At 40.5% G+C, this 72,089-nt stretch overlaps 3 protein-coding genes across 3 annotated transcripts; 1 reads left to right on the top strand and 2 right to left on the bottom strand.

Annotated features, from left to right (window-relative positions):
- Positions 1-7,705: 7,705 nt before the first annotated feature.
- Positions 7,706-10,819, bottom strand: tfpi2 (tissue factor pathway inhibitor 2). Its single transcript, XM_080787515.1, has 5 exons — positions 10,677-10,819; positions 10,358-10,528; positions 9,782-9,961; positions 9,057-9,227; positions 7,706-8,236 (listed from the first exon to the last, which is right to left on the bottom strand). The coding sequence occupies exons 1-5, from the start codon at positions 10,783-10,785 to the stop codon at positions 8,145-8,147; spliced, it is 723 nt and encodes a 240-aa protein (XP_080643641.1). The 5' UTR covers positions 10,786-10,819; the 3' UTR covers positions 7,706-8,144.
- Positions 10,820-15,753: 4,934 nt separating this feature from the next.
- On the top strand, positions 15,754-46,426 carry LOC308331899 (putative acyl-CoA dehydrogenase 6). Its single transcript, XM_080787430.1, has 9 exons — positions 15,754-15,984; positions 25,290-25,410; positions 37,434-37,563; positions 40,476-40,582; positions 41,108-41,275; positions 41,914-42,087; positions 43,379-43,540; positions 44,893-45,043; positions 45,591-46,426. The coding sequence occupies exons 1-9, from the start codon at positions 15,763-15,765 to the stop codon at positions 45,679-45,681; spliced, it is 1,326 nt and encodes a 441-aa protein (XP_080643556.1). The 5' UTR covers positions 15,754-15,762; the 3' UTR covers positions 45,682-46,426.
- Positions 46,427-47,502: 1,076 nt separating this feature from the next.
- On the bottom strand, positions 47,503-50,013 carry bet1 (Bet1 golgi vesicular membrane trafficking protein). Its single transcript, XM_080786895.1, has 4 exons — positions 49,873-50,013; positions 49,002-49,108; positions 48,839-48,895; positions 47,503-48,706 (listed from the first exon to the last, which is right to left on the bottom strand). Exons 1-4 carry the CDS (start codon positions 49,889-49,891, stop codon positions 48,551-48,553), a joined length of 339 nt encoding a protein of 112 aa, XP_080643021.1. The 5' UTR covers positions 49,892-50,013; the 3' UTR covers positions 47,503-48,550.
- Between the last annotated feature and the right edge of the window lie 22,076 nt (positions 50,014-72,089).

The raw sequence follows: 72,089 nt of genomic DNA, 5'->3' as shown, positions 1-72,089 counted from the left end.
AGTACTGCAATTGTTTTTGGCAAACCCAACTGCCTCTCCTGGTACAAGACCTATACCTGCGTGCACTGCTGACTGCATGTGACTCAGTGACTGTCACCCACCACAACTGAGTGTACATGGGTCCATATGGACCAGACGTCAGAATGTCTGCCTTGATTTACTGTGGTAATCAGTGAAGAAAGATTGCTGTGTGCACCTCATTTGCATCCAGAACACGCCCTGCTTATTCGGAGACTTTTACGGTGCTGCGCTTCACCTCCCTTGGATGGGTGTTGGAGGTGGTGCCCGCCACCACAGTTGGTTTAGGCCTGCCCAAATCCATATATTTCTTTGCTGCTTTATTAAGCAACAAATTCAATTGTGCCGTTGTGTTCACCACCTGGCAGCTCTGCGGAGAAATGTCTTTAACCTTCGGTAATGGAAGCTGGTGATGGAAGTGTACCAAGCAGCAAAGGAGAATGTCGGCCATGCAGGATTTGAGATTGAAATTCTTTATTATTTTTCTTCGCCTTTTCATTGTGTAAAAAAAAAAAGAAAGATGTATCTGCTTCAAATGAAAAAAGCTTGACACCTGTATTCTCACGTTGGGCTCAGATCATCATCAATCTTCCTCACTGTGATTGGAGAGAATTGTGGTACATTTGGAGGAGGGCAAAGGCAATACATCTATCTTCAACAATGAGTCATAGCCGGTCCCCGGATACCGTGTGATTATTCACAAATGGAAAATGCACACGACTACCCATAGTAAACAGTATCAAACGTCGTCTGTGGACGAGATAAGGTTTAGTCAATATTTTTTTTGGTAGGATGTACTCGGAAAGCAAGTGGGAAACTATATATCATTGTTATTCAAATTAGGAGCAGAAGATAAATTAACCTTCAGCCCTCACAAATTACTCACACCAAAACAGCAGATATACTTTTTACCAGCTGCGAGTGGAATAGTAAGAGAGTGGCGACACGCTTTGATCTCGCCGCAAAGCGGGTGCCTATGGGCTATACTATATTAGTTCCAAACATTAGAACCCCCACCCCCCCCCCTGCTATTCATTTCAGTGGAAGTTGCGTTTGGAAGCACCCGGAAGAACCCTCTAGTTCTGCACCAAATTCTGTTTGGCAAATGCGGAAGACAGTGCAACCGAGCATTCAATGCTAAACCCCAGCTGCTGCTGCTGCAGGGTTTCCTCGTCATAATTCCACGGGTCCGCCTGCAGTTCACGCTCTAACCACTAGTGCAGAGTGCTTCAACAGTGGAGAGCCTCCCTGGGGGGCTTTACTCTGCTTTGATCTCGCCGCAAAGCGGGTGCCTATATGGGCTATAGTTCCAAACATTGCTCCATATGGCTGGAACTATCCCATTGTTGAGATAGAATGAGACACTTCCGCATTCCATTGTTACAATGGGAGTCAACGCTAGTGTCGCCACTCTCTTACTAGATTACTCTGACTGCTCTGGTCCTGTAGTCCAGCTGGTTTTCTCATTGGGCGATGTATGTGCGCATCGCAAATATGCCCGTGCAGAAACGAACGACTCAGAACGCAATTGGTCCGCCTTAGAGAATTTTGGCTCCTAGTCCTATACCTAAACTCCTGCAGATGATGATAATGCAGCTGGTAATTAATTAATTTAATCAATTTGGGCTTGTTTAAATTACATTAGGTGCAGCAGGTGGGTGAAGATTATTACTACACTCTTAACGCACACACACACACACGCACACGCACACACACACACACACACACACACACACACACACGCGCACACACACACGCGCACACACACACACACACACACACACACACACACACACACACACACACACACACACACACACACATACACATTCTATACAGACCTACCGCTAAATGGCTACTGCATGCCTCTTAAGTGGGTTTCGCTCAATTTGGAATCTGTACCAGTCAACATCTACATCACATTCATGGAGCTGTTGGAGGCATGTCAGCATATTTCAGTCAAGTGGCATCAGCGGCCAGACAAGACATTGAAGTGCAGCTCCACTGAGTCAAGTCTATATCCGTCATATACACACATCTACTCCAGGGTGAGAGAGGGTGAGAGGAGACATAAGAGGCCCCTCGTTGGCCTGCCGAGGCTGAAAATATAGTACGACGGGGAGAATATAATGCCATGATGGAAAAAGGAAGCAGCCTGTGGCCACCAGAACCACCAAAACCATGAGACATTTGGTTTAGGGTCATTTACTCATTAACCCATTCTGACCTGAGATCAGATTCTAAAAATGTCAGTCGTTCCGTCGATTTTTCAAAAATAGCAGACCTACAAGCTCGTAGCGCGCCACTCGGTGGCGCGCTATGAGCTTGTAGATCTGCTATTTTTCAATAGCTAAAGCATAACATGATGCCAACACCAAAATGGGTTCCCGTTCAGAATGGGTTAACACAGATCAACAGTTGGCAGCCAACATGTGGAGACATAGTGCACATTCAACTTGTCATTCCTGTAACCACAGATTTGTTGAAAAACATATGTCTGTCTAAGAGCTTGGAATCAGTGGAACCAAGAATCTCCTTTTCTAAGACCAAAATCGTCAGCTTGAGCTTTTCCTTTGACATCAGATGAAATACCGCATACACGTACACATGTTGTGGAGTAATAGAACTGACACGCAAGCTGATTCAGCTTTCATTTCTGCCTTATAGCTGCTAGCAACTAAGGAGATGAATAAATAAATCATCCATATCATTGAAAGATCACTGTGCTTTCACAGTCAAAGTCACCTTTGATCTGCCACAGAACAGCTTCAGGGTCTCTTAATGGCCCGAGAGATATCTTTAAATTCCTGTTCCTGGCTTTTGAAAGGGACTTTCAAGTCCTAAATCTGTCTTCAAAGGCAAAAACAAAACGGGATATTAACTTTATTTTTGCAATTGAAGACTAGTGTGGAAAAAGTCTTGCTCGTTTTTGCTCAGAACTCCTCAAGAGAATTAAGAACAGCTTAAGAGGAAGAAAAAAAGTTTGTATTTCATGTACTGGATACTAGTGGTTACGTGAAAAGAGTTCAACAACAAATTAAGAGATGGAGTTGGTACAATATGAACTGTAATTGGTTCCACCCTGTGGCTGTTTACAGCCTCGTCCTACTAAAACTAGTAAGGTCAAACTGGAGGTCACACTGTTCATCTGTGAAGGAACAAAGATACAGAAGCTACAATGTGCAACTCCAGCTGCAGGATATAAAGAGCTTTGGTCTGACTGAAAAACGCTATTTAATAGTCCATCATATTATTATTTTTCAGTCAAAAGAAATCAAAGGTGCGGCCGCACAACTCGGACTGGAGTCACACTCAAGACGTTGACGACTTCAGACATGATTGGATTAAATTAAATGGCTTAATATAATTTAATCAAGTCTTGTTTTTTCTCTTTCGCTCTCTCTGCCCTTCTCTCTGTCTTAACAGACAGAGAAAAGAGTAGTGACAGATAAAAAGATAAAGACAAATCTTAAAATGTAAAAAAATAAAACAGAATCTTCATGTGAACAGAAATGGTACTTTATATCATTGCATTATGGATTCATCCATTTATTTATGTAATGGTGCTCACTGTATTTCCCAGACATTATTTAAGTGGAAAAACAAAATTAAATTGCTTAATTGAATTTAATCAAGTCTTGTTTTTTCTCTTTCGCTCTCTCTGCCCTTCTTGCTTTCTCTCTGTCTTAACAGACAGAGAAAGGAGTAGTGACAGATTAAAAAAATAAAGACAAATCTTAAAATGTAAAGATACTGTATAAAACAGAATCTTCATGTGAACAGTAATGGTACTTTTATTTCATTGCATTGTGGATTCATCAATTTATTTATGTAATGGTGCTCACTGTATTTCCCAGACATTATGTTAGTGGAAAAAACAAATTGTAAACTGCATGGATTACTGCATCCAATTTACACTAACTATTATTAGTAGCATATACAATATCAATATGACCCCAAGTTCAGGACTTATTAGTTGGGACTTGACTTGGGACTTCAAGACTTGAGACTTGGTTATGACTTGTAAACCATGATTTTAGTGCCACCAAAAGAAAACCTATCCTCACTTCTTCATGGTTGATTTTTTTTTTCTTTTGGCTGTTATGTGCGAATCTACCACCAGGAGGTGTCAGAGCTTCTCCCCTTCACCTGCAATAAGTATGAGACAGCAGGCCTACCTTACCTTTTGCTCCCTCTCAGGATGAAAGTTGCGAACCACAAACCCCCCTGAAACCAGCACAGTTAAACATTTTACCAGTGGTGGGAAAAGTAGGCCTACTCATGTGTTTTACTTAAGTAAAAGTATCCATCCTGGAATGTTGAACTACTCCGTTACAAGTAAAATTCCGGAATTCAAAATGTACTTGAGTAAAAGTAGGCCTACGAAAGTATTGGCATGAAAATGTACTTAAAGTACCAAAAGTATAAAGTAGGCCTACTCATTATGCAGAATGTCCCATTTCAAGTTTTCAAATGTATAAAAATATTTAGAAAATAGCAGATCTGTGTCGCATTGAGACGCATTGTGAGCTTATAGATCGGCTATTTTCAAATGGCCAAAATATAGGGCTGAAGTAGTTTATGTATGTTTTGTAAAAAAAAATATCAAAGTAACAAAAGTGTTTAAATAAAATGTAGTGGAGTAAAAATTCAATATTTGCCTCTGGGATGTAGTGGAGTAGAAGTAAAAGTATTGGAAATTGGACTCAAATATTCAAGTACAAATACCTCAAAATTGTACTTAAGTACAGTACTACTACTTTTTACTACTAGGACTTATCAGAGGAAATTATATATATATATATATATTTCTTTTTTGGTGCAGATTTTATGCACATTTATAATAATTATAATAAATTAATAATTTACATTTGGGGGATATCTTTAACAATAATGAATAAAAAATGTTCTAGACATTCTAATGATCACAAAAGAACATTACAGTTATTTTACTTACTTTTATCAGCGTTAAAGGTCAAAGGTAATAGGTTAATTTAAACTGTTCGAATTTGTGTGAATTACAGCCTCTGCAAATATCATGACCAATGGCATTGCAATGAACATCAATGATGACGTTTAGGTGAAAAAAGTAATAGGTGAATAAAATAATAATAATTAATTCATTAAAATATGTTGTAGTATTGCAACACTGGGCGGCACTGAGCTCCTGCATAAAATCCATAACATAATATTCAATAATGAGTGTGTTTCAATATGAAAGTACGTTCATTTCATTGTAAACGAGGGCTAAATGAATTTGTTTAATGTAGTGAGACTAATGCAATAGTGAGAGCAGGATCAGTTCACCCAGCTCAGAGTCCAAATCGTTAAGAATCCGTACTAAGACCAAACATGTTCCGAGCCAGAGCTTTATTATAATTGAAAATGAACCACGCACTGCTGCATATATTCGCAATATTTGTTATGGCTTTTGAGAAATAATATGAACCACAATAAAGTTGGACAAGACAGATGGATGCACTTTTCGTGTAATTAAACTCAAATTGAACGTTTAGTATGATATTAGGAGCCAGGGTTCATTCATGGCATTCTGGGTATTTGGGAGAGAAATGCTAAAATACCCATGTTGGTTTCAGTGGCTTATACAGATTATAAATCACACATGTTTTCTTTTCACGCAGGACTCCGCTTTCAGAAGTCCAATCATGCCTTCTCTTCCCTTTTCCCATGTCTGGTAAGATATGGTCCAAAGGCAAAGTGACCTCTGAACCTTTCTCACAGAGTGAGGCTTTGTTTTCACTTTGCTATTATTTATCACCATAGAGATGTTACCAGTGCAGACTAGTCATGCATTAATATCATGACTGGTATATATGGACATTTGGTGTCGTATCATGTACCCTGCAGCAAGGTTATTATAGTTGCTAAAACTAAAATTAAAAAAACAAAAAAAAACAACAAACACTACATAAGCTGGTTTCACTAATTAGATGAACCCCCACCCCGGCCCCTCCCCCCTGCAGGCCCACTGGGTATTACAGTAATTAGTGAAATCAGCTTGTGTGTGTGTGTGTGTGTGTGTGTGTTTGGAGTTATAGTGTAGAAAGTTTACCTTAGGTGACCGGCTACTGTATGCTCTCAGGTCCTCATTTATAAAGGCCACTTCCACCCAAGACCATCTTTTGTCTTATAATGGACCAGTTGAATGATTGATGTCAGTGCTAACTTGCTTTGGAGATGCTGGGCCCACACTGTTATCACAACATCCCCTCTCATACTGCTTTCTAATGGATGATTTAGCTTTAGCTTTTGGGCTCCTAATACAGGCTGCATGCCTAGCCAGACCTAACTTCCTATTTATAGCTGATAGCAGTTTCCTGTCTTATGCCTCTTCCATGTCTTCCATAAATATTTATTGCTTCAAAACTCACAGTGCTACTGCTACATTACGCTGTTACGGGAAATCGGTTTTTAGGACTGGGCAGCCACCCTAAAGTCAGGCTCCATCGCTTTCCTCTTCAATATTCGTTCAATATTTTGAATGATATGTGTCATATGATGCAAAATCATAATATATTTTAATAGTGCGTGTGAATTACATGTACAAGGTTCAAGGTTCAAGCTTTATTGTCCCTTGCGGGAAATTGGTTTGCAGCCTAAGACTAAGAACAGGGCACTAGAGACAGAGAATTCATGACATACAGTAGTAGCAAAGTCAGCAAAAGTGCATTAGTGGGCAGTAAAGGGGCAAGAATCAAGTGCTATTTGCTGTTCAGCTGTTGAATAGCAGCTGGGACAAAGGATAGTTTGAACCGTACATGTATTCATGCAGGTGTGTGCGCAGGTGCGTATGTATAGGCTACGACATGGGTGGGTAACTTTGACGATGGAGAGGGTCACTACATTTCCAGACTCACTCCAGAGGGCCACATTGCATGTTACTGTCGTAGCAAAAATAGCCAATCTACAAGTTCAAAACACGTCACAGTGCGACATGTTTTGAGCAGCTATTTTTGCTATATTTGAATTGAAATCCTGAATATTCTTTTGCTATTATGAATTGGAATCCTGAAAAGTAACCCTTTTATTTAATTTCAAATGCATTGTTATAGTTTTGTTAACTTTATGAACTAAATGCAAATACATTGGAATTTGGACTATACAAAAAGACAATAATATTTTAATACTAGTCATTACGGTACTAATATAGACGGAAGTAATTAAAGCGGGTCATATTAGAAATTGTAACAGCTGAAATCAATAATATATTATTAGTATTCTGATATTAACCTGCAGGCTGCGTTAAGTGATGGGGGGGGGGGGGCGCATGTGTAGGCTACAGTATGTGTTTAAATTATGCCATAGTATATTCCCTAAATACTGTAGGTGTATGATTTGGTTTCATGGCCATTGTGTGATCGTTTTCCTGCTGAATCAAATATGCAGTGGAACGATCAAGGTCGGTTCAAATGCCTGATAAAGGAGGTAAATAATCATGTGATAGACTAGCAATGAAAATATTTGGAAGTGAAGGGAATGTGACGGAGAAAGTGAAAGGACTGTGCAAGTTCTTTTTTTTTTTACAGACAGTTGATCGGCTAAGTTGAACACTGCCTTGAAGGTTATTGAACAAGGTTTGGAAATCAAACAAGAGTATAAGAATTCCACACATTAGATGCTAGCGTATTACACAGCAATTAGTACAATAAATAGCCCAATGTTTGGGTTTATTTATTTGTTTGTTTATTTATTATTACCAAAAGTGATTAGGCCTATGAAACAGGACACAGTATAAAACATACAATAAAAGACATGATATCATATCAAAATACACAATACAAACATTAGTGCAAAAGTAACAAACTTCATCAACAGAAAAACAAAAAAAATAAAAAAGCTTCATCTTAAAAATACTGTATAATATATACTGTAGTTGCCATTGTAATACAAATGCATGTGCCATTAAAAATCCTCTTGGCAAAATACCAACATTCACATTTATCTGAATGGATGACCATTGTCTGTGCGTCACATTATGAAAACTGTGCAAGTATCTAGTTTTGGTATGTCCATTCAATACTGCAGCATATGAAACAAAATGCCTACTTCAGTAATGTACAGTTTCCTGTAAGTCCTGAGACCAAGGACCATAATGAGCCACATGTCTAAGCCTGCAAGACAGTGAAAGATTTCCTTGTATTTCTGTTCCTTCTGAGCCGACGACGGTGCCTTCCTGGGCTTGGGTGCTTTTTCCTTCCTGAGAAGAAGAAAAAGGAAATAAATGCACTCGTTAGTGTGCTAGCTCTAATTCGTATTTTTGTTGTTCTGCTGATTGCCACATTTCAAATCAGTTTGTAGTCATTTGACTGTACAAAATGTAGGAAGTTGTTTTCCTTTTCGGTTATAACATTAGTGTTATTATTTGCTTTGCTGCTAATAAATGGTCCTAAATTGTCCCTTTAAAACCATAATGTTGGCAGCTATAAAACCATTATGTTCTACAGTTAATGTTGAAATGCAGGTGTGATTATGTATTTATATGCTTGGTTTTCTAAATGCAAATCCTCAACCTTGGGGGGGTTGAATAGTCTTACATCAAACTATTTTCAGTAGGCCTACTTTGAGAATTGTCATTGTGCTTGCATCATTGTGCTTGCAACGTACTGTAATTCTGCAAACTGTTACAGTACATACTTCAATTAATCAATCAATAACGTGTCGCATTTGCAACACGTTGTGACCTTCCTTGTAGATGATACTGCTATAGCTGCTATTTTCGGGTGCAGTATTTAGTTTAGACAGTACTTGGTTTAGACTAGTCATTGGTTAGACCAGTCATTAGTCCTACAACTACAACCTATCTCAAACCCTCACCCTAAACCTAACCTCCCACGGGGCAGCACACCTAAACCTAACCTTAACCCATGTCTAACCAATGACTAGTCTAAACTAAGTATGCACCCCCGCTATTTTCTATACTAAATGTCTGCCAATTGTGACATGAACCTAAGCAGAGAGAGAGACACATGGGGGGGGGGTTTGTGTGGTTGATCTGAATACATTCCCCTATCCAATACCTGCACAGACGTCCGTGCAGCTCTGCCTCGAGACGAAGTTGTTGCTGCTGCCACCGCAGCCCGAGTACAGGAACTCCTCACACATCTTTGTGACAGTGTTGTAGTAATACCGCGGTATGGACGCCGCGCATCTCCCTTTATCTACGGGCTCCAGGCAGATCACAGGGACAGCTGTAGATAAACAAACGTCACATAACAACAACAAAAAGATTAATTCATAAAAAGGGTTTCAATTCAATTCACGAGAGGCTTACAGTATCCGAGTAAACGTGGACTGAGACTGACGTTTTTTCAGTTCTTCCTTTTGAGAAGTGCTGGAAGACAACTGTTATTTATTTTCCAAGAAACTGAAAATAGCCCATGGTTCTCGGTTGCTATTATTTAGGTGCAGCAGGGAACGTTGCAACAACTTTCATCCTTTTTTATCACTTCCTTCAAGCATTGTGCATCCTGACACTGGCTTACCAGTGTTATCCTATTTCCTCATTACATCAACACACATTACAACAGTCTCAGTATTTAGCATCAGAATCAAGTATACCGTACAACAGGTATATACTGTACAACAAATATGAGGAGATAACATGAGACAGGAATAACATATCTGTTCCAATCCTTGTTCCACCTTTTGTTTGTCTGTGTTTTTACTATGCTTTGCTTGCAACAGTGCATCCCAAACATGCAAATACAAGGCCATTATTAGAAAATAGAGCAGGCCTACTCACTTTTGTGTGGGCTGCAGTACTCCTTGCATGAGGTGATGTCTGAGAAGCGGTTGGAATTGCCCTGGCAGCCACCATAGTCAAATGACTCGCACTGCATTGTGGTCATGTTGAAGAAGTATCTCGGGTGAAGGGCCCGGCAGGGACCTTCCTCCTTTGGGAACCTGCAGATCTGCGGAATTTCTATAGGGACAAAGGAAAGAAAACTCTTTGAGGAATGCTTTGGAGTTGGAGACCTCAGATGATGAAATGTTCTTGAAGTTGTGATTTCTGCATGCATGTGCGGATTATAGCCTGATTGCATTCAACATTGATTTTTCAATCAATCAATCAAAATAAATTTAAATCAAAAACTTGATTTATACTAAATGCATTATTATGGTAGTCACTTGCAGTGTGGACATTATTAATAGATGCAAAAACACTGAATGCAGGAATTAAGAACAAAGCCCCATATCAATCAACAATTCAACATAACGAAATAGCCCCCAATCAATATTATATTATAATATATATAAATTAGCTATGGATCCCAAAAGAGAAAAGCATAGTTAATGGCCAAATGCATGCAATACTTACTTGGTATTCTAAAGCATGATTTTTGGCACTGCTGGAAACCTTTAAAGTTATTGGCGTTCCCCTGGCACCCTCCATAGTAAAACTCTTCGCATTTCTGAGTGATAGTGTTGTAATAATAGCGCTCAATCTGTCCTCTGCAGGGTCCCTCGTCCACTTGAAGCAGGCACTCCCCTAAAAGTAGAGAGAAGTACAGTTAGATGACAAGTGATAGTGTGATACCAAGTTTTCCACACACCATGCAGGGATTACATTGTGTACATCCGGGTTGCTTCGTATCAGAATAAAAAAAAGTAAATGATCCGTGGTGTTTGGTTTATACCTGTCGATGTTTTACGTGAGAAAACACTGTTAAACGCCGATGGTTTAAGTGCGAAAACACCGTAGAACGCGGAGAAGAATGCAAGGACCGCAAATGCGTAAAGCTCCATTTGAAAGGGTTTGTTGTTCGTTGTTCTAACTCCAGAATGTATGCTCCCCTCCGACCATATCCGACCACTTTTATAGTTGAGTGGAGTTTTCCCAGAGGGGGAACATGAGGGGCGGGATGACTAATTTCCATATTATTCTCATGGATTGGACTGGAGTGACATAATTGCGCCACACTCGTTACGTACTATACCTACGTTAGCAGTGGTGGTAATATTTAATTAAATCATATGTTCAGATTAAATGGGTGTGGGAATGGCCGGCATGATGATCGCTAAAAGCATTTAGTCATTCTAGTGTCAACTAACGGCCGGCGAGCTGCCTACACCAAAGCGCGTGTGCGCGTAATTTTGAAATAGGACTGGATCTAAAAGTGCGTGTGTGCGAATACGCGCACACGCGCTTTGAAAGTGTAGGCCGAGAGAAGCCCGGTTTAGCTCTGCCGTCTGGTCTGCAGGCTTTGAATTGAAACTAATAAAGTGTAGTCGGCTACAAAGTTTGAGCATTATAAAGTTCAAAGCAGACCACACCAGGATCACACTGGGAAACATCAGTCGTATAGCCGACGATAATATTGATAATGATCGATATGTGATCATTGTGAATGATGACAGGCATATGTTGATGATGATGAAGACTAAAACAATGTAAACGATCGTCGATCGATGTATCATAATATCGTCATAGACCTCAGTCATTGGATCACAAAGACGGTCTGTCATGACCAATAATAGCCTATACCAGAGCTGTGTAGTCCCTTACAAGATTCTTGCAGCAATATTATGTCTCACTGCCAAATAGCTTGAAGCGAAGATGATGAATGAAACTTCTCAGTTTAGTATAGTACTTTCTATGCAATACAAAATATTGATTGGTCTCCAAGGGAATGACACTGTTGTTAAACATAAATATAGTAGGCCTATTAGGCCTACAGACAGTTTGTCTGTCTCACTATGGGATCCTTGTGTCCATATGCCAAGTTCCTCTCGTCTGTCTGTCTGTCTGTCTGTCTGTCTGTCTGTCTGCCTGCCTGCCTGCCTGTCTGTCTGTCTGTCGCTCATTCCCTAGGTCCCCACCTCCCTCCCCCCCTCTCTATCTCTCTCTTTCTCTCTCACTCTCTCGCACGCATGCACGCGCGCGCACACACACACACACACACACACACACACACACATACACACACACACGTCACACACACAGATCAGGCACACACTCGTCATCATCACCATTCAGTCAGTCAGCCCATATAAAACCTCAATATACTCAACTCTCTCTATTGACAAATTGCAATTCATTTACAAACAGTTAAATGAAAAACTCGGCACACAAATAAATGTTTCATTATTCACAAATAAGACCTAATTATTTGTAGATTGCTTTGCTATACATCTGATGAAATGAATTGAATCCTGCTGTGGTTGTCATTACCCTACATGACAGACAGGTTGAGGCTAATACAGATAAGCCGTCTTATCAAATAGACCCGAATTACATGGTATGTCACCGGTCCTTGACCCAAATCTGAATAAGAAATACAGTCCATGATCCTCAGTCCATAGTCTGGGATACTGGTTCCCAACCACTGGGTCAGGACCCATTTCACATTCCCAAAAAAGCAAAAACTTTCATGAATTATAACAAACAAAATTCAATAAATATTTTTCAGTAATTTCATGAAGAAATCAAAGAAAAATCAAAGAAATTCCATACTGTAATGTCAGTCTCTTACACATACATTTGAAAACAAATGTTTAAGAAGTAGTGAAATGGACAATCATTAAGCTCACAGCGTGTCGCGTTGTGAGCTTGAAGATCTGCTATTTTCTCTAGTTTGTGTCGTGGGCTAAAAAGGTTTGGGAACCACTGGCCTTGGAATCTTGATTTAGTCCACAAAATACAGACAATAGAAATAAAAGTGCATTGTCTCTAAATAACTCGTATGTACGAAAACAGACACCTGAGTGATTCCTTCTCCTTTCTAAATAAGCGCATGCAGGCTTCAACTGGTTGTGGGATCATATAAAGGATCTTGTTTTAATCAGATTAGCGGATTAGGATAGGATTGTTTATGGAGATTACTTTATAACCCAGATTGAGTGAGAGGAGAAGGTTCTCTCACAGTTTCTGCAGGGGAAGAGGACAGCTGCTTTTAAGAGTCCGTAAGTGCACTTCTTTTCAATTAATAATACAATCAATAGCGGTCTTTAAATTAATGAACAGTTGGCTAATATTAGCTATGGTAGGGATTTATTACACAAGTACAGAAATTACATTAGAAGATGTATTAGCCTAAGGAGTCAGTGACAGTGAGTATTTATGAGTTTAACCATATGGACCTTTAAACGTTAAATGATGTGAACGAAAATACAAAATGTCATGCAAAGGTGACCGCGATATTGTTTCCTTGTTACAGAGAATGCCGGGAATCATCGATGTAGAGCATCTAACAGACAATGAAAAATGGACGATGGAAGCAGTGCAAAAGAGAATAGAAGTCAAGCTAACGAGGCGGAAGGTAAGTGATTGGTTCTTTTTAGCGATGAATACAGTCCTTCGCTTTCGTTGAAGATACCTGGCATCAATTGCTCAGAAATAAGCCGCTGACTAAGACTATATTTAAACTCTACAAGTTGACTACCACTTCTACTTGACTATTAGCTATAGCAGGGGTCGGCGACCTTTTTGACATGAGTGCCATGTTTTTTTTATTCTCTTGGTAGTGAGTGTGCTAATTTAAGATCAATTACGACACACACACACACACACACACACACACACACACACACACACACACACACACACACACACACACACACACACACACACACACACACACACACAATACAGAACAGCACCACTCAGTTCAGATGGGTCAGATTTCTCGTCTCCTTTTGAATTGTGTTATTTCACATCAGAGGATGTATTATCATTATATCAATCATTATACTCAGACTCCATCCATGAGCAGGATGTAATCTGCATACCGGGGGACTTAAATTAATTGACTATACATGTTTTAAAATATTTTATTAAAAAGAAAATCCTCTAAAATCCTCTCTCTCACACTCATGCCAGTGATCACCCTACACTGTGTCAATGTTGGAAGGTTGCCTACCCGTGAGCTATAGCACACATTAAAATACTGTTAATTTAACTCAGAAGAGCGTGAGAGTGCTATTTGTGCTCTCTAATTAGTTACACTTCCATCTGGTTCCATTTGTACACAGTTATAGGAATTTAATGTGTGGCCTGTCTCATGGTGTAATTGCACAGGTCTAATGTGGTGGCACTATAATATTATACGCCAATGTGAAAAGGGTGCCATTTCTTCTTACACCTTCGATGGCGTTTTGTTTCAAAAATGTGCTTTGCAAAAATCCACCTGTTGCTGGCGCTATAACAGGCCAATGTGAAAAGGGTGGGAATTATTCCTCTGCCTAGTAGAAAAGTGTGTCAAAACTGTACACGTAAATTGCATGCTGCGTTCATGATTTAGAAGCCAATGTTAGCCAATTAGGATGGAATATGACATATCGGACAAATCTGTCTTGAGCACATGACTATATAGGACAGAATCTGGAGGAGTAATATAAAAAATGTGTACCTCCTGGTGGCGCTATGAAAGGCAGATGTGAAAAATGCAGGTCAAAGGTTTTTCCTTGTCCGCACGCAGACACAGACGCAATGCAAAACACACGGCCTCGCCATGCCTTCGGCTGGTGGAGACAATTACATTAAACAACAACAACAATAATAATAATAAGTCAATCTCTGCCTCTTCACTTGCAGGTATCTGAAGGCTGTCAGGAGATAATGGCATGGATTGTGGCTCTTGAGGCAGAGGACAGCATGTTGAAAGGAGTCAACGAAGAAACGAATCCCTTCAAGGAGATAAAGGGTGGCTGTGTCCTCTGCTAAATCTGGACCTGATACAGGTCAATCTCCAAGGTCAATCTCCCTGGAGACGTACAATGGATATGATCCTTTCGCAGACCGTAGAAGAAGAGTAGAAGACTTTAGTTTTAGTACACGATACTAAGACAATTATGAAAATGTATAAATACATTTTGATGAGCTCCCATGTAAATGATCCTTTTCCTCTTCAGGCCACGTTTGTGGCCTTGTGATATTCTCTTAAAATGTGGAATAAATGTGAGTTTGCTGTGCAAGGGCAATCATTGTCGTGAACTTTGCTATGTGTATGTGTGACATACACGGTGCTTCTGTCTCGTGGGATCTGCAGTCTGAGTGAAATGGGTCCCTTGTCTGTTGTTGAAACACAGAATCAAGCCACTGCCATTAAATGTGTTGTGATGACAGAGGGACGCGTTCGTGAAATAGCGCGCACTGAGCGCACCGTGCAACGCAAACTAATAGGCGAGTGAGCTCCCGCGGTGCGCATTTTACGAACGCACCCAGGACGGCAAAACAGATCAATCTTAAAATAGGTAATGTGGGGGGAAGAATAGTTTTTTTTTTTTTTTTAATTAGCATATTCCACAATGTAATGTTACAAAGTTAAAAGTTCTGCATTCAAAATAAGTACATTACTTATTAATACTTACAGCATAAAGTAAATGTAAGTGCAGAATGGGCCCTTTCACATTGTTGGAAATTGTAATGTGTTCACTTTTAATGTACACTTACATTTTCCAGTTGGTAAAGGTGGTGCTTTACTATAGTTTAACATATAGTAATATTTCATAATTGATCATATAAGTATGTTTGTAACACAAATAAACCGGTCAATAGTCAAACTAAAATAAAAGCCTCTAGTAGAAAGCATTATAATCACTTATGTAAAAGTACCTCAACCTGAAAGTAGCCTACCTATTACACAAAATAACTGAACTTAAGTAAATTGACTTAATTACTTATGCATTAACCTGCTTATAAGAACATATAGTTCCATATATTCCAGGTGGCCTTGCCTGACCTCCTTCCAGAACCATGCGCGCATGCGCACATCCAGCAGCAGCATGTCAACAACAATGGCTCTGTGCAGAGAAGGAGCACGGCGCTTCAACAACTTGGCAGCCAGTCGAAATAGCTTCAAATTATTGTCATTCGGTGGCGTTCGGTCGTTTTCTGAAAATGTGTCATCTAAACCCGCCTCCACTTCTTCCCCCCCGGAGACGACGTTGGGTGATCATTTACTCTACACACACGAGCACTTGGCATTAAAGGAATCCCTCAGAAAGGTAATGCAAGATAGCATGGATGGATGAAGGAGGGAGTTGGAAATAATTTAACGCTCGTTGGTTTTGAGCGTGGTGTGGTTGAAAATACACGGAGACGTGTTAATTAATATGTGTGCTAGAATACACTGTACCGCTCGTTTGACTTTATGTAAGCATAGGCAGCTGACCTGAAGGTTTCACGAAACAAAGTAGGTGAGGGGTCAATGCTAGCTCTGCTTGTTTTCTTCAGCTGCTCCTGTTCTGAAATGATGCTGCATCATGCTAGTAATCCAAGAGAGAACAGAAATGTAACCAAATGATCCAATAACTACACACTCGGATGGAAACAAGCCAGTGCTTTCTTGGATTCAAATCCTTTTAAATTAACAGACCTTGTATTGATCTCTAATGTACTATAGTGTACTCTACTGGGCGTGTCTTTGCAAACTGTTAAGTAATCAATCAATCAATCAATAATTTTCTTTGGACGGTCACGGACCCCATCAGCGATGTGGACTTCTATTGGGACCTATACGGGTCACAGACAAAGTTAGAGAGAGAAGGATGAGGCTGGCAGTCAGAGCAGTGAGGGCACTGTCAGGCACCCAGAACTAGAGGCAAGTAAATAATAATAATGAATTGCATTTTTATAGCGCTTTTCCAAGTGCTCAAAGCGCTTTACAATGGTTCATTCATTCATAGTTCATACATTGGGAGGTGAAGCGGCGAACAGTCGACGCCAGCGTCCTCACTTCCCACATGCACACACCAACGGTGGCGAGCTCACACCGACCAACTCATTGGAGGCAGTGTAGGGTTCAGTGTCCTCTTAAGCCACAGCCGCCCACGATGGACTCTATGGCCCCATTTACACTGGCAGCTAAACCCAGCCTGAGTCAGATCTGAGCCACATCCAGATTGGAATCTGATTTGTTTAAATGAGTCATGATGTGACATGTTGGACTCATTTAAACCAATCGGATTTCAATCTCGATGTGGCACAGATCTGATTCAGGCTAGATTTGTCTGCCAGTGTAAATGGGGGCCTATGGGAGGCTTGGGAGCCAACCCAGGGCAAAGCCAGGAGGGGAAGACACAATGTACAGTACAGTGCGAGTACAGTACAATGTAGTAGGCTACAGTATCCCAAATCCTTCAATCGGGTTTATTTTAATCAGATTGGAAGAAAGGTGTTCATGTAAACAAACAAAGATGTGGGCCTTATGGCCTGTTTTGATGCACTATTCTATGACTCCTCCCTCCAATAAACGGCAATATTCTTGTACTAAGACAATAAAGTGTAAGCACACTCCATAAAGTTAGGATCAATTACAAAGTTCAGAAAAACTCCTACACAGTTATAGTTATTGAGTTATTATTAAAGGGATAAACGCATATGGGTACATTGGTGAAACCCAGTGCGTCTTCTTAAATCCAGGATCGAATCAGTGACTCAGCCTGTTCAATGTGTTCATCATGCACTGTCTGCCTTTGTGTTGCCTTGGAGAAGTGCACTTAGGAGTCGACAATTTCACCCATTTTCAACCCATCTTCATGTAATTGGTCCAGACTCCTGACTAATGCTGAAGATACAATGGTACAATTATTTTCCTTGTTTGAAATAACAAGAAAGAAATGGTACCATATTATGATGATCAATAGTGAGGACCCACACCCTCCCCGCTGATTCTGCCAAGCCCGTTCCCTTTCTTGGCTGTGGTTTTGCTAGACGGCAGATAAGAACAGCGGGAATCTCGTTAATCCAAGCGCGGCACTAATTTGATGACGAGTTATTTGGCTACCTTAAAGGGACACTTCACCCTTTTTGCAAAAAAAATATATGTTAATGACGTTTAGAAGATTTAGAACACTTTCCTTCCTCTCTTCCTCACTTAGATTTTTAAAGATGCATTTAATAAGCAAGTGATTCTTTGTTGTTGTATAAAGCACATTCCACGGCAATTTCAAAAGAGCTTTACACAAAACATTAAGCATGATTAAGGCATAAGACATTTGACACAAACAAAATGCATTATAAAAGGGCATTTAAATAGTACACTAAAAATAAGAGAATAAATATATATATATATATGTATATATATGTGTGTGTGTGTAGCCAGACGAACAGCGATCTCTCCACCGACCTAAGCACCTTGATGCGTTGTCTAAATGTCAATGTAGGGGCTAAAACTACTGGTGGATGCATTGCAGAACCAAAGCGAAAAGACATTAGAGCGGTATTTCATTTTGGGATGTTGATGTGATTTTTCAAAGCAATGTGTGTTGATTTGTCAGCAGAGGGGTGCTTTCTCTGCTGTATTAACCCTTGGATAGGATGTAGATGTCACCAGATCGGTAGTTGGACTCGGGAGATTTCTGATTTATCTGGAGTGACAACGTGAGACTAGGGGCATAGTAAAAAAAAAGTGCACAGAATAGACATGATAGATACAAAGAAGTAAGATCCTCACAATATATAGCCTAATTCCTTTTCTATACCAAGCAGAAGTGGAGATAAGATTGGACGGTTTGACTCCAGTCTTATAAGATTTACAACTGTTCTGAATTCTGTACGACAGCATTGAAAAAACATCACGTCAAGTACATTTGATGCATTGCCTGAACCTTCCCCAGTCCCCATGTCTTTTACGAGTCCATTAAACACTGATTCGATTTAGACAAACCGCACCTCAGTCATATCCCAGCGACTTTTGAATTATGGGAATACAATTCACAGTAAATGGGGGTGAACAGGCAGCATTTGACCAATTTTGTATGCCATTATCAGTGTAAATATTGTTGCTAAATCACCGTAGGCGCCGTGAAGGCTTCTCTGTTTGACTTTACTGTATATTGCTTCACTGTCATCGGAGACAGAAATCTCAGAATAAACACCCCCAAGGGCCCAATTCAGGGAAGGAAACAAAGACGTTGTGTTAATGGAAGGAAAGCTATGTTGTGACTAAACCCTCAAAGGATGCCAACTGGTCCAAAATAATTGACATTGAGAATAATGGGAAGGATGAATATGTGAAAAGGAAATGTATAACAATGTAAAGGGAACATGAGGGAGTAGAGTTTATTAAAATAACCCGGTGGAGAATAAAACCTGGCATACTAGTGGGGCGATGGGATATCCTTCAGTGACCGACCAAGGTCATGGCGGTTATAGTGTCGGTGCCATAATTGGAATATTGGAAAATGGAAATGCATATTAATAGATTTAATTTGGCAGCATTCTCATGGACTACTACAGACTAGCACAGACTACAGTACCCATCACTCTTAAAGGACCACTTTTCAACCTATCTTCATATAATAGGTCCTCACTAATAATCATGATAAAATGGCACAATTTCTTCCTACTCAGTTTGTGTCTCATAGGAGGGCTGCAAGAGACCCGTCCGTCCAACCAGTGACGACATCGTTAGGCAGATTTTCTTTTTTTAACAAGATTTTTATTACCGTGAGAACGATGGCTTCCATTTTTTGCATTGCAACTTTTCAGGACTAGAAAGCCTGCAGTTTCTATTAGCTTGGATTCCCCATCGATGATGTCACTAATGGACGGGTCTCAGAGAGAGAGAGAGAGAGAGAGATCATGGCCTGACACAAGCTATTATTATTATTATTTTTTTTCTTGTCTCTTTTTAGTAATTTTTTTTTTACAAGGGCATTGGTGTGACTCAGCCATGCCAGGGAAAAGCAGAATGCATACGCCCTGTAGAGAGAGGATATTTTGTAAGACCTGGCCAACACGATGTTCTTGGCCCCTCTCACAACCTTTGGTGGCGTGAAGGCCTCATGATATGATACTTAAACGAAGTAACGAACCATAATATTTGTGAAGAGACCTGTCCCCTGTGAGGCTGTGACCCTGACAGGTTTCTTTCTCTCACGCAGTCTTTTCCAACTGACCTTACTTCGTTTCCCGCCAAAGAATTGGCATGTGACCAAAACATTGCTCTCTCGCTCTCTCTGAAGACAATGAATACACTAGTTCTTTCTTTCAATTATTTTATTATTATTATTATTGTTATTATATTTTCACAATCTGATAGACCTACAATGCCGGCTAGCCTACTTTCTAATGTTTTGATTATTTCATATTACTGTAGAGTTTTAAACTAGTGTATTTAAGATGATCAGGTAATATAATTGTGAAAAATAACGACAAAATGATTGAAACAAAGAGAACTAGTGAATTGTTTGCTAGCGTGCTGCTGCTTATATGTTATGGACATACATGCTGTTGACTTTTACAACGTTGTCATGAGTAATTCAACAAAAAATACTTATAACACGCAAAAATAAATTGCATTAAACAGTGCTGCCGGCAGAACAGGGCGGATACTGTATATGCCAGACACACGGCAAAGGTACCCCCACCCCCACACGGAGTTGCACCACTTACTACTCACACGGGTGTGATTTTTTAAATATTCATAGTTAAGTTCATACTTGATTTTAATTTAGCTCAGTCGCTATAGAGCTCCTGCCTTAGGACCACAAGGTCATGGTTTCGATCCCGGGCGCCGCCAACTCGGTGTATGAGTGAGTATAGCACGGCTTGGGTGTGGCAAGTCGTGCTGTAGGTACTGGGAGAAGATGATGGTAGGTCTGGTGCTGTGCCTCAGCATTCCATCTCCCAGGGGTTTTAGCACATTGTAACTGTTGGGAGAATGGGGACAGACTAACGTGACGATAAGCCTCTCCCGACCTATACTTGCAGTGATGTTTCACAATCGCGTAGGTGTAAATGTTGAGCACAGTGGTGGCCAAAGACCATGCTCCTGTGTCGCCAGTTGAATCTAATGTCGAAAAGAAGGTGAAACCAGAGATTTGGATAGAGCTCTCTGACTGTATGTGAAGCTAGAATAATTATTCATATGGATGTGGCGAGAGCTTCAGAGATTGCATTGTTTAACTTTCTACTTTCTACTTTCTACTTTCTACATTATAGCAGTTACACAAAGTTGTGAACTGGCAATGCAGCATCTTTTAAGTTTTAAAAGGCTAAGGCCTTGGCTTGTGACCCATAGTGAATTGATTTATTTTGTGTCCAGGACTCCAGGGCAGTACACAGGGGGGGGAAAGTCCAAACCTTTCTGTCTTGTTCATATTTCTTGGCGAGAAGAGGCGTTTTGATCTGTGTGTTTTGGAAAGAGATAATGTTCTTTTTGCAATCCTGGAAAAAACACGTAACTCTTCCAGCACTTCCAAGCTTTGCTTGCAGTCTTTTCCTGCATAACTCTTGCAGTGCCGCCACTTCACAAATGTAGCTTAAATGGTAAATGGTGCATTTATACAGCGCCTTTATCCAAGGCGCTTTACATAGATTGTACATTACGTTCACACACCGATGGCGATGGAAACCATGCAAGGCACCAACCAGCACATCAGGAGCAATTAGGGGTTCAGTGTCTTGCTTCGACACTTCGACACTAACTGGGGGAGCCCGGGTTCGAACTGGCAACCTTGCGGTTACCATCCGGCCACTCTACCCCTGAACCACCGCCGCCCATAGCTTGGTGTCAAGTTGAATATACTACTAAAGGCCGGTCGAGCGCTGGCGCCACGGCAGGAAAATAAAGGCATAATTAATAAAAAAAGATAAAAACCGAAGTCATGTATTTTGCATCACAGTACTTGGTTGAAATGTTGGCGCAATAACAGTTTTATATTAACTGTAGATTGTGCAAGCGCATTAACCCATTCTGACCGGGAACCCATTTCGGTGTTAGCATCATGTTATGCTTTAGCTATTGAAAAATAGCAGATCTACAAGCTCATATCGCGCCACCGAGTGGCGCGATAAGAGCTTGTAGGTCTGCTATTTTTGAAAAATTCGAAGAACGACTGACATTTTTAGAATCTGATCTCAGGTCAGAATGGGTTAATCAGACCAGTGTGTGTCCAGTGGAAACCTCGCATGAATCTGATCTCAGGTCAGAATGGGTTAACGGTGAGGAAAGCAGCTAGCGTCCTTCGCATAATACTTAGCCGTTTTTGTGTAAAATGTTGAGTCATTTGAGCTTGCGTGTGCTATGAGACACGAGTACACAAAGCTGTCTCGACCTCCATGGCCATCGTCTTGGATTAGTGTAGCTGGATTTATTTTCTTGTTATTTTGATAGCTCTATTTATGACAATGACTCATTCAGATTCCTCTACTGTTCGATTAATTGCTCAATTGGCCGTGATTTTAAATGATTGATTTTTTATTGTCTGTAGTATACTTGGGATGCCATTTTACTCTGTGAAGTCTGCGAGCAGGAGTCGTGCTGTAACTTTTGGCCATCAACGATGCTATTAGTGATGTCTTTATTGTCTCGTCCATTAACTATACCTCGGAACTCGAGGTAGACGGGCAGTCACTCATTGCTAAAGGCACTTATGTGGTTTTGTTTGTTACAAAGTTACACGGCACAGCGCCAATCAATTCATAAACCCTACCATAAAAATATAAAATGAAGAAAAACTGTCAAATGCGTCCATTCTTCTCAGTGGATTGACCGATCATGCCATATTAGAGAGAGTGAGGTAATCGGTTTTTTTAGAAACTTTTATAAAAGTTGAGTTGTGAATTAGCATTTTTTGTGAACTCTCGAAGACTGCTGTGGGTGGGAATGCCTGTGCTGAACCTGACCTTGGCTAGCCTATACTGTATATATGCATTATGCACACTACACTGGGAGGCAGACGGAACCATTTGTCTCAACGGGCTGGTGCAAAATTGGTGCCAAGGGCGCCTTTTGGTGTTAAAGGTGACATCAAATATAAAACAAGTTTTTGTTTGTGGTAGTGCAAAGGTGAAATAAACTAGAAAACGAGTTTTTGTTTGTGGTAGTGCAGTGGTGAAAGACGAGTACCTTTTTTAACTTTAGTTTAATAGCATTTTTGCAATGCCTGGGCTATGACTTCTACAGTTGCTCCCAAGTTTGCACATAGTTTGAACTTTGCCTGCCTGGGTCTCTAATGGACTAGTCGTAGCTCTGGTCCATATCGTTAGAGGAACTCCTGGACCAGAGCTAGACTAGTACGACGTGTCTAGTTCTGCTCCATAGCAAACATATTTAACCCATTTTGACCTGACTTCGAAATTTAGAAAATGTCTTCTAAATCACAGTTTTCTGAAATACCTAATGTTTCTGTGTCAGTGGTGCGCAATGTTTCATGTCAAGGACCCCAAAAATGTAATAGGCCGCCAACCCCTGTTATATTTGTAAAGTGTTTGTTTGTTAGCTTGTAGATCTGCTATTTCTGCACATTGGAGTGCTTAGTTTTTTTGTTTTTTTTTATCGTCAATATACCGCATAGAAAAATGAACAATACCTAGTACTACAGTAGGAACATTATTATTTAGCTGAATAGCCTAAATTGTAAAGCTATTAAGCTACAATATGCAGGCCAGGGTGGCTTTATATGCCAGCTACAGTAGCTAGGTTGTTGACTTGGCACATTTCATAGGTGGAAGGTGTCATTAGCATTCATCCTCTTAAGCTGACCTTAATGTTTTATTCTATTATTCTCTTCGAATCAGCTTGAATTCCTACAAAAAAATTATTGCATGTTTAGTGCATCGGTGTCTTAGCAGAATGGTCAGTCCGATAAGTGCTTCCACAGCTGTGGACGGCCAGTTCCAGGAACGCGTCCAGTGAGTCACAGTAACTATCGAGGCTCACTCATTTCCTTTAACCATTCACCCCAAAGCCTCCTTTGCCTCCATTTCACTCCTCGTGAAATGTTTATAATAATATTAACATTTCATAATATTAACATTTCACACACGCCACACGCACACGCGCGTCATATTATGACGCACGTGTGCGTGTGGCGTGTGCGTGTGTGTGCGGTAGAAATGTCACCTGAGGTGGCCTTGTTGATGCCTTGTCGGCAACCAGACTGCTCCATCTGATTGTTACTGTTTTCTCCTATGTGTTACTGTACCTTGTGGTGTTCTTGCTTACCGTAAAACGTCTCTGAATTAAGAAGAACGTTGTCTGTTTTTTTTCTACGGTTCTTCTCTCATTTCCCAGTCTGCTTCATTGATATTTGGCTGGGGAGTGGGGACCCACCGGAAATGCTTTGGCCATGTCTCGCGACCCCTGCCCCCCCCCCCCCCCCCCCCCCCACCACCAATATAAATTGGCCGCTATACAATTACCTTAATAATAGAGAGAATACATCATAAATAAATACTGAAACCATAGAGTTCCTGGAGTACTCAACATTTCTATTTTCCAGCCATTCGGTTGCAAAAAAACAAAACAAAGTCTAGTCTGCCAGACAGTAGACACTGATTGCATAGGCTGGAGTGCAGCAGGAAAGCATTGTCTAAAAATACATTTTTTTTTACCTCCATTCACTACTACTTCCACTAGGACCTGCCCTGTAGTGAGTGAGTCAGTTTCCTATCCGTTTGAAAGATAGCCCTTTGCTTCTATATTTTATTGTTGGCATGCTATTTAAGTATGCTTATACACACCCAAAATGTACATGTGTGCACAATAGACTTACTGTAAATAATTTTGTAACGCATTTGGTGGTCTGCTAAGAAACATTACTCATACCGCAAAGATGCAAGCTACACTTGGGGATGAGCAGTTGTACACACACTAATTCACTCACACATACACTCACAATTATGATTTGACACAATATCAGCGGCTTGTGCAATTGTTTTTTTTTCTTCTTTTTTTACTATACTCTGTGTCGTCTTTATGAATTTTATGATTTTAGACTTATGAAATGTTAGATGTTTTTTTGCCTGACTAGGACCTGGGTAAACAAATTCCGTTCTGTACTTGTATAGAATGACAATACAATTCACGCACACACGCACGTATAAAGTATACAGTCACAGTCACAGTCATATTTTACCAGGCGTGCACACACGCACGCACGCACTTGTGCTAGGAGTCACATTTTGCCATTTCTGCAAATTGCAGCATTCAACTCCCATTTAATTTAATATGGTTATAATGTGGTTATATTCATGTGGAAAACAGAAGAAGAAATGAAGCTAGTAAAATAAACTAGAATAAAAAACAGTACAGTAGTGCATCCCGTGGATGCAGAGGTCTTTGCTTTATTGCGTCCCTTAACTATAAACTGCGTTTTGGGATGCAAAATGCACCCAATTTTAATCTGTACACACACACACACACACACACACACACACACACACTATAATGCAAGTGTATTTACTTATTATATCTTCACTGAGGGTCTTAACCAACTTTTCGGTACGTCGTTATGTTACAGTATGTCCCTACTTAATTATACATTACATTTCCATTTCCTCTCCTGTACCTGCTCCATAGATTATTGACCAGGATATCAACCCCTATGTTGACCAGTGGGAAGCAGAGGGACAGTTTCCAGCTCACAAAGTCTTCAAGATCTTGGGGAGTGCTGGCTTTCTTGGAGTCACCAAACCACTGGGTAAGAATACGTCATTATCTCACTTGTCTTAACCCATTCAGGCCTGACGTCGAAATTAAAAAAAAAAAAGTTTTCTAAATCATGACAAGATTTGAGGCACATTTTAACGATTTTTCTAAAATAGCAGACCTACAAGTTCATATCGCACCACTCGGTGGCACGATATGAGCTTGTAGATCGGTTAAGGTGCATCAAGGCGATATTGACACGGGGATAAATAAAAACGAAACGTAAGAATTGTGTTTTATTTTTTTTAGAATGATTGAGTATGCATTGTTTTACACCATTCCCTTCATCTTATGCTGTATTTTATATTGTGTCTAGTTTAGACATATTTCCGCTGTAATTCTGTGCGTTTGTCACATCCAGATCCAGCAATAATTGCCTGTTAGTACATTCCAGTTCCAGATGTTGAGCTGTAGAATCTGTGACATTTTGCAGACACAATTCAATTCAATTCAAAGGGCTTTATTGGCATGAGAAAACATACGTTTACATTGCCAAAGCAGAAAGAACAATACAGCAATACAATCAACACACTTTGAATAAAAAATATCTCTCTATCGGCTCATAAGAAGTACTACGTCATACGATTGTTTTAGTAGCCAATATACAGTATTATGTAAAATAATGTGCCAAATTGTATGATTTGAATCGTATGATTTCTTTAAATGGGTTGCATTTCAATATGGGTGTTTGTTTGAACATTGGAAACCATTGAGAAGATTCTCACAGTCGGCAGGTTAGAGAAGGAGGAGGAGGGCCGAGAACTAAAGTCTGCTGAGTAAACAGTCCTTAGGCATTAGTAGACTAAGACCCGGTAGATTACCTGATGGCTAACCGCTTAACCCTGTCGCGACATGCTGACACAGATTGCCTGTTTTTATTTTTGAAACCACTAGATGATGGAATATAAATTAAGCGATCGTCTTATTACTACAATAAATTGGCATTAATTCAAACATAGCAAGGTTTTTATTGTCTATAAATGAAAATCACACCTGTGTGAACCGAGTGTTGCAACTCTCCTCTCTCTCTCTCCCCCCCCCCTAGCCGCTAGCCTTCTGAGGTGTGCATCGGCCTTTTGCTGAAAAACCTTTAAACTAAAGCATGACATTTGTATGGTGTGCAAGAATAGAATATTAAAATGTCCAATGTGTTTTCTGCTGTTGCTAGTTTATAGCACAGGCAGATCTAGAGATAAAGGGGCCCCTGGGCCACCAACATGCAAAGGGCCCCCCATTTGTTTTTGGAGACCTTATATGGATAAACTGAGGGTTTAAACACTTGCAGTGATGATGGTTTAGGACAGGGGTTTTCAACTGGTCATCTGTGGAGGTATTTACTAGTTGAGAAACAGTGAACTGAATAACCTGGTGACATTGATGACTGTCCATGCAGTCATTTAGTTAAAATCTCAAGAAGGGGAAGTTCACCGGAATGTCTGTATGAGTCGCTAGGAAATAATTAGTCAATGGATACAATGTATGCACATGGGATGCATAGCAAGTGATACAAGAGCACTAATCTTAGCCCATATCCACGGCCAACACAACAGTGTTTCTAAATCAGGGTGGCGGTCCCTCATTCACAATCAGTTGAAAACCACTGGTTTAGGACATTTAGGGATTCTTTTATTGACACGATAAGCCCATTACTGGCAAAAGGTTCAAAGGTAATAACTGTTATTACTGTAACTTTGCCCTTTTAAAACTGCTATCTTGTAACTTTGCATATTAAGCTTGAGCCGGAGGCTCAAGCTTAATATTTTTAATATTCTCAGTGCCGCTCAACAAGGCAGCTCACAAGCAAGACCAGATACAATTGCTGCCACTCCCTCTTCCAAAGAAAAATATACTGCTCCACTTTTCCATCCTCACTGATGCACACACACACACACACACCAGGCATGTTGGCACCATGCCCAAGGGAGCGAGCATGGGAAGTTAGTTGAGCTTAGATTAAAAATCACACCCGTGTGAACTGAGTGGTGCAACTCCCCTCTCTCCCCCCCCCCCCCCCTCTCTCATTAGCAGGCAGCAGTGCGGCACTATCTCTCTGTCTCTGTTTCTGGCACAACAGCGCCCCTACTGGTACTCATAGTCACATAGCAACACACAGTCACATACCTAGGTCAACACGGACATTGCTGTTCCTTTTTGAGCACCACTCAAAAAAAGTTAATATGGCAGAACTGACCTACAAAATCATCCATAACCGTTTGTGTCTGCCTGTCTGCCTCTCGAGAATAGGCTGCACAACTGGCAATGTAGACTAATTTGCACCAACAGTGTATAACAACAACAGACGCTCCTTCAGCTGTGGTATGTATGTACAGGTATATTGCAGTAAGTGCACTACTGGGAAAAATAGACTTCAAGGCAACTTGCTGTAACAGGCCCATTGTGGAGCTGTTTTCTTTCTCATATTGTATCTTGACCTACATATTTTGTCTCATAGGACATGAATACATTATACGTGGCACTGCTTGTTGTGTTATACCGTATGTTTTATTTCTACGAACCCACTCCAGAGGACGATACAGGTAGTCAAAGTGACGTCGTATTTGAGTTCACTGACTTTAGATGTTTCATTATAACCATTAACTGAGTAGATGTTTCGTTTATAAGTAACCCTTAACTGAGATACAGTGTGAGACTTCTTTTATACGCATGTTAAGCGTGCAGCACTTGTCATTAAACCATTTTGGGTGGGAACCCCTATTGGTGTTTTAAGCATTATGTTGTACTTTAGCTATTGAAAAATAACAGATCTACAAGCTATTAACTTGTAGGTCTGCTATTTTTGAAAAATCGTGAAAATGTGCCTTAAATCTTTGAATATATATATTATTACAGAGTGAACATTTTAACTCAAATCTTTGCTTCTGGGGGAGGTCCCTGGAACAACATATTTTCAGATGGGGGGCGGAGGCATATTACATATAATTTTTGGGGTCCTTGACATGAAATATTGAGCACCACTGATACAGAAACATAAGGTTTTTCAGAAAACTGTCGTATAAATGTATTACAACTGTCCGTGCTGAAACACTGACTAATGAATGCAAGCTCTCAAGAGAGGCCTGGACTTCAATTGATTTAGAAGGCTCAGTCTCACTCACTGAGCACTGGGATTTAGGATTTAGTTAATCTGGTTGATGGCCATATGACTCATCAGATGGAGGGAGATGAATTGTCTCCTAACCAAAAATATCAGACCTACAAGCTCGTAGTGCGCCACTCGGTGGCACGCTATGAGCTTGTAGATCTGCTATTTTTCAATAGCTAAAGCATAACATAATGCTAACACCAAAAGGGGTGCCCGCCCAAAATGGGTTAATCTGACAACTCTCCCAATTGCATTGTTTGTGCTGACTTCCAACCTCCGTGCACTAGAAACATCTCCGCCAGCTTATGCAAATGTGTTCCCAAAAGACACGGAACAGAAAGTGTTATTTCAGATATTCATATTCATAAATAAACGGTGCACAATAACACGTTACATAATACACGTTCCACAGGTGGGAGAGTACTCTGTGTGCAATTTGGAAGGAAAGTACAGCAGATAAGGAGAATTGGTGGGTGGAATGAGGAAGTGCAGGACAACCTTTTTTCACTGAGGAGAACTAGACTTAAATGTTTTACAATTAGTTGCATGCTGAAAATAGCCTATCTACAAACTCGCAACGCGTCGCAGCTTGTAGTTCGGCTATTTGTAGCAAGTGAAAAAAACTGTCTTTACGACGGCATCAAGGCCCGCCAAATATACATTTTGTTCGACTAAATCAACTGTAGATTTAGTCGACTAAAAGTAGACTAACACTAAAACATTCCAGGTGACTAAAACTAAATGAAAACTATTCAAGAGACTATGACTAAAACTAAAATAGAAATTTGCTGCCAAAAACAACACCGGTGCAGAGAAAGGGGGTTACCTATGAAGAGGTGGAACGCTAAGAGAGGACTGAAGAGAGTACAGGGAGGTGCAGCAGCGTAAGGTGAATGTGGGTCATGTGGCAAAGGCCAAACAAAGGGCTGGACAGCAAGGAGGGAGAGACTGATTCATACAGGTCGGCAAGACGGACAGATGGAGATGGGAAGGGCATACAACAGGTTAGGGTGATTACAACAGGTTAGGGTGATAGAGATGGAAATGTATATTGACAGGTGCCGGAAGTGTGATGGCAAGATGAAAGAGTTAATGAACGAGGACAATGAGAGGGAACAAAGAGTAGAAGAGGTAACCGTGGTGAACCAGTAAGTTACATAGGTTAGTAGGCATGTAACGATATATCATATATCGATATATATATATATATATATATATATATATATATATATATATATATATATATATATATATATATATGTGTATTTTAGGGGGGGATAGTGTGTGATATGAAATATGAGCTGTAATCATATTCCATCATATTCGTGTGCTTTTGGAGAGAAATGAGACAGACTCCATGCAGTCACTTTCAGTAGTAGAGGCCTGCAGAGGGGAGCTGTGTGTGTCTGTGACACAGGTGATAGTCGTTATTGATGCTAATTAATACATCAAGGAAGGCAATTATGTCTCTGCACTGTCAAAGAGGTCTACATCTATCCTAAGATGCCATCAAAGAAAAGAAGAAATGTTAACTCGAGCTAGGTTTAAACATGAAAGCATGTTTACAGAAATGAAGGTAATTGTACATGAAAAGTAATGCTACTTTTGAAATGTAATTAAATAAAAATTGTGAAAAAAGCTTGGGGGGAAGATAAATCATTTTCATTTGTCTGGAAAATAATATCATAAAATAATAAAATCGTATCGTGAACCTCGTATCGTATCGTGAGTTGAGTGTATCGTTACATGCCTATAGATTAGTGAGACGATGTGAGGAAGGCATAACCAATTTTGGACTGAGGTCGATTAAAAAAAAAAGGGCTTCTAAATAAATAAATAGTTTTCTAAAAAACCCATGTTTCTATGTCAGTTGTGCCCAACCTTTTTCATGTCGAGGACCCCCAGAATTATCTCTATTGGGCCACGGACCCCCATCTGAAAATGTGTAGTTCCAGGGACCCCCCAGAAGCAAATACTTTAGTTAAAAATGTTCGCTCTGAAATATATATTCAAAGATTTTTCATTTTAAAAAAAATCGCACATTTTCACGACTGTTATCTTTCAATAGCTAAAGTATAACATATATGCTTATAGAACACCAAAAGGGGTTCCCGTCCAAAATGGCTGAAGTAAAGAGAATGTGTGGAAAAGCAGTTGGTCAATATTCATGATATACCCATAGAGGTATGGACGTGTCTAGGAGAGGTGGCAGTCGAATTTTTGTCTTGGTCGTTCAACAGGGCCTTGAAGAATGAGAGGATGCCTGAGGAATGGAGGAAGTGTGCTGGTGGTGCCGGTTTTTTAGGTAGCGTGGCGTTGGTCCGACCTCCCGCGAGAGGAACCCAAGTGGAACAGTGAGGTTAGGTTGTTTTTGGCAGCGATTTTAGTTTTAGTCATAGTCTCTTGAATAGTTTTCATTTAGTCACATTTTAGTCACCTGGAATGTTTTAGTGTTTAGTTTTAGTCCACTAAATATAAGATTTTAGTCGACTAAATCTACAGTTGATTTAGTCGACTAAAATGTATTTTGGCGGGCCTTGATGCCGTCGTAATGACACATGCTTTTACACATGCTGAGCGACGCATTGTGAGCTTGTAGATCCTCTATTTTCAGCATGCAACCAAGTGTAAAATGTCTTATACTGGATCTCTTGTCCACTAGTCCCTATCTAACATTTTAGTCTAGTTTTTATTTGTTGACGAAATTGTCAATATATATATAGTCTTAGTTTTAGTCATCATAGCTTAGTTTTCAATTAGTTTCCATTTAGTTTTCGTCCGTGAAAAAAGGTAGTCGACGAACATTTTTCGTCTTAGTTTTAGTCGGCGAAATCAACACTGGAGGTTACAGGGAGTAGACGTGCAGAAGGTGGAGGACTTTTAAGTATTTAGGGTCAACATTTCAGAGCAATGGAGAGTGTGGAAAAAAGATGTGAGGAAACGAGGGCAAGCAGGTTGGGAATGGGTGGAGAAAAGTGTCAGGTGTGATGTGTGATCGGAAAGTGAGTTACTCCCAGCTCTCTCTGGGCGTAACAAGGATGGATAGGATCAGGAACAAGTATATCAAAAGGACAGCACATGTGTAGGTTGGTGCCTTGCATGGTTTCCTCCGGCATCGGTGTGTGAATGTAAAGTGCCTTGGATAAAGGCACTATATACATTTACCATTTAAGACTTCCCCTTTTTGTAACATCCATTCAAATAAAACCAAAATCATACATGCATGTCATGAGCACATGCTGTAATGGTGTCACTCGTTCACAGCTTGCTTCCAACAACATACATTGTCTCTCTTACATTGTCTTTCCTCAACTACATATTATGCTTTGTCGATTGAGTGCAGGATGCAGACTGGCGCAAACGTTGAGAATTAACAGCCTTTGAAGCAACATTGCTCCCTCACTGTGACGGGGCCAGAAAGGTCGCCCTCACCCTCCATCCTTCCCCTCTGTGAGGAGGAAAGGCTTTTAAAAACACAGAACGTTCAGTTTTGCCGAGCAACAACGTTTATGGGGAGAAGACAAGACATGCATGACCGTTGGCTCCCTGCCCGTTTCCTCTGAACTGTGAACACACCAGTGTGTTGATTTCGTCGACTAAAACTATGACGGAAAAATGTCCGTCGACTACCTTTGTTGACTAAAACTAAGACTAAGTATATTGACAATTTTGTAAAAAAAATAAAAAATGTTAGGAAGGGACTAGTGGTAAAACTACCCCCCCCCCCCCCCCCCCAGCCAGGGCACCTAATGGAGGGGAAAGGAACTGGTCGGAATAACGTGTTCCTTCCACATGCTACGTCTGGCCGGTGAAACTCTCCCCTGTCGGGTGAAAAGAAGCAGCTTGGACTCCTCATGCATAGAAGGAAGCATGAGGTCAGCCCGTTGCTCTTCCCAGGTTGGCAGAGGAAGTGTAGCGCCCAGGATTATATTAGATAATTGACACTGGGTAAAAAAACAAAAAGGGTTGCAAAATCGTGGGATGAAAATTATATTAAAAAAGGAAGAAAATAAAAAGGAAGGGACTAGTGGAGAAGAGGTCCAGTGTAAGTAAAAGACACGAGTCATTTTACATTTGGTTGCATGCCGAAAACAGCCGATCTACAAGCTCACACGTGAGCTTGTAGATCGGCTCTTTTCAGCAAGTGTAAAATCAGCCATTGCGACGGCAACAAGGCCCGCCAAAATACATTTTAGTCGACTAAATTAACTGTAGATTTAGTCTACTAAAATCTTATGATATTTAGTCGACTACAACTAGACTAACGCTAAAAAAACACTCCAGGTCAGGCAGGGGTTTTCAACTGATTATGAACCAGGGACCACCACCACCCTGACTGAGAATCAACCTGGGGACCACTGTTGTGTTGGGAGGGGGGGATATGGGCGTGGTGTGGGGGGAATATTAATTAAATATTAATTAATTAAATCATGTTGCTGTTCATTGTAATTTACTCTATGTATGAGCGAGCAGACACATGCAATTAATTATGGGCACATTTCCTTATAATGGTAACTCAACCAGGCAAACCGGTACAGTTTCCCTTGAGATTCTATCTCCCTTTTTCTCTGGAAGTTCTTGACGTCCGACAGTTACGTCCCAGTTACTGACAACATCGATCGAGCAGTCATCGTATGTCACCGCGTCATTCACTGCATTGTTTCTCAACTTGTGGTCAATACAATAAATTAAAATACAAATCTTCCCTTTCCTAACATTACCAAATGCATGGTCAGGGACCACATGCAATACCTTCACCACGGACCACCAGTGGTCCACGGACCACCTGTTGAAAACCCATGCTCCAGGTGACTAAAATGTGACTGGAACTAAATTAAAGCTATTCAAGGGACTGTGACTAAAACTAAAATAAAAACGTGCTGTCAAAAACAACAGCGGAACACACTACTCACATCCACAGTTGTTCACACTCTGACATTGGCCTCGTCTCCTCCCTTCTGGACCCAAACCTGGCATTCCACACCATGTTTCCACTGGGAGGAATGTTTGGGATATCTAATGTCACGGTAGTGAAGATCCTACCGTATCATCTCCAAGGATTTCTATAATGTCAAGATTGAATCTCATTTAATGTCATTTATAATGTCAAGATTTTATCTCATTTATTCCTGTAATAAATGTAACAGACCTTCTGGTTTCTAAAATTGTACAATATTGACCCATTGAGACCATGAGGCCGATTCGACAAATGTCTTCTAAACAGTTTTCAGACAAACTTATGTTGCTATTTGCGATTTGCACAAATCTTCACCATTTAAAAAAAGAAATGGCAGACCTGCAAGCTCATCTGCACGTAAGCCTTGCCGAGCCATGAGGCCCATCAGGGATAACTTAACACAATGTCCCAATGAAAAGACGTCAGGCGTTAGACACATGTATCCATTTTAATTGTTGCTAAGGGTTGTCTTGGAGAGTGTGGGACCAGTGATTCACTGGTCCCACGTTGCCATGTTGTCACCCTTTTTTAAGGAAATGTGGTCTAATAAATTATCACAAGTTTTTGAGTCATGATGCCATCCCAACAATCTTCACTAGTGTCATCTAATTTACATAGAGTACGTGTTGGCATGCACGTTTTTAAAATGCAAACTTAAAAATTTGCGCTCTCCATCAAGAGGCATGAATACACTTCACTATGTCTGAGGAAGTAACATCAAACTACATGTGTATATACTGTATATGTCTCTCTCTCTCTCTCTCTCTCTAGGACAAAATGTGTAAAACATAGAACAAAGAATTCACTAATTCAGCTAAAAGCAGTGAATTGATAGTGTGTGGCATGTTCCACAAGACTGCTATCAGAAATACGATATTCAATTGAAAGAAAGCGTTTAATAACTGGAAAAAAAGACTCCCTCACACATTAGGACAATATCGGTTGCAATGGGTTTATATAGGAAGGGGTGTCTAAAAACATGTCTAAATATTGAATCGAGCAACATAAAAACGGTCTGCGGTGAACACACTAAAACCCAATTAAACACGATTAAACGTGTTTTAAAGTAAAAAAGAAAAAATCCCATCTCTTTATTTGTTTTAAGTCTACATCGTTGCACACAGAAATGTCACTGTGACATACGTACGCAAAGGGAACAGCTGCTGTTCCGAGCACAGGAACGCAATATATGCTCCCATATCGATCACAGCAGCACCATATGTTTTATTTAGCTTGTCTTTGCCCCCAGTCCGTCTGCGTTGCTTTATACTTTCCCTACTTGTTCACCTATATACCGAGCCAGCTGTTTTGTAAAAAAAAAAGTGGGTGAAAACACTGCACTTCCCTTTGTCCACATCGTCAACCACAGGGTTTCACAGGGCTGTCACAGACTTATCACGGCACAGCTGTTTCCTCTTTTTTTTTTTTTTTCTCCTTTTTTTGGCTCCCTCCTCTCCCTTGTTTGCTTTTACAACATGTCTCTTTCCCTCTCTCTCTCTCTCTCTCTCTCTCTCTCTCTCTCTCTCTCTCTCTCTCTCTCTCTCTCTCTCTGTCTCTGTATCTCCCCCTGTACGATCCATCATCCGATAGGTACGCTGACAGGTGGCGCTGACCCTCCTGTCGGCTTGGGAGTGCCGGGGCCCATGTGTTATTACCTTGTACTTTTTCATTGCCAAGCTGAGTGGACCGTTTTCATTACACGGCGGCTGACATATTTCGTAACGTTAAATGACTGATCTGTCATCTTAAATGTCAGGTACTGCGGTCCCCATTCGTCATTCATGAGTGAACGGATAAAGAAAAGAAGGTACTCACACACTTCCTCAGACTAGAGCTGAACACAGAGGAACACATCTTTATATAAAGATGTGTTCCTCTGTGTTCAGCTCTAGTCTGAGGAAGTGTGACAACCCTCTTGTCGATCATGATCACATGGAATGGGTAACAGCTGTGTACAGAATCACGCGATCAAAACAAGTCAGAGATGGTACAAAAAGCTGACAAAGAGTAAAGTGATGAATGCATGATAGATAATAAACAATAAACAACATCACAGAATGTCACTCCTCATGTTCTTGTATACAATACATCAAGATGAACCAGACGTTGTTTTACATACATTCATAAATACATTAGTTAAGATTCGCCGTTATACAAAAAAGGCCATCTGCTTGTGGGGTTAAAATTAGATAGAGAAATATATTCAAATTCCAACACAGCCATTGATTTTCAAAATGGGCACTATACTAGAGGTCCATAAATTTGCCATCTTAGCATAGACACAGTAGCCTGCTTTGAAGACATTCTGCCAAAACAAACAGCCAAAAAATTATATTACGTCACAAAAAATAGTTGATCATCGCAAGTTAGAGAGACTCGCTTCCAGACGAAACGGATGTACAAGGCAGTTCTCAAGACTCAATGCGTTCTGTTTTTCATGGTGAACCCCTTTTGGTAGGTCTGCTATTTTTGGAAAATGGGTTAAATGGCCCGTGGAACAATGCAAAATGATCTGGACAGGAGCGCGCTCGTGACTTTCAAACTAAAATGAGATACATACACCCGGTCGTATACTAAATGTACGACCGGGGTTAGTGAATGAGGCCCGTTGTGTCGTTTTTTTGCTTGCTACCACTTCCGGGTGCCTGACACAGTGTCCTGCCAGCCTCATCCTTCTCTCCCTGACCTTGTCTGAGACCTGTGAGGGAGGCCTCCAATGAGGTTCACGTTTCTGATGTCCACCCATGTGGATGCAGCATGGTGAACAGTGCATGTCATGTTTGTTTTTTTCCCCCAAAAAAGGATGTTTTAGCAAATTCTACATAAACAAGGCAGAACCAGGGCGGAACGAGGCAGAAAGAGTCCGCTGGTTATAGTCAGTCAGGGACCAATCGGAAGGCTGAGAAATGGTGAATTTGTTCCGTCCCGTGGGGAAGTTCCGTATTTACTGTATCCCCCCCCCCTCTCTGAAGGTGAGGTGAAGGGCTGCGTAACCCCCGCTGTGTTAACCCCCGCGGACACACTGGAAAAAATAGAGCACTTTGTGTAAAAAACATGATTCACGCGCAGAGCTTCGGCTGCACAACCTGCACACCTGCAGCCAGGTTCCATTGATTATAGTGGCAGCGTAGCCAATTCCGCCCGCAGTGTAGCCCCGCCCACAGAAGGCATTTTGAGATGTCGACCTCGAGATGTCGACATGTCTAAATGGGTTATTTTTGCATTACGCTTGAGGCCAATCTTCCTGCACTTGAGGCCAATCTTCCTGACACATTTCTACTGTGTCAGAGACTTAGGGAGGCTAGACATGATTACATGACATCCGATTCACAGTGACATTTTATATTTTCTATACGGTTTTCTAACGTGTCATTCCTTTCATCCACTGGAGTTGTTGTTCCCCACACATAATTATTTGTCTTTGTAAGTGTTTTAGCTTTTTCTCAAGGTTTTATGCTAACAACTTGCAGGGTCTGTGTTTATCGCCGAGGACTTTAGAGAAGGTCTGAGATTCAATGCAAAAAATGGGCGTACGTACGGTAAGCTCGTGTCATTGCACTTACTTAGTAGCCTCTGCGTAGTGCATTTCTGTATGAGATGTGGGCTGTGCCAGTTCACAGCTAATGCTGTAACGCATGTATGAAAGACGAAAAGAAAGGTCAGGTGGTACGACACGAGAGTGTGTGTGTGAGAAAGAAACGGCATGTGGGAAGTGGAGATTTGTACACGGTTGATAATGCATTGTTAAACTCCATTATGGACCTGAGTTCTGATGCTTCTGATGCACAGAACGGATGTATAATGGCATTTTTCAGACACTCATTATTTCACATTTCCAGTAAAGATCAAAGCACCTTTAATACCGGTACTTATTTGTTTTGGTTTATTACAACATAGCAAAAGTGTGTGTGTGTGTGTGTGTGTGTGTGTGTGTGTGTGTGTCCATCCTTTACAGACTATGGAGGACTGGGCCTGGACTTCAGCTACAGTGTGGCAGTGTCAGAAGAACTGGGTAACATCCGCTGCGGAGGCATCCCAATGGCTATTGGCGTTCAGACGGACATGGCCACTCCCGCTCTGGCCAGGTACCGTGCATCAGTGGTTCTCAGAGTGGGGTCTGGGGGGTAAAGGCCTATTCATAGTCTGGATTTTCGGTGGTGAGGTGACCACCGCTCCGGTGGTGAGCTGACCACCGGAGCTGAAATAACGTTGAGCGGTGGTGAGTAAAAACAGAGAGAAGGGCTGGAGCGGTGGCGGTGGTTTGCTCTTCACCGCGGCTCGTGACGTCATGTTGTAGTTCAGTGCAGGTCACCTAACCACCGACAACTCACCCCGTTTCTGTTTTCCTCCCAGAAATTTCCCCAGTGAGGGGTGGGAGAGGCTGGACAGCAGACGGCTGTACTTTGAATTTCTCTAACTATAAACTTTCATGACAGCAGACAGCCTATAAGTACAAATATAATTCATGAAAAGCTACTGCAGTGAAGTCTGTTCACAGAAGTTGTTGTAGGATATGTGGGGATTATCTGACGAGGTACCATTTGAGTGTGCAAAACCTTACATAATACTAAATAATACTAAATTGTTTATAGGGTCAATATAAGTAAAATAATATAGCCTTTCCACAGGAGTATCTTTTTATATTTGTCCAAAAAGAATACAAACGGCCAATAGCATATTACAAAGTTATCCCCCTCACTGGTGAAAATTCCGTGAGAAAACGGGCAAGCACCGGGGTGAGTTGTCCAGTATTCGTCTTGGGGACCCCCCAGGGGTCCTTGAGGGGAGTTCCAGGGGGTCCCCAGCTAAATGATAGTTTGGAACCAAATGAGTCTGTAACTCTTGAGAGTGTGCAAATGGAACTAAATGGACCCTGTAGACTCTCAGAGTTAAATTAACATTGATTTTACAATTTAAATTGGGGTCCTATAGATGGAGATGCCATTAAATGGTGGCCTGTTTAGCCTAATTCATTAATTAAACTGAGGGTCCTTGAAATTAAACTGGTTGAGAATCACAGCTAGAGATGTAAAAACTACTAAACTAGTCATTGGTCAGATAGTCATTAGTCCGACCTCGACAATTCTCTACCCTAACCTAAACATAACCGCAAGCACGGGAGCGGCGCAGGTCGAGCCGTAGTCTGACCATTGTTTCCGCATGTCGGGACTGTTTGTTGTGTCTAATCTTAGTGCGCATCCCCCCTGGCATATATGTTTTAAAACGGGGGTGCGTGGGTTAATCCAGTGTCAATTTGGGGGTCCTTGACATGAAAATGTTTTCTAACCACTGCTGTACATGACACTTTCACCATACTGGGCAATAAGAATATGATATTGATATTGTGATATGATACTATAGGTATTGGGTATCATCTTTTTTTCTGCCATCTGGGAATCGGAAGGTCGTCCGTCGCGACTCTCGCCTCAACCAGTCTGTGTAGAAGTTACAAGTATCTCTCCGCAATAGACTTATCTCGTAACGGCTCCCCTGCATGCGTTCATCTGAGCCATCCGAGCCGCAAAGGCCCCGGTCACCCCGAGTGACCAGACGCGTTGCAGGAGGAACTAGGAGGGGCCCTATCGGATGATCTGAGGCAGCGCACAGGGTTATGGGGTTGCAGCCAAATCTCTTATATAAATGTGAGCTAGACCATGTAGAGCTTTAAAAGTAATCGATACAATCTTAAAAAATCAATTCTGCAGCTCACAGGGAGCCAGTGAAGATATAAAAATAGGTGGCGGGGTTCCAAGATATAGGTGTCCTTGTATTCCCTCAAACCATTTGAAACGCACGGTTGCTTTGTTTAGCCTGGTTGCAACACTCGACATCAACAGTCAACTTTGCTGCTGTTGCTCAGCTGTCTCCACTCACACCTAGAAAATTAATTAAATCCGCACTTCCAGTCGAGTAAGAGTCTTTATTAATAAAGATAGTGCTCCGCAGCAGCAGTCGTACCAGACAGACAAACGCGCTTCGATGCGCAGGCCTTAGTCAGTGTCAAAATTGACAACTGCCATGGGCACAGGAATGTGTTTTCTGCAGGTGGTGGAAAGTAACTAAGTACATTTACTTAAGTAATGTACTTGAGTACAATGTTGAGGTACTTTTACTTTACTGGAGTATTTAAACATTTCAAATCTTCTCTTCCAGCGGTTCCCAAACCTTTTTGGCCATGCACCCCCTGTTACCTCCCAACCTAGCTGACGCACCCCTCCACATGGAAATGAAAATAACATAAGCTATTTAGATTTTAGAGACATACATTTCCTATTTATCCACATTATAGGAACATTAACCATTCTAGATAAGCGAAGTATTTCGCGAACACAACTTAAAATAACCCGAATATGGCATATATATGCAGCATATCCGTGTACTTGCCATATTTGGCATAATGTTAATAATATTAACATATTATGCCAAATATGGTGGTGCTATGGTTTTATTTTAAATACATTATATTTAAAATAAAACCATAGCACCACCATTAGCCTTTTCATGTCGTGCAACCCCTAGAAAGGGTGCACGCACCACAGTTTGGGAACCACTGTTCTACTCCATTACATTTCAGAGGCAAATATTGCACTTTTACTCCACTACAATTATTTGAAAACTAAACTCTACAAAACTTTGTAGATTTCGATTATTATTATTACAAAACGTGCATTAACCAGTTCAGCCCTATATATACATTTTGACCTTTTTAAAATAGCCCTAAACGTTCACCATGCGCATCGTGACGCATTGTGAGCTTTTCAAATGTGAAAACTTGAAATGAGACATTCTGCATAAAGAGTACTTTAAGTTCATTTTTATACCAATACTATTGTACTTTTACGCAAGTAAATGTTTAATTTCCGACTTTGACTTGTAACTGAGTATTTCTATTATATTTTTGAGTGCTTTTTCCACCACTGGTTTTCTGTGCATGTGTGCATGCAAACTGCACATCTTGACTGTGTGTGTGTGTGCGTGCGTGCGTGTGTCCATGCAGATTTGGATCGGACAAGCTGAAGAAGGAGTTCCTCCTTCCCACCGTGATGGGGGACATGGTGGCCTGTCTGGGAGTGAGTGAAATCGGGGCTGGCTCGGACGTCTCCAGTACGTAGGTCTCTCCTAACGACGTTAAACAATGTTCAACTCACTTTTGCCTCTCATTTTGCCATTCACTTTGCCACTCCATTTGCCATTCCCTTTACGCATGCGCATGCCCCATTTTCCAAGGTTTTCCAAAACCTTTCACAAAAGAAATAGCTGAAATAGCTGATCGACATGCTCACAACGTTTCGCGACTCGTGGTCTCGTAATGTAGTGAGGCTAGTAAGGCGGTGGTTAACCCATTCTGAACGGGAACCCATTTTGGTATGTTAGCATCATGTCGTGCTTTAGCTATTGAAAAATAGCAGATCTACAAGCTCGTAGCGCGCCACCGAGTGGCGCGCTACGAGCTTGTAGGTCTGCTATTTTTGAAAAATCGAAGAGCGACTGACATTTTTAGAATCTGATCTCAGGTCAGAATGGGTTAATCAGACCAGTGTGTGTCCAGTGGAAACCTCGTATGAATCTGATCTCAGGTCAGAATGGGTTAATCCATCTAATCGCTCCTCTATTCCGCCATCCTCCCAGGTATAATGACCAAGGCAGTGAGGAAGGGGGATGAATTTGTCATCAACGGGGGGAAGATGTGGACTACCAATGGCGCCCAGGCTGACTGGATGTGTCTCCTGGCCAACACCAGTGACGGAGCCCCTCACAGGAACAAGTCTCTCATCTGCCTCCCCATGAACCTGCCTGGTAAGACCAAAGTCCTCCATTTTCTTTTTTTTTCTTTTCTTGATAATTCCTGCTCGCAGTACAACATGGTGTACTGTTCTATGTTTATGTGTCACTGCAATACCCTTTTAAAGGACCACGTCACCACTTTTCAACCTACCTTCATGTAATTGGTCCTCACTAATGTTCATGATAAAACGCCACCATTTGTTTCTACTCGGTCTGCGTGTCATTAGGAGGTCTGTGGGCAGTTCAGAAACCCGTCCACCGGTGACATCATCGATGGGGAATTCAAGCTAATAGAAACTGCAGGCTTTCTATTCCTGAAAGGTTGCAATGTGATAATGGAAGCCGTTATCGTTTTCGCGATAATACTAATCTTTTATTTTTATTTTTAACTTGTTTAAAAAAAGTTCTGTCATTGGTGGACGGGTTTCTGAACTGCCCACAGCCCTCCTATGAGACACAGACAGAGTAGAAAAAACATGGTGGTATTTTATCATGAACATTAGTGAGGACCAATTATATGAAGGTAGTGGTGAAGTGGTCCTTTAATGTCAAAGCCCTGTTTCCATTATGCAATATGTTGCTCATGCCGTAATGTTCCCTGCATGATGATGCTTTCTCTCTTTCGACCTCCTCATACTTTCATGCCGTAGGAATTCACATCGCCCGCACGATTGATAAGATGGGGATGAGGTCATCGGACACGGCAGAAGTGTTCTTCGATGACGTCCGCGTGCCCTGCGAGAACGTCATTGGCCAGGAGGGAATGGGCTTCACTTATCAGATGCTGCAGTTCCAGGAAGAGAGGCTCTGGGCCGTGGCCAATGGTGCGTGAGCTTTCGTACCGTGGCTCCCTTAATCTTCCTTCTGTTACTCGGCCCCAGCTCCCTCTCCAGACTCTCTATCTATCATGTTCCTTTCACTTGTATCCTCCCACATCTATCCCCCCCCCCCCCCCCCCCCGCCCTTTCATTTAGTTTACCCCCTGCCGAGATCATTGGAAAAGCTACCGCTTCACTCACGAAGGCGGCTTCACTCTCGCCTTCGTTTTCTGGTAAATCCTCATTTTTCCAAAAAACTGGGGCATGGGTCATGTGGGCTCGAGCCATTACTCCTCCAAATGAGTTATCTGTCCCTGATTGAAGAGAATACGTGGGTCATATAGCCTCTTCGGGAAGCTAATAAGAAAAGTTTTAGGATGAGTACAACCGGGGAAATTCTCGCTCCCTTGCAGTCATGTACCAATTCCCCAAGTCTGCCCTATAGATGATATGTTGTTCTGGCTGTCTGGCCGGATTTTCATTACATTTTGTCCAGACACAAACGAACGGGGGGGCCGATGGCTAGCACACGTACACCGTCACAAACCAGGCGAGCGTACCTACAGTATATAGCATAATTATGCCAGTAAATGTGCATAATTTCTGTCATGCCTTTTTTAGGCCAAGACATCCTGTATGTCTGTCCTGTCAATAATAGACAAATCACAGCTCGTGCTGCTATGTACTATATGTACATGACATCACAAACCATTTCTACAGGATGGGCTGGGTATCAACAGTGGTACTTCATCATTGACTCCATGTCACTTGAATGATGATATTGGAGTCATATACTGTAAAATACTGTAAGAGCATATCTATGAATAATGGTAAAACATGTCATAGATTTATAAAAAAAAAAAAAAAAATTTTAAGAATTTGACTTCATTTCAAATAACAACACGGCAATTATATCTGAAACATGTAATGGCAGTCAGGGATTTAAGAATAATAGTGATGGCCCGGGCCGGCCTAGCGGTCCGGGCACCTAGGCTGCTAATCCTGACATCGTGTCGAGGGTTTGAGTCCCGATCCCGACGACCTTTGCTGCGAGTCTTCCCCTCACCCATCTTTCTCGCCGTTTTCCTGTCAAGCTACTGTATATCTATCAATAAAGGCAAAGTACCCCCAAAAATATCTAAGTAAATCAAAATAATAACTATTGTACAAATAACGATTTCCATGTTTGTTTCTGATAAAGATGAATAACTGTTACGGCCTCCAAACAAATCGAAAAAATAACCAGCGGCTCAAATTGGAACGATATATCAACCATCGTTTCTCTTGTCTTTTACAGCTGTCACCATGATGGACAACATCATAGACGAGACCATTCAGTACACCAGGCAGAGGAAGATCTTCAAGATGCCGGTCCTCTACCACCAGTCGGTCCACTTCCGGCTGGCCGAGCTGCAGACGGAGGTGGAGTTACTGCGCTCTCTCCTCCACCGCGCCACGAGTGAGTGAGAGAGTCCTATCACTCGCCCTGTCGCCCCTCAAGGCTCATACTGTACATACTCCAGTTTTTGGTGATAGCTTATCACCTAAAACGGTGATAAGAGTCGAGGCCATCTTGTCCTTAAGGATTGACCCCGCCTCCCTGTGGTTTACCCAACTTCTAGACCAATCAGTGAAACGGTGAGACTTGTCTGATAGTAAAAACAGAGAGATGGGTCTGTGTCTGCGACTCTGCGGTGATAGCTGATCATCACCGCGACTACGATAAGCGATCACCAAAAAACTGGAGTATGTATGAGCCTTTAGTGGTGGAAAATTATTGAAGAATATCCCCCATTTCACAAGTTTTCAAATGCATAAATCTACATGCTCACAATGCGTCGTGATGCGGCACATTGTGAGCTTGTAGATCTGATATTTTCAAATGGTCGAAATGTTATAGGGCTGAAGTGGTTAATGTGTTATCTAATGATAATGAAAATCTACAAATGTAGTGGAGTAGAAGTAAAAGTACTGAAAATTATACCTCAAAATTGTACGTACTTATGTAAATGTGCTTGGTAAGTATTAAGGACCTGCTTGCCACAGCATGTCTGTCTATGGTAATGCCCCACCTGCCTCTGATTGGCCTACCAACACTGCCCATCTTACCAGAGCTTCGATAGTCTGGTGACACTGACACGAGGTTACTCCGTGGTGGGAAATAATACAATTTATTTACAAGTATGGTATAATACTGTACTTAAAGGGACAGATAATGACAGCTTGGCACGCACGACAGACCAGAATGCACCCTGAGTGTTTATGCCGTTTGCTTTGGTTGAATAATTGAACACCTTAATATGATTTGATTTGGGTGTGTTCTAAATAAGGTGTTTGTGTTGATTATCGTGTATTACGTACTGAAAAGGATAAAGATGAAGGGAAAAAAATACCTTTTTTTTTTTTACAGTACAATAATGTTTCAAGTTTACACATACAAATAAGTGCTGCAGATCAAACAGCAGTGACAAATTAAGAACTTTGTGCAAAATGTATCCGGTCTCTGAGGAGACCCGATGAAGGCCAGAGACAGGCGGGAGTTACCATGGCCAGGTCTTTGTCTGTAGACGGACGTGGTTTAGAATCATGCCTAGCCACAGACACATCAAACTGTTTGCTTTGGTTTGCCTGCTCCTCATTCACCCAATTTATTCTATTCTATTCTACTCACTCTGAATTCAGTGGTTCCTACATTTAGTTAAGTTGCCGTCACATCTGATTCACAGAGGTTTCAAACGATGTCTGTTTAATCTGTAAATCTTTTTTCCTTACTCTTTCCCTTGCTCTATATTTGGCTTGTTCTTGCTGTAGTGTTGTACATCAAAGGAAACGATGTGACCAAGCTGGCATCTATGGCTAAGCTGAAGGTAGGCCGTCTGTCCAGGGAAGTGGGCGACAGCTGTCTCCAGTTTTGGGGAGGAATGGGCTTCACCAATGATGTACTGATCAGCAGGTTCTACAGGTAATAATGGCCACGGCAATATAATACAATGTAAATACTATAACAGTTATTCAAGTAATACAGATTAAAAGAAAACACGTAATAAAGGCTTATTTAACACAACACTGACCTCTAGTGATGGGGTAAATCAAACAACAGAAAAGTATCTGCGTTGCAAAAAAGAATCACACCCGTGTGAAGTGAGGGGCGATCTTATCATCGTACATCATCTCATTCTGGCCAATCCGAATTTGCGTCCTCACCTCGTCTTTAATGTTTGCGTTACGCAAACACTCAATTGTCCATTCGTGCATTTAATGTTTGTGCTGGCACATACACTAAAAGCTGGACATAGGAGGGGCTATCGTCCCTCAAAATATATATAGATAACAAAATTGATTTCACTCGGAGAAATGAACCAATTTTCATTATTGTATATTTCTTTAAAAATGATTTACTGCAATTAGTAGCATTACTATTACGGTATATAATAACTGTTAAAAGGGTAAAACTGGGAGGGTAAAAAAACTAAATAACCTAGCTGATATTTTGTATCTTTTTTTCACAGAGATGCCAGATTGATTTCAATTGGTGGAGGGGCTGATGAAGTCATGCTGGGAATCATCTGCAAGTACATGGATACCCTACCCAAGAAGTGATTTTGAATGATTACTCGTTTAATATAATTAATGTATTAAATGGATCACCTCAAGTGCAGTTCGGTGTTATTGAAGAAAGGACTGTAAGCACATTAGCTAACAAATGTACAGTATTTAACATTAGATTGAATAACAACTCATCCAAATGTATTTTCAGATGCCTTTTCAAATTGTCATGTCCTATAGAGAGTATGTATTTGTGTTTTGTGCATTTATATATTTTTGTTGGACCTTGCTTGTTTTCTTAGAATGAGTGAATTAATGTAAATATTTGGCAATTTCAGTACTTTTTTCTTCATGGCCTCAGGGCTTAAAGTTCTCAGTCCTGGGGACTGATTTCAGTCCTGAGGATTTCATAGGGGTCATTTAATGGCATCAGTGCAGATTTGTAAAAAATCTTTTTCAGTCTTGGGATTTTTTTGGGCTTTAAGCCCTGTGGCCTTATCCAATCTCTCCATGTGCCCTTGTAGATTTGATTACATTTGTAACTACATTTTGATACTGTTCAGTTGATGACTGTATTATAAAAGTATAGGGCAGGGATACTCAAATAGATTTACCTGTGGGCCACATTACAAAAATGGCAAGGGGCCAGGGGCCAGTAGATAAAATTACGACATTAATGATACTTGATAACTTCTCTCTTTCAATTGCTTTATTTTCGCAAAATGTATCAAAGTACAATGTGCATGCACACAATATGTAAATAAATAAATGCCTTTTAGGCCTTCCTGCCTGTCCAATTGTCCATGAGTAGCTGTCTGCCTTCCTGCCTGTCCAATTGTCCATGAGTAGCTGTCTGCCTGCCTGTCCAATTCTCCATGAGTAGCTGTCTGTCTGCCTGTCTATGAGTAGCTGTCTGCCTGCCTGCCAGCCAGCAAGTTGGTTAACAGAAAATAAATTGTTATGGCTGAGTAAAATAAAATACAATAAACACAATTTGCCTGAAAATAGATTACCCAGCTATGACCTTTTTCATGAAAAGAAATGAGTAGTGATATGGCTGACTGAGTAAAATAAAACAATCTACCTGAAAATAGATAGCTCTAAGTGAAGAGCAATTTCCGCAATTACAATTTCCGCAATTTCCGCAATTGGGAAATTTCGGAAATAGTGGAACCATTTCCGCAATTACCGGAAATGGATTTCTTCAATTTCCGCAATTGCGGAAATTGCGGAAATGGTAATTGCAGAAATGGTGGAACCATTTCCGCAATTTCCGCAATTACCGGAAATTGCGGAAATGGTAATTGCGGAAATGGTGGAACCATTTCCGCAATTTCCGCAATTACCGGAAATGGATTTCTTCAATTTCCGCAATTGCGGAAATTGCGGAAATGTTAATTGCGGAAATGGTGGAACCATTTCCGCAATTTCCGCAATTACCGGAAATGGATTTCTTCAATTTCCGCAATTGCGGAAATTGCAGAAATTGCGGAAATTTCGGAAATGGTGGAACCATTTCCGCAATTACCGGAAATTGCAGAAATTGCGGAAATGGTAATTGCGGAAATGGTGGAACCATTTCCGCAATTTCCGCAATTACCGGAAATGGATTTCTTCAATTTCCGAAATTGCAGAAATTGCGGAAATGGTAATTGCGGAAATGGTGGAACCATTTCCGCAATTTCCACAATTACCATTTCCGCAATTTCTGCAATTTCCGCAATTTCCATTTCCAACTATTAATGGCAGCTGGGTTTCATCATTCAAATAAAATAGAATTCTGTCCGTTTAGCTATAAAATTATGTCAGGGAATAGGGATACACAGTATATGTCTTTCATTTGCATTGCATCTCCCCCCCCCCCCCCCCCCCAAGCTTTTATTTTCGTTCGAGTAATAGTACAACTCTAATAGTATTACTTATAATGTAATTAAAGATAACTTCATTCAGATTTATTTATTTTTATTTCATTTTCCAGATTTTTTTTTCTTCTTTTTTTTAGATTTTCATTGGTGGGCCAGTCATAATGGTCCCGCGGGCCTGAGGTTGAGTATCACTGGTATAGGGCATAGGAAACTAATGTGAAATGTGTGTATAAAATAATGCTGAAGGGCCTGGGCCATGGCTCGTAATCCAGTCTGGCAGTGTGCCGTGGGTTCGACTCCCGATCCAGACGGCCTTCACTGCATGTCCCTCCGTAAAGAAATTAAATAAAGCTGAAGACATACCATCTTTGTCAGACTCTTTGAATAATTGTAACTGCAGACTTAATATTAAATCTAGATTAGAACATCTTGTTTATTTACATCAAAATTAAATAATGTACATCAAAGTGGAGTACATGTGGCAAAGAACGGTTCCTACAGAGATGCTAGAATGATCTTCCATTCATTCTATAAAACACAATACTGGGGATCAGATCATTAAAGTCTGGACAGCACTATTACCGTACACGACACTGACCAAATGGCAGAATTACAGTCATATCATTGGCATGCCTAACAGAAGCCAAAGGACCACAATGTACATTTTCATACTGTACTTAAATGCATTCCAAATTGGCTTTCTCCAAACTCAAACTAGTATATATCATGAGTATCGATAGGCTAAATATGCCATTTCGCCGCTAGTGTGGTCCTTTAAGTTACTGCTATTCCGTGACTTGATATCAATGTCCACTCCATACCTCTGCTAATTTGTGGATCTATGGTGAGGACAATGGGCTGAAAACAGCCATTTATTGACAATGTACTTTTGTCAAACCGGCATTATAAGGTTATTGTAGAGATGGCTAAATTACTTCAATTCCCGTTCTGTAGATAGTTCATAGAAAGCCGTATTTTTAGTATCATCATCGTCGTCGCCTCATCCAGACATCCATGTCACAGACTGAGCAGCAGGGAGATGTGTGGGTTCCTTCCGATCACCTCAGCTTGATGAACCAATACAGCACGAAGAAGACAAAAAGGCAAAACAGGAGCATATAACACAGCAGTTTGGTCTGGCTGCCTCTGGAGAGATGTTTCACTCTGCCAATGGTGGCTCCCAGCAGGCCCCCCGTAGAGTCAAAGTCCGAGTCCTGTAGGTGGAGAAAGAGGGATTAAAGACAATGCCGCATCAATAACTTATGCAATAAATACACAGTACAAGAATGTTGTTTACGTAGTGTCTTAAATCAAGATGATTGGTGTTTTGTATAAGTCAAACTCACCATGTCATCTAACATCTTGTTCTGGTATTTGACTTCTGTTCCGATATCAATCGTCAGCTATAAAACATGACAGTTTGACGATCAACAATAGTATAATCGTAGACATAAATAATTGTTAGCCATTGAGGCGTACCACTGGATAATTGTTGGAAGGGATGCTTACACTTCTCAAAGCGGTGACTTTGGCCCTGAGACCTTCTTGTAAGTGTTCATTTTCCTCTTCGTACACGCTGTAGCCACTTGCTGTATATTGCCCAGGGCCTCCTTCAGCTAGAGAGCAAAATGACAGTGTCAATAAACGTTGCTTGACATTGTTACACTTCTAACCCTAGGCAGTGGGGCTGAACAAAAAAATCTGTCAGCACTCAACACAGTGGTTTAACCAGTGGTGCTTGAGGGGACAGGGGGTTCAGGTGGTCCGCAGTTACAGTATATGAATGTTGATGCCTGATGGAGTTGGTCAAAAATAAATCATCCGATATTTAACTCTTGAGTGTAAAATCATTTAATTGTACGCTCTCAAGAGTTACATTAGCCCACATTTTGAACTCTCGTAGATGTATTTATCGATTCTGACATTTGTAGATTGAAAATGTCAGAATCGAAAAATACAGCTACGATCGAGTTCAAAATTTGTGCTAGAGTTACATTATTGTTAAACACCTGCATTAGGCTACTTAATTTACAAGAAGTTTACACAACTACATCATGTAAAAGAATTGTCATTTTGATCAACGTTTGCCTGTTATGTCTCCATCTATGGTACCAACACCAATACAATACAGTACAAAAGGTATCCAACGACAACAAAATATTCTTCAGTTTGGGGTCTGCGAGACAAAATCACAGTGGTCCGCGGCTTAAATGCGGAAAAAAGAATGGGCCGGATATGAAAAAGCCAGGTTTAAAGCCACTGTGTCTGTCTGTATATTCTGTAGCTAACAGAAGTTAGCTAAATGGTATTTTTCTTTAGCAAGCTATAAACTTGAAAACAAAGGACTATAATAAATACAGTATAGAAGCTCGTCTCTTACCCAAACCGGCGCGCCTCATCTTGCCTTCTAAAAGATACTCAAACTCTGCGTGACGTTATTTGTGAGAATGTGATGTTATATATCGTGAATCGAAAGTAAACACAACACAGCCGGCTAACGGTTGCACAGTAGTGTACATCAGCAAACGCCACGACACCATACGGTGGCCGATCGGGACAAAGTGCACTCTCCACTCCAGTTTACTATACGCCCACTTCTCGATTATGGTATGTGACTCTAAGCACATTACTCATGAATAATTTGAAAAGGCACACGATAGTCCTGAACAATTTGGGATGCACTACATTGTTCAGGGGTCCACAATAGTTCCCTGCCCTGCAGAAATTAATATACAATCAGGTTGACAAATATTAGCACCTACAAAAGAGTTGGAAAAATAAATAAACAATAAGTAACGTCATTCCACCAAATGGAAGTTACTTAAAACTGCTAAAGAGATCTGTGACAAAAGGGTCTCATGACATGATTGGATTCAACAGATAGGCCTACCGTAAGTTAACAACAATGATGTTCATAAATAAGGTTGTGTGTGTGTGTGTGTGTGTGTGTGTGTGTGTGTGTGTGTGTGTGTGTGTCAGTGTGTAGGTATATATAATTTAGTATTAGGATTTAGTCATTAGTATTTTCAATTAAATACACATAATGTTGACAGCCCCTAAGTAGCTCTTTGGTTGAAATGTCTTTCTTTCATTCATTCAGATATATCCACCATTCCACCTTCAAGTTTATGATGTCCCTCCCTGCCTCACAACCGACTCTGGGAGCCATAATGTGAGTTCCAAAGTTTGACCCTGGTCAATTAATCAATTAATAATTAATTAATTAATTGATCAATTAAACTGATCAAGTGAAGTAGAACACTGCTCACTGAGCCTTTTCTCCTTAGCTGCTGCTGCTTGTATTGTATTATGCAATGTATGCTTTTTTCTACCAAGGAGGGGAGGGGCGGAGGGGGGCAGGGGGCTCTGATCGGTGAACCAATATTCTCCAGCGCTTGTTCCAAGCACGCCCGCCGTGCACTCTAGACTAGAAAGCACGCTGGCTAGGCCAGGCTACTCATGAGGAGACATAATGAAGTTTCATGGCTATCAGTGAAACAGGGCATGAGTCACGACTGTTCAAAGTTTGCGTTTTTTATTTATTTATTTAGAGTAGACAATTATTTTTTACACCCTATTATCTCCCAAATGTAGTCACCAGTAAGACGCCTGAGGGCGAAATTGACGAGCACGCAAGCGCCTATAGGTGATGGCAGACTGCTGGGCGATCGCTGGCGCTTTGGCATGGGGTTGTCAGATCAACATGTGGAATGAAGTATGTACTGGCCATATATGGAGCGTGTCTTGAGTATACAGGGTTTGATGAGGTCAGATCAACATATATCAACAATGTCAGAACAGGTCAGCTCCATACATGGAGATCTAAGGGTGGCATGCAGCAGGGGCAGCATGTCTTGAATGTACAGGGTTTGATGAGATCAGATTAGGTCAGATGAGGTCAGATCAACATATGGAATGAATTATGTATTGGCCATATATGGCGCGTGTCACGAGGCGTGACTGACGGACTGACTGACACGTGTGACTGACTGGCAGGTTTTGCAGGTTTTCATAGTAACCTGCGACCTACAGTATGGTCGCAATTATGCCAATTGATTCCTGCCCACACACATTTCTTTGTTGCGAACGCAGTGATTGCGAACGCAGTGAGCACTTACTATGAGACTTAGCAGATCATGTCTGTCTGTGTGTCTGTCTGTCCCGCTTTTGTGCCCATATATGGAGCTGAGTGATTACGTCACCATGACTCAGCCATAACCATATAAGGAGTCCCCAAAGCAGCTATACGTCCAAAACCCAAATATGTACGAGGTGCGTTCGCTTCCCGCGTTTGCGCGTCTTACTGGTTGTAACTGCTGTATCCTACTGGCTCACCTGCCAGTGAGGAGCGCGTAGAGCCTTCGTCCTACTCCGTGTTTGTTTATGTTTATGTCTGAGTCAGTGATGTGGCCTCATTTTAATATAGGATTTGTAGAAACATCTGAGTCAAAAGTTCAAGACAAAAATGTTGAAAACAGGTGGTGTAATGTGGGTGGGGCATCAACAACCATGTGTAGTAGCCATAATCATAGTTTGAGGGGCAGAAGGCCAAACAGAAGGCCGAAATTCCTGCCCTGCACAGCACACTTGCTTCTAAATTTGTCCATGTGCACTGTGTAGTGTGTGAGTGTGCATAGCACATCTGTGTGTGTGTGTGTGTGTGTGTGTGTGTGTGTGTGTGTGTGTGTGCATGGCATGCATGTGTGCATGTGTGTGTAATTGCATGCATAGGGAAGGGATTTATAAGGGATAGCAGACGACATGAAAACCCCATCATTTAACAGTGTAACTTAGATTTAGACTTAGAAGACTAGTGACTGCATGCGGAAGCTATTGGGGATCTGAATAAAGAATAAAAGCCTCACCTTGAAACGAAGAATTACTGTAGCAACCGTAACTCCTGGCAATGCCGCTGAGATGAGCTGGGCTGTGAGCCAGAGTATAATTCAGGGCACATTCATCAACACGATTATTATCAGCATCTATCAGTTCTGTTGACGAAGACAGAGCCCCCTTCATGCATATTCTGGTCGTGAAATGTTTGTCTATGACTCACAGAGAGATTATGGGGAGATTCAGTTAAATCAGTTTTTGCTATCAGGTAACAGTAAATACTATTACGATCCCCTCCAGCTGTCTGCTTTCTCCCAATTGTTCTCTCTGATTACTCTTTCTTTCTTTCTTTCTCTCTCTCTCTCTCTCTCTCTCTCTCTCTCTCTCTCTCTCTCTCTCTCTCTCTCTCTCTCTCTCTCTCTCTCTCTCTCTCTCTCTCTCTCTCTCTCTCTCTCTCTGTGTGTATGGTGTTGGGGGGGCATGACAGGCGAGAAGTGTTTAGAAACTCTTTTCTTATTGGCTTTCCATATGTTGTTTGGTCGTATTCCGGTTAGTCATGTTGTCAAATCGGGCCGTTTTGAGGAATATTTCAGTCTCGTGGAATTACTCAAATATTAAAGTATTTCACGGCACTTGTCGCGAGTTGCGACAGAGTATAATATAAATAAATTATGGATGGGTCTAATTAATCGATAATTAGGATTATCATTAGTCTGATTGAGGCAACATTTGTGTGGATGGATAACAGAAATATATATTTTATTTTTCACATCCCTAGTATAAGTAGTAATGTATAGGCCTACCTTTATATCGAAGAACTTGAACCTCAAAGTTTTTTTCTGGAACCAAAAATCCATCGCTCTAAAGAACCAGTTTCGGTTCCAGTTGGCACTTTCCAAATCCCAAGAGATGATTAAAACCATTTTACCTTTCTTATCCCTTAGTCTCACCTAGCCTTGTGCCAATGTAGCTGGAGACAGCTCACATGATAGAAGAGATTACAGCGTCTTTCATGTCGTTAATTTATTCCAGACCAAAGGCTCATAAATACATCTTAAAACTCATATCTGCGGCCTAAATGTGTTTCAAGCCCCAAACACACGTCTCGTTACTTCTCACACTAATGCTTTATTAATACGCATGCCCTTGGCATTATGCGTCAAAGGCCGGGCGACAGTTGATTGAACTGTACGTGCGCCCCCGCCGTCTTTCTGGATCTCTGCCGAATATTGGCCCGCCCCCGTCACAAACCTCCTTTCAATGGAGCTTGATTGACCGTTGCGGGTCGCATGAAAGCTGTCACACTTGAGGACAGACGCTATTAATCCTATTGTAGAATCTACAGTATGTGGCCAAAGCATTACATGCATGCACACACACCCCATATACAATGCACGCTTGTTAAAGCCAAGGATCAGTGATAGCATGCAGCCCCCCTTAGATATAATGCTATTTGAAATGTATGCGATGAAACTATGCTGTGGGATATATATCCAATATGAAAACATGATAAATATGGGATAAATATATGCCTGGATTGCAAACACACAATCCAGCATCTGTAATGCATCTTGGCAGTCACGTCTTTGTTAGAATTAACTATCTGTGGAGGCTGCTGCAAAAGATGCATTGAAGCCATTATGCCCTCCGTCTGTACTCTCGGTAGCAATTGACACACCTGCTTCTGAAACCATCTGAACCCCTGCTGTAAGGGGCGTCATTTGGTGTTCTAGGGATTGGCATTAACCTATTTTATTCATATTCTCTCCACCACTGAATGTTTTTTGCAGATTCATCAGATTTTATATCGACGCTTTACAGACTCAGACTCGTGACTTTAAAACATATAGCCTTCCTATTCTGGGCGTGTTATTACAGGGGATATGTTTTTTCCTGTAGTTTATTTATTTATTTTCTAAAATAGCAGATATTCAAGCTCACGATGCATCATTCACAATGGGATGTTGTGTAATTGTAGAACTGTAAAGTCGCTCTGGATTACGAGTGTCTGCTAAATGCCTAAATTCAAATTGTAAATTGATGTGAAGACAGACAGACACACACAAGTCGGTACAGCCCACGGGCCATTTGGCAAGTCAGGGATATAATTAGCTTATAGTATACCCACTCACCCCACATCTTTTTTCTTCTTACACTCTGCATAGCTGATGATCTCGTTAGATTCTGTTCACCATGATTAGCTATACATTTCTCTGGGGAATAGAAAGATGCATGAGTCAGAGCCCATATCGTACGGCATACTATAACACGATGGGTTATAGCCCATGTTTTTTGAAATTTTGGAAAAACAAGTTATCCTCGTTTCTCATCATTTTGGACCATGGGCTATAGCCCATATCGTACGGCATACTATAGCGCGCCGTTTTTCATCATTTTTGAGGATTTGAAAAAAATGACGAAATGACAAAAACGATGGGTTATAGCCCATGTTTTTTGAAATTTTGAAAAAAAAAGTTATCCTCGTTTCTCATCATTTTGGACCATGGGCTATAGCCCATATCGTACGGCATACTATAGCGCGCCGTTTTTCATCATTTTTGAGGATTTGAAAAAAATGACGAAATGACAAAAACGATGGGTTATAGCCCATGTTTTTTTTTTAATTTTGAAAAAAAAAGTTATCCTCGTTTCTCATCATTTTGGACCATGGGCTATAGCCCATATCGTACGGCATACTATAGCGCGCCGTTTTTCATCATTTTTGAGGATTTGAAAAAAATGACGAAATGACAAAAACGATGGGTTATAGCCCATGTTTTTTGAAATTTTGAAAAAAAAAGTTATCCTCGTTTCTCATCATTTTGGACCATGGGCTATAGCCCATATCGTACGGCATACTATAGCGCGCCGTTTTTCATTATTTTTGAGGATTTGAAAAAAATGACGAAATGACAAAAACGATGGGTTATAGCCCATGTTTTTTTTAATTTTGAAAAAAAAAGTTATCCTCGTTTCTCATCATTTTGGACCATGGGCTATAGCCCATATCGTACGGCATACTATAGCGCGCCGTTTTTCATCATTTTTGAGGATTTGAAAAAAATGACGAAATGACAAAAACGATGGGTTATAGCCCATGTTTTTTTTTTAATTTTGAAAAAAAAAGTTATCCTCGTTTCTCATCATTTTGGACCATGGGCTATAGCCCATATCGTACGGCATACTATAGCGCGCCGTTTTTCATCATTTTTGAGGATTTGAAAAAAATGACGAAATGACAAAAACGATGGGTTATAGCCCATGTTTTTTGAAATTTTGAAAAAAAAAGTTATCCTCGTTTCTCATCATTTTGGACCATGGGCTATAGCCCATATCGTACGGCATACTATAGCGCGCCGTTTTTCATCATTTTTGAGGATTTGAAAAAAATGACGAAATGACAAAAACGATGGGTTATAGCCCATGTTTTTTGAAATTTTGAAAAAAAAAGTTATCCTCGTTTCTCATCATTTTGGACCATGGGCTATAGCCCATATCGTACGGCATACTATAGCGCGCCGTTTTTCATCATTTTTGAGGATTTGAAAAAAATGACGAAATGACAAAAACGATGGGTTATAGCCCATGTTTTTTTTTTAATTTTGAAAAAAAAAAGTTATCCTCGTTTCTCATCATTTTGGACCATGGGCTATAGCCCATATCGTACGGCATACTATAGCGCGCCGTTTTTCATCATTTTTGAGGATTTGAAAAAAATGACGAAATGAAAAAAACGATGGGTTATAGCCCATGTTTTTTGAAATTTTGAAAAAAAAGGTTATCCTCGTTTCTCATCATTTTGGACCATGGGCTATAGCCCATATCGTACGGCATACTATAGCGCGCCGTTTTTCATTATTTTTGAGGATTTGAAAAAAATGACGAAATGACAAAAACGATGGGTTATAGCCCATGTTTTTTTTAATTTTGAAAAAATAAGTTATCCTCGTTTCTCATCATTTTGGACCATGGGCTATAGCCCATATCGTACGGCATACTATAGCGCGCCGTTTTTCATCATTTTTGAGGATTTGAAAAAAATGACGAAATGACAAAAACGATGGGTTATAGCCCATGTTTTTTTTTTAATTTTGAAAAAAAAAGTTATCCTCGTTTCTCATCATTTTGGACCATGGGCTATAGCCCATATCGTACGGCATACTATAGCGCGCCGTTTTTCATCATTTTTGAGGATTTGAAAAAAATGACGAAATGACAAAAACGATGGGTTATAGCCCATGTTTTTTGAAATTTTGAAAAAAAAAGTTATCCTCGTTTCTCATCATTTTGGACCATGGGCTATAGCCCATATCGTACGGCATACTATAGCGCGCCGTTTTTCATCATTTTTGAGGATTTGAAAAAAATGACGAAATGACAAAAACGATGGGTTATAGCCCATGTTTTTTTTAATTTTGAAAAAAAAAGTTATCCTCGTTTCTCATCATTTTGGACCATGGGCTATAGCCCATATCGTACGGCATACTATAGCGCGCCGTTTTTCATCATTTTTGAGGATTTGAAAAAAATGACAAAATGACAAAAACGATGGGTTATAGTCCATGTTTTTTGAAATTTTGAAAAAAAACGTTATCCTCGTTTCTCATCATTTTGGACCATGGGCTATAGCCCATATCGTACGGCATACTATAGCGCGCCGTTTTTCATCATTTTTGAGGATTTGAAAAAAATGACGAAATGACAAAAACGATGGGTTATAGCCCATGTTTTTTTTAATTTTGAAAAAAAAAGTTATCCTCGTTTCTCATCATTTTGGACCATGGGCTATAGCCCATATCGTACGGCATACTATAGCGCACCGTTTTTCATCATTTTTGAGGATTTGAAAAAAATGACGAAATGACAAAAACGATGGGTTATAGCCCATGTTTTTTTTAATTTTGAAAAAAAAAGTTATCCTCGTTTCTCATCATTTTGGACCATGGGCTATAGCCCATATCGTACGGCATACTATAGCGCGCCGTTTTTCATCATTTTTGAGGATTTGAAAAAAATGACGAAATGACAAAAACGATGGGTTATAGCCCATGTTTTTTTTAATTTTGAAAAAAAAAGTTATCCTCGTTTCTCATCATTTTGGACCATGGGCTATAGCCCATATCGTACGGCATACTATAGCGCGCCGTTTTTCATCATTTTTGAGGATTTGAAAAAAATGACGAAATGACAAAAACGATGGGTTATAGCCCATGTTTTTTGAAATTTTGAAAAAAAAAGTTATCCTCGTTTCTCATCATTTTGGACCATGGGCTATAGCCCATATCATACGGCATACTATAGCGCGCCGTTTTTCATCATTTTTGAGGATTTGAAAAAAATGACGAAATGACAAAAACGATGGGTTATAGCCCATGTTTTTTTTTATTTTGAAAAAAAAAGTTATCCTCGTTTCTCATCATTTTGGACCATGGGCTATAGCCCATATCGTACGGCATACTATAGCGCGCCGTTTTTCATCATTTTTGAGGATTTGAAAAAAATGACGAAATGACAAAAACGATGGGTTATAGCCCATGTTTTTTTTAATTTTGAAAAAAAAAGTTATCCTCGTTTCTCATCATTTTGGACCATGGGCTATAGCCCATATCGTACGGCATACTATAGCGCGCCGTTTTTCATCATTTTTGAGGATTTGAAAAAAATGACGAAATGACAATAACGATGGGTTATAGCCCATGTTTTTTTTAATTTTGAAAAAAAAAGTTATCCTCGTTTCTCATCATTTTGGACCATAGGCTATAGCCCATATCGTACGGCATACTATAGCGCGCCGTTTTTCATCATTTTTGAGGATTTGAAAAAAATGACGAAATGACAAAAACGATGGGTTATAGCCCATGTTTTTTGAAATTTTGAAAAAAAATGTTATCCTCGTTTCTCATCATTTTGGACCATGGGCTATAGCCCATATCGTACGGCATACTATAGCGCACCGTTTTTCATCATTTTTGAGGATTTGAAAAAAATGACGAAATGACAAAAACGATGGGTTATAGCCCATGTTTTTTTTAATTTTGAAAAAAAAAGTTATCCTCGTTTCTCATCATTTTGGACCATGGGCTATAGCCCATATCGTACGGCATACTATAGCGCGCCGTTTTTCATCATTTTTGAGGATTTGAAAAAAATGACGAAATGACAAAAACGATGGGTTATAGCCCATGTTTTTTTTTATTTTGAAAAAAAAAGTTATCCTCGTTTCTCATCATTTTGGACCATGGGCTATAGCCCATATCGTACGGCATACTATAGCGCGCCGTTTTTCATCATTTTTGAGGATTTGAAAAAAATGACGAAATGACAAAAACGATGGGTTATAGCCCATGTTTTTTTTAATTTTGAAAAAAAAAGTTATCCTCGTTTCTCATCATTTTGGACCATGGGCTATAGCCCATATCGTACGGCATACTATAGCGCGCCGTTTTTCATCATTTTTGAGGATTTGAAAAAAATGACAAAATGACAAAAACGATGGGTTATAGTCCATGTTTTTTGAAATTTTGAAAAAAAACGTTATCCTCGTTTCTCATCATTTTGGACCATGGGCTATAGCCCATATCGTACGGCATACTATAGCGCACCGTTTTTCATCATTTTTGAGGATTTGAAAAAAATGACGAAATGACAAAAACGATGGGTTATAGCCCATGTTTTTTTTAATTTTGAAAAAAAAAGTTATCCTCGTTTCTCATCATTTTGGACCATGGGCTATAGCCCATATCGTACGGCATACTATAGCGCGCCGTTTTTCATCATTTTTGAGGATTTGAAAAAAATGACGAAATGACAAAAACGATGGGTTATAGCCCATGTTTTTTTTAATTTTGAAAAAAAAAGTTATCCTCGTTTCTCATCATTTTGGACCATGGGCTATAGCCCATATCGTACGGCATACTATAGCGCGCCGTTTTTCATCATTTTTGAGGATTTGAAAAAAATGACGAAATGACAAAAACGATGGGTTATAGCCCATGTTTTTTGAAATTTTGAAAAAAAAAGTTATCCTCGTTTCTCATCATTTTGGACCATGGGCTATAGCCCATATCATACGGCATACTATAGCGCGCCGTTTTTCATCATTTTTGAGGATTTGAAAAAAATGACGAAATGACAAAAACGATGGGTTATAGCCCATGTTTTTTTTTATTTTGAAAAAAAAAGTTATCCTCGTTTCTCATCATTTTGGACCATGGGCTATAGCCCATATCGTACGGCATACTATAGCGCGCCGTTTTTCATCATTTTTGAGGATTTGAAAAAAATTACGAAATGACAAAAACGATGGGTTATAGCCCATGTTTTTTTTAATTTTGAAAAAAAAAGTTATCCTCGTTTCTCATCATTTTGGACCATGGGCTATAGCCCATATCGTACGGCATACTATAGCGCGCCGTTTTTCATCATTTTTGAGGATTTGAAAAAAATGACGAAATGACAATAACGATGGGTTATAGCCCATGTTTTTTTTAATTTTGAAAAAAAAAGTTATCCTCGTTTCTCATCATTTTGGACCATAGGCTATAGCCCATATCGTACGGCATACTATAGCGCGCCGTTTTTCATCATTTTTGAGGATTTGAAAAAAATGACGAAATGACAAAAACGATGGGTTATAGCCCATGTTTTTTGAAATTTTGAAAAAAAATGTTATCCTCGTTTCTCATCATTTTGGACCATGGGCTATAGCCCATATCGTACGGCATACTATAGCGCACCGTTTTTCATCATTTTTGAGGATTTGAAAAAAATGACGAAATGACAAAAACGATGGGTTATAGCCCATGTTTTTTTTAATTTTGAAAAAAAAAGTTATCCTCGTTTCTCATCATTTTGGACCATGGGCTATAGCCCATATCGTACGGCATACTATAGCGCGCCGTTTTTCATCATTTTTGAGGATTTGAAAAAAATGACGAAATGACAAAAACGATGGGTTATAGCCCATGTTTTTTTTAATTTTGAAAAAAAAAGTTATCCTCGTTTCTCATCATTTTGGACCATGGGCTATAGCCCATATCGTACGGCATACTATAGCGCGCCGTTTTTCATCATTTTTGAGGATTTGAAAAAAATGACGAAATGACAAAAACGATGGGTTATAGCCCATGTTTTTTGAAATTTTGAAAAAAAAAGTTATCCTCGTTTCTCATCATTTTGGACCATGGGCTATAGCCCATATCGTACGGCATACTATAGCGCGCCGTTTTTCATCATTTTTGAGGATTTGAAAAAAATGACGAAATGACAAAAACGATGGGTTATAGCCCATGTTTTTTTTTATTTTGAAAAAAAAAGTTATCCTCGTTTCTCATCATTTTGGACCATGGGCTATAGCCCATATCGTACGGCATACTATAGCGCGCCGTTTTTCATCATTTTTGAGGATTTGAAAAAAATGACGAAATGACAAAAACGATGGGTTATAGCCCATGTTTTTTTTAATTTTGAAAAAAAAAGTTATCCTCGTTTCTCATCATTTTGGACCATGGGCTATAGCCCATATCGTACGGCATACTATAGCGCGCCGTTTTTCATCATTTTTGAGGATTTGAAAAAAATGACGAAATGACAATAACGATGGGTTATAGCCCATGTTTTTTTTAATTTTGAAAAAAAAAGTTATCCTCGTTTCTCATCATTTTGGACCATAGGCTATAGCCCATATCGTACGGCATACTATAGCGCGCCGTTTTTCATCATTTTTGAGGATTTGAAAAAAATGACGAAATGACAAAAACGATGGGTTATAGCCCATGTTTTTTGAAATTTTGAAAAAAAATGTTATCCTCGTTTCTCATCATTTTGGACCATGGGCTATAGCCCATATCGTACGGGGTTATAGCCCATCGTATAGCCCATCGTTTTTTGAATTTTTGGAGAAAAAAAATCCAGGCCCATGAATTAGAGGATAAAGCTCACATGTTACTCAAATAGTTGAATACACAAAAGCTAAGGCACTGGTACTGGTACTTCTGGTTTACCGGAACGGGGTTCAACTCCCTGCAGTGCCCTGCTCAATGTGTTTTATTTACCGGAAAAATTGCGGTGTTGCGGAGGATGAGAAACATTAGCAAATTGCGAAATGTTTAAAAAAAGAAAAAATTGGCGTAGTAATTGCGGAGTATTCCGGATAAATTGCGGAGTGTTGCGGAAAAATTGCGGAGGAATTGCGGAGTGTTGCGGAAAAATTGGGGAATATTGCGGAGGATTTGCTGAAAATTGCGGAAAAAACGATGGGTAATAGCGGAAATTGCGGAAATTGCAAATTGCGGAAATTGGAAATTGGAAAAAAAAGTTATCCTCTTTTCTCATCATTTTGGACCATGGGCTATAGCCTATATCGTACGGCATACTATAGCGCGCCGTTTTTCATCATTTTTGATGATTTGACAAAAATTAAAAAATAAAAAAAACGATGGGTTATAGCCCATGTTTTTTGAAATTTTGGAAAAAAAAGTTATCCTCGTTTCTCATCATTTTGGACCATGGGCTATAGCCCATATCGTATGGCATACTATAGCACGCCATTTTTGATGATTTGACAAAAATGAAAAAAACGATGGGTTATAGCTAGCAAATAGTTATGTTATGTTATTTGAAATTTTGGAGGATTGCGGAGTGTTGTGGAGGATTGCGGAGGATTTTTCTCCAAAAATTCAAAAAACGATGGGCTATAACCCATCATTTTTTTAATTTTTGGAGAAAAAAAATTGAGTGTTGCGGAGGATAAGAAATATTAGCAAATTGCGGAGTGTTGCGGAGGATTGCGGAGTGTTGCGGAGGATTGCGGAGCAAATTGCGGAGGATTGCGGAGGATTTTTCTCCAAAATTTTTGGAGAAAAATGTTTTAGTGTTGGAGGATGAGAAACATTAGCAAATTGCGGACTGTTGCGGAGGATGAGAAACATTAGCATTTATCATTTATCATTTATCATTTTGGACCATGGGCATATAGCCAACACAATGAGCAGAAAATAGAAATGAACCATTGTAAATACAACAAATTGAGCAGAGCACTGCAGGGAGTGAAGTATAGGACAGTCACACTGTATTAAACACACTGTATTAAACCCAACACAGTAACTCAATCACAGCTCCTGGTCTAGTTTTACCGTTTCATTATGATATCCTTTCACAGCCCCATCCCCACAGGGCAGCCTTCCGAAGGCTAACTAACGCTGTGATCAAATGCAATCATTCGAGTTTCAAAAAGGTCACACGTCAGTCGCACTGTGAGTGCAAATTGGAGTGCAAATGATCTATGAGAGTTCTCCATCTAGACAGTAGTCTGCATCTCTTGCCGTTATTTTCACTTTGTCATGTTCTGACCTGCTTTTCCATGTTAAAATAGTACAATTGTAAAGTGCTTTGGCGCAAAGCGCTATGTGTATGCAGTCCATTTATACCATTTATTTAGCATAGCAAATGTTTCGAAAATAGGGAGAAAACGAGGTGTTGTTGCAGATACTGTAGACCCAACAGGATATTGACTGTTTTCTCAATTCAGACGTTACGCTAAAGAGGCACTTAATCTTTCAACTAATGTGGTATATGGGCTGTGACTGCATAATACTAAAATAAATATGTGTTCTCAAATGACCATTTGAGTCATTTCGTTTGTAATGGCCTCGGTTATTTCAAATCATTATACTGGTCACATTGGAAGCCATCCAGTCGTGCACCATTTCACTGATCACATCAATAGCTGCGTTGTCATTCGGTGGGAAGGAATTGGCTTCCAAGCAGTGTTTACTGTAAGAAGTGCAACAGTGCCACCTAGTCCAGGGCTACAGCACAAACCTCTCGTCTAAGGCCCCGTTTAGACTGCAGTCACGTCAAGTCAAATCTGATTGTCTTTCTCAATTCCGATCTTTTGGCCCGACCAAATCTAACCTGAATCAGATCTGTGTCACACACCCAGATTGGAATCTGATTTGTTCAAATAAGTCTAGACGCAAACAAGTCAGTCACATGTGGAATCTGAAGACTTGTCTTGTATGTGACCTGTCTTGCATTTACAGTAGACTTATTTTTTTAAACAAATCAGATTCCAATCTGGATGTGGCACAGATCTGATTCAGACTATAGATTTGGCTGCCAGTGTAAATGGGCAGCCAAATGTATCTCTCTCCCCAAGGCACAGTGGTGGAAAGTAGGCATGTTTACTTAAAACACAATCCCTGCCACCTGCTGCAATAGAAACGCTGTGCAGGTGCATGCCAGAGATATGGGACAAATGAAAGAATGAAATAACCATGCAGGGCGCATCCATGTGCACACCGTGTGCACGTCAGATTATTATTATTATTATTAAATAATAATTAAAAATAATAATAATAATAATAAGTCTTGGCACAAGTGCGGGGTATGTTGCTTTTCCTGTCACAGATTGGGTTAGTACACTATTGAGGTATTTGTACTTTACTTGAGTATTTCCAACTTCCAGTGCTTTTAACTATACAAATATTGTACTTTTACTCCACTAGATGTTGTCGTTTACTTTGTAGATTTGAATTATCATTACAAATTACACACATACATTAACCCATTCTGACCTGAGATCAGATTCATACGAGGTTTCCACTGGACACACACTGGTCTGATGAACCCATTCTGACCTGAGATCAGATTCTAAAAAAATGTCAGTCGTTCTTCGATTTTTCAAAAATAGCAGACCTACAAGCTCGTAGCGCGCCACCGAGTGGCGCGCTATGAGCTTGTAGATCTGCTATTTTTCAATAGCTAAAGCATAACATGATGCTAACACCAAAACGGGTTCCCGGTCAGAATGGGTTAAAACTAGCCGATCTACAAGCTCACAATGCATCGCGATGCAGCGCATTGTGAGCTTGTATTAAGGGTAGAACTGCTATTTTCAAAAGGTTTTTATACTGTACATTCGAAAACTTGACATGGGACCAGGGGGGCATAGTCAGACAGATATTTTTCCTGAAAGTTCATATAATGGCCTGTTGTGGCGCTGTCATTGGGCCCAAAAAAACCCCATAGCCCCATAGAATTCCATGTATTCGGGCCCAACTTCACCTAGACTGTATTACCTTTAATAAACATGGTCATGAATACTTTCTGCTTCCAGTCACTAGTTTAAAGGCTCATTTCTAATGTCATAATATTCTTTTTGGAAAATTATGTTCCCATTTATTTAAAAAATTTACCATAAAGTCGCGTATGTTCTGAGGGGCGTGGCTACCGTTACAGTCTATGAACGGGATCCCCCACCCACTCGAGTCAAAATAAAAACCAACGAAGAAGAAGGGGGGGGAAGTCCCGCCTCGTTGTCTGGGCCAGCCAATGGCTCAGCTGGGCCCAAACGGATCTAGAAAGATGGCGACTTACAATTCAAGGACTGACAGGCTTCATTTTACGTTCATGTTAGACCCGGGGAACGCTTTGTACAATCCAGTACAATCCTAAACTTCATTCTGAAATGAACAGGTAAGCAGTGAAGTGCAGCTAAGATGGGTGTAATATAGAATTACTGTACTTATAGCAGTCTGGCAGCTGAGGTCTGTTCCAGTTGGCGGCAGGAAATTTCTTCTTTTTTTTTGCAGAGGCCAGAGTCTAAAAATGATTAAATTAAAACGTCATTAACCTTTTCAAGGTCTGCTAGTGATATTTAAAAAAGGTGTATTTCTCATGGAGCCTTGTTCTTTCCCCGATGCTTTTCATCCAAAAGAATAATTAAAAAGAAATGAAAAAAGTGTCATCAATTAATTACCAGCTTCTGCCATATATCCCATGGCTGAGAGGTCGGCTAGAGGCAAAAAAGTGTGTGGCTGCCTATAGAGACGAGGCAGCCAATCAGGACGATAGGTTGTCAGTATACAGCCAATGAGAAACATACAGCAAGTGGGCGTGAAAGCACTGGCAGAGAGAACATTGACCAGCTGTGCTTACACAGCAGCTGGTAAACACCGCCCACGTATTAGGAGGGCAGGTGTGAAAAGGACAGGTATTTTCGATTGAATCTAACTGGTTAAAATGGAGTTTGAAGTTACGATGGGCTTGTACAGGACGGGGGCGGGGCAGCTAAAATGAATTATCAAATATCTAAAAAATACTGAATCGAGCAATTAAAAAAAAAAATGGCTGGGGTGGTCACATAAGTCTCTAGACGAGGAAATGACCAAAGGGTTTTTTTTTAGAGTGAAATATCCCTTTAACTTAATGTTTGAACAACTCGTCTGACTTGAGAAGAGTGTATAGCCTCTCAAGTTAGTTATAGCACTGATATTCTATTACCGTCTCACTCGAGTAATCCTCTGCTGTCTTTGGTATTTCAGAGATAACGTCAAGTGTGTTTGTGCTGTTGAGATAGATTACTTTGAACTTACAAAAGAGAATGACACCGACCTAATTAGCCTGCCTTCATTCATTAAGTCCCTGCAGTGCTTGCACCGCATGCAAATGAGTGGCTATAACTTCCTTTGGCTGTGTACTGCGGATATGAGTCATCAGATCAGCACATTGCCAGGAGAGAAAACAAACAAAATGAGGAAAACAAAGGGGAACCCCTTCTCGTGTCCTTCAAACCAACTGGTGCTTATAGGAGGAATACTAAAAGAAAAAAGGAAGAGTTTGTGACCAAAAATATTATTACATTATGCAGGTCCCATTTTCCTATGTTTGGAAAATGTTGAAAGGCCTTAATTGAATTCAATAAGCCAGAATCATTGAAATGCACTGATGTCGACTTGTGCCCAAGTGTACTTAAAGATTGGGCCCATACTGTATATCTGGCTGGCTCGACCAATAGGCTCGATGCACAAGCTCACATTGGAGGTAGTTTGTGATTCCCATGCTCTATTGCACTGTTTCCCAAACACACATTTGTGGGTCGTGGACACATTATTATGGGTCTCCTTATTTTTTACCAGCTGCTGTGTAAGCACAGCTGGACAATGTTCTCTCTGCAGTGCCCACTTGATGTAGTTGAGACCTATATGTTTCTCATTGGCTGTATACTGACAACCTATTGTCCTGATTGGCTGCCTCGTCTCTAGGCAACCACACACTTTTTGCCTCTAGCCGACCTTCCCAAAAAACATTCCCAAAAAAGAAAAGCTTTTGGTGAATTAAAAACAAAATTCAGTTCTTTTTTTTCAGTAATTTTAGGAAGAAATAAAAGAACAATCGAAGAAATTCCAAAAAGTAGAAAAAATATTTAAGAAGTAGTGAAAATAGCCGATCTACAAGCTCACAACTTGGCACGTTGTGTGCTTGTAGATCGGCTATTTTCACTAGGGGTCCCCGGACAAACATCTTAAATTCTGTTTTGGGTCACGGGATAAACAAGTTTGGGAACCACTGCTGTCATCACATTGACCCATTTTTACCTGAGATCAGATTCTAAAAATGTCTTCTACATCCTGACAGTTTTCTGAAAAGGCCATGTTTCTACTTAGTCAGTCGTTCTTCGATTTTTCAAAAATAGCAGACCTACAAGTTCGTAGCTTGTAGATCTGCTAGCTTGTAGATCAATAGCTAAAGCGTAACGTAATACTAACACCAAAAGGGGTTTTCATAGTAAATGCGATCTGCAGTCGCAAGACAAATTGCCTCTAGTTACAAGCTGGACTTCAATCAATACACCCGACGGACAGAGTAACACAATTATGAGGCTATATCAATGGGCTACTCAAGGAAGAGGAGGCTATTTTTAAGCTTGAGAAAAGTAGAGACCAGATTAGCTGCCCACAGTGCCCAGTGGGGGAACAAATATTGTTTTGCCGACACAGTGGGATGATGCCCTGTTGTGCACCATAAATGTAACAAGATAAAATAAATATTGTGGAAGACCAGCAGCCTGCAGGTAGTGATGCTCATACCCTGCTGGGTTCGCCGAATGAACATTTTGAAGCAGGTTCAGAACTATCTGCTCTGCTGGGTTCGCCGAATGAAGGTTTTGAGGCAGGTTCAGAACTCTGCGGGGCTTTGCTTTGTTGGCGAAGGCCCGCAGAAGGTGCTGGCAGATTATGCTGAGACCACTGTGTGTGAGAGATCAGTTCAAACCCATATATAGTCAGTAAAGCTGCTATATCAATCTGATTCCCCTGTCTCTGCGATTAACAGGGCCGTCATTCAAATGTGGACAAAATCCCCGCTTTGATGTTCAATCTTTTCCACATGGGGGAGGCTGGAAAGGACAATGCACACAAAGACCAATGAAAGAAAGATGCCGTTTGACGAGCACTTAAGAAGATAAAAGACAGCATGTAAACAAATCATGGACCCCGTTACTATCACACTGCTTTCTAAACACTGTAGAGTCTTGAAAGAGAGAGGGGGTTTGAGTGCTCTTGGTGATGCTCGATTGTTTTGTATACCCAATCCAATCTGTCAAATGCTATTATGTTTCTTTTAGTTGCTTCGAACATCAGGTTGCCGGTGAACGTTCTCAACCTGCTTATGTTAAGTGCAAATGAAACTGAGTAAATAAGTGTTCTCTCTATAGCCCCACGCTGTGTAGATCACACTGCAAATCAGCACTAATCGCTTTGCCATGGCCACGTGTCATGGCGGGCCTCGCAGCCGACTAATCAAGTGTTTGTGTGCAGGCTCTTAGGGTGGTCACAAAACACGGTGGATTATAAACAACCCCCCGTTGGCATCATCTAGATGAGTGCATTCAAGTGCATTCTGCACGGTGATTTAAACTTGATCTCTTCGAGGAGAACATTTAAGCAGACATAACAAACACTATTTCAATTACATGCCAAGCGTGCAGCCCGCTGCACCATTTCATGAAAAACGTATTTGTAAAACAGTTACATACTGTAACTTTGGACAGTTCCATCTTGTGCTGCAAACTAGTGACCCGAGTGAACTGTAACGCAAAGCTATGGGTTCAGAACAACGGCGTTGACACGGCTGACTTTGTAGATACTGTGTAACATGTCTGCTAGTGCAGAATGGTTACTGTGTTCTGAAACAATTCTCCTCATTTTCAAAGAGCAAATTAGGCCACAGCCTCTGAATTTGCAGAGCTCCAATACTGACTCATATGAAGAATAATATGGCATTCTGAAACTCCCTGCCTCTATGAAACTCTTATGCTCTCTTATGCCCTCTGAAACTCTAGTTTCCATCATGGCAACCGTTTTAGCTTTTTTTTGTATGTTAACTCTTCTTTCAGTGTTGAGTTTTGCATACCAAATCAGTTCTGAGTAGCTGTCAGATACAGGGTCAAACCACAAACAGTTTTTCAATAAACTCTTTGGAGAATCACTTTTGCCAGTTTGAAACTATATCCATCAATTATCTAAAACAGTGAAATAGTCCGAAAACATATTTAGACAAAAGGTATATCCTTCCTCCAAGTGTATAAATTGAGTCCAAGGCACTCCGTCCTTGGCGAAAAACCAAATAGTTTATTTGATGACGAGCGAGGCAAACAAATAACAGGACCTTGGAGGAAGAATACCTTTTGTCTATATAGTTTTACCTGTATCACCCAAAGAGCACCCATCTAAGAGCCACTAAACGGATCCCTGCAGGCGCTTCCATTCCTCTATTTCATAGTCCAAAAACACTTTGCCTCTCCTCAAGGACACATCTCATTGAACCAAGCAAATTATCATATACGCAAGGTTATTTTCACAATTTACTCTAGCCGTTCATGGTGGCCACCATCTGTCTATAGTCCCTTGATGTGTGCAGATCTGTCCTCCCATGAGCCCATCCATGACACTATGGCACTTTTTTTTATGATGTGATCTGTATGGATAACAGCCGCTATATGCTCAGCCAGATACATCTACAATTCTAATGTATGCAGATGCCAGCTTGACTTCCTCGCTGCTCCTCTGTGTACGTATTGAATACATCAAATCAGGACTATACAGCTATATACACCTGGTTACTTCTGAATTAAATTTGACTTATGATTGGTATTTTTTGATAGAAATTGATCAAAGGGGAGAAAGATAGGTAATAGTATGTAATAGTATGCAGTTACTAGTACTTGGTCTGGGCTATACTTTTGAAGAAATTATTTCATCAATGGGGCGTGGCATGGAGGTGATGAGCCTGTGGCACTGTTGAGGTGTTATGGAAGCCCACCTTCCTCTTGACAATACAACCAAGATTCTCTGTGGGGTTCAGGTCAGGCCAGTTGGCTGGTCAGTTAAACACAGTAATACCATGGTCAGTAACTCTGGCACTGTTTTGGCACTGTGGGGCAGGTGCCAAATCGAGCTGGAAAGGAAAATTAGCATCTCCGTGAAGCTTGTCAACATACTGAAGCACACAGTGCTGTAAAATATCATAATAGATGCTTGTGTTGAGACTCTGGACATGACAAAACACAGTGATGATTTAAAGGCCATCTTCTCTGCTGGTGTTGATTCATTGTAGTGAAAATGTAACAGTGGTTTCAACACAGCCATCTTTTTAGAGTACACTGTGCTTCAGTATGTTTTCCTTTCCAGCTGGATTTGGCACCTGCCCCACAGTGCCAAAACTACAGCGAAGCAGGCAAGTGACTTGATACGTACTGGGCCTTATTCTTTCGCCACGGACTGCTGGGCGAGCGTCTCTTCAAACGTGGAGAGACCATCCTCAATGATCTGTCTCCAAGCTGTGCGATCAGATGCTGCAGCTTCCCCAAAAAAAAGAAACAGAGAAAAACACAGATGATATCTTTGTTTTGATTAGGTGTTCCTTTGCGCTGGTTTATGGAACGGCTAGAAGCCGTTTCAACCAATCAGATTGCTTCCTCGAAACGACCTGTTGTATTATATGGACGGCAATAGAGCCCTATAATCAATAAATATCAGAATAAACGGTCTAGTAAATCAAGTGCATAAAGAAAACAACGTACTGTAGTACTACAGTATAGGATACATACCGGGTAAACATCAAACCTAGCATATATGCTACTTGAAGAGATAGTCTGGTCTGTTATCATGTCTGTAGGGTTTTGTGTGAAATGTCTTGCCTGGAGAAACATATGCCCATAGATACACCGTTGCACACGCTCAAACAATGCACATTGTGTCCCCTATAGTAGTTCTGAAGGATTGTCAAGATAACTACATGGGGGCATCAGTGGGGCTTGCTTCAGAATATCCACATTAATATGTTGGCACAGCGTTGCAATTCTCTAGAGATTACCGAGGGTTGGAACTTTGCAGAATGAAAGATGACATTGGAGGCCAAGGATCATCGCAGCGCAGAAGCCTAATATGTGACACAACTAATAAAAAGAAGCTTAAACAGAAGGACCATCTTTCAGAGTCAGTGTCATGCTGTATATTGAAACGCACAAACGTGTGTGTGTGTGTGTGTGTGTGTGTGTGTGTGTGTGTGTGTGTGTGTGGTATTGTAAATTGTCACGACTATGGTCCCCTTCTTGTGGCGAATTTCCACTTCAAAGTCCTGCAGCATCAATGATCATCCCATCTTCTACTATTCAAAGAAATTTAATTCGGTGCAGGGTAACTATAGTACCGTTGAGAAGGAAGCTCTCGCCCGGTTACTTGCATTACAATTGTTCGAGGTATATGTTGGCTCAAGCCCTTTACCTATTGTTGTATATACTGACCATAATCCCCTTGTGTTCCTAAGGCAAATGCAAAATTCGAATCAAAGATTGACGAGGTGGTCATTGATGCTGCAGGACTTTGAAGTGGAAATTCGCCACAAGAAGGGGACGGACAATGCGGATGCCCTCTCCTGGGTTTAAGGTGCTCTCTTCTTTGAGAAGAAGTTATTTGGGGATATAACTTCCTTTCGGGAAGGGGGGTGTCACGACTATGGTCGTGTGTGGTTATGATTAATTATGAGTGTTATGATTTATGAGTGTTATTTTGGATTATAAATATATATATATATATGTTTATTGCTAATAGTATATATATATTTATATGGTGGTATATTGTTATAGTATATATATATATATATATATATATATGTATGTGGAATTATTTTAGGCCTAGATGTCTTCTAATATATATATCTATACCTGCAGTTGTTATGTACTAGGCTAACTCTCCTCCCATGCAGAGTATGTTAATGGCTCGTCAGACAGGTTCATTGTCATCAAGCCTTGTGTCTGGGTTACCCTGTCGGTCATGACCATGTAGGTCTGATCAACCTCCCTGATTGGCTGACGGTCACGTGAGCGAGCTAACGGCCGTGGCTCTCTCACTACATATATAGCCCATTCATGCCCAGCCCGGCGCTGGGGAAACACTCCCAAGGTCTTTCGCCCATCCGTCCTACTACTACATGTCGCCAACTGTTTGGTTCCTTTATTTTGTGAAGCTGAACTTTTGTTAGACAAGTTATTCCCTTCGGAAAAGGAATAACTTTAGTTTTGTTTTTGGATTCCGTTTATTATGTTCATGTGAGTTAAAGAGCCATTTATTTTGTAAACTATTGTTGATTCTTATCATTTATTCATTATACTATTGAATAAATCCTTGTATTAAGGCCTTGGTTTCCGTTTCTCTCATATATTACATTACCTTTTATCCCTAGACATATGGTTTTGTAACATAAATGTAAATGCAAATGCAAATGCATCTGTCGAGCTGCCAACTTGCGCATTGCACACTGGCCTACTTGTGCAGAGCATGCATGAGGTGTGCTGAGTCACCACTCACCACCACTCCTGTCAAGTGTCATCAAGTACCATATGTAACCGGTGTAATCTGTCTCTCTCTGCGTTGTGTAGTAGAATAGACATGAGACGGACCCAGAACTGTCCTTGGAAACCTC

The sequence above is a fragment of the Protomyctophum bolini genome (genome assembly GCF_963924005.1).
Source record: "Protomyctophum bolini genome assembly, chromosome: 17".
Lineage (NCBI taxonomy): Eukaryota > Metazoa > Chordata > Actinopteri > Myctophiformes > Myctophidae > Protomyctophum > Protomyctophum bolini.
Note: the sequence above shows the minus strand (reverse complement) of the source record. Positions and strands in the feature narration are given on the sequence as shown.

Excerpts from the sequence above, each read along its gene's own strand:
- LOC308331899 (XM_080787430.1), top strand. The coding sequence starts at position 15,763 with ATGTCAACAACAATGGCTCTGTGCAGAGAAGGAGCACGGCGCTTCAAC. Across the intron at positions 37,564-40,475 it reads GCCACTCCCGCTCTGGCCAG|ATTTGGATCGGACAAGCTGA; the intron begins GTACCGTGCATC and ends GTGTCCATGCAG. Across the intron at positions 42,088-43,378 it reads GCTCTGGGCCGTGGCCAATG|CTGTCACCATGATGGACAAC; the intron begins GTGCGTGAGCTT and ends TGTCTTTTACAG.
- tfpi2 (XM_080787515.1), bottom strand. The coding sequence starts at position 10,785 with ATGGAGCTTTACGCATTTGCGGTCCTTGCATTCTTCTCCGCGTTCTAC. Across the intron at positions 10,529-10,676 it reads CTCACGTAAAACATCGACAG|GGGAGTGCCTGCTTCAAGTG; the intron begins GTATAAACCAAA and ends CTCTACTTTTAG. Across the intron at positions 9,962-10,357 it reads ATCATGCTTTAGAATACCAA|AAATTCCGCAGATCTGCAGG; the intron begins GTAAGTATTGCA and ends TTGTCCCTATAG.
- bet1 (XM_080786895.1), bottom strand. Across the intron at positions 48,896-49,001 it reads AAGTCACCGCTTTGAGAAGT|CTGACGATTGATATCGGAAC; the intron begins GTAAGCATCCCT and ends CATGTTTTATAG. Across the intron at positions 48,707-48,838 it reads ACAAGATGTTAGATGACATG|GACTCGGACTTTGACTCTAC; the intron begins GTGAGTTTGACT and ends CTCCACCTACAG.